At 36.9% G+C, this 65821-nt stretch overlaps 14 protein-coding genes across 17 annotated transcripts; 12 read left to right on the top strand and 2 right to left on the bottom strand.

Annotated features, from left to right (window-relative positions):
- The first annotated feature begins 3832 nt into the window (after window positions 1-3832).
- LOC18015638 lies at window positions 3833-6238 on the top strand. Its single transcript, XM_006397876.2, has 3 exons — window positions 3833-4176; window positions 4291-4703; window positions 4793-6238. The coding sequence occupies exons 1-3, from the start codon at window positions 4117-4119 to the stop codon at window positions 5982-5984; spliced, it is 1665 nt and encodes a 554-aa protein (XP_006397939.1). The 5' UTR covers window positions 3833-4116; the 3' UTR covers window positions 5985-6238.
- Window positions 6239-10793: 4555 nt separating this feature from the next.
- On the top strand, window positions 10794-13711 carry LOC18015639 (transcription factor MYB12). The gene is made up of 3 exons (XM_006397877.2): window positions 10794-11036; window positions 11809-11938; window positions 12724-13711. The coding sequence occupies exons 1-3, from the start codon at window positions 10904-10906 to the stop codon at window positions 13586-13588; spliced, it is 1128 nt and encodes a 375-aa protein (XP_006397940.1). The 5' UTR covers window positions 10794-10903; the 3' UTR covers window positions 13589-13711.
- Window positions 13712-17297: 3586 nt separating this feature from the next.
- LOC18015640 (protein disulfide-isomerase like 2-1) lies at window positions 17298-20256 on the top strand. Its single transcript, XM_006397878.2, has 11 exons — window positions 17298-17521; window positions 17912-17996; window positions 18127-18224; window positions 18328-18383; window positions 18799-18916; window positions 18989-19016; window positions 19105-19196; window positions 19305-19461; window positions 19548-19672; window positions 19758-19857; window positions 19978-20256. Exons 1-11 carry the CDS (start codon window positions 17370-17372, stop codon window positions 20050-20052), a joined length of 1086 nt encoding a protein of 361 aa, XP_006397941.1. The 5' UTR covers window positions 17298-17369; the 3' UTR covers window positions 20053-20256.
- Window positions 20257-20995: 739 nt separating this feature from the next.
- Window positions 20996-21393, bottom strand: LOC18015641. Its single transcript, XM_006397879.2, has one exon. It carries the CDS (start codon window positions 21391-21393, stop codon window positions 21049-21051), a length of 345 nt encoding a protein of 114 aa, XP_006397942.1. The 3' UTR covers window positions 20996-21048.
- A 1166-nt stretch (window positions 21394-22559) lies between these two features.
- On the top strand, window positions 22560-23419 carry LOC18015642. Its single transcript, XM_006397880.2, has one exon. The coding sequence runs from the start codon at window positions 22861-22863 to the stop codon at window positions 23299-23301; it is 441 nt and encodes a 146-aa protein (XP_006397943.1). The 5' UTR covers window positions 22560-22860; the 3' UTR covers window positions 23302-23419.
- Window positions 23420-24937: 1518 nt separating this feature from the next.
- On the top strand, window positions 24938-27439 carry LOC18015643 (nicotinamide adenine dinucleotide transporter 1, chloroplastic). Of its 3 annotated transcripts, none has more exons than XM_006397881.2 (10): window positions 24938-25167; window positions 25262-25279; window positions 25419-25514; window positions 25648-25754; window positions 25872-25920; window positions 26028-26137; window positions 26261-26355; window positions 26457-26545; window positions 26646-26740; window positions 26891-27439. In XM_006397881.2, the coding sequence occupies exons 1-10, from the start codon at window positions 25080-25082 to the stop codon at window positions 27122-27124; spliced, it is 981 nt and encodes a 326-aa protein (XP_006397944.1). In that variant the 5' UTR covers window positions 24938-25079; the 3' UTR covers window positions 27125-27439. The 3 variants fall into 3 exon arrangements, with proteins under 3 accessions (XP_006397944.1, XP_024010753.1, XP_024010754.1); XM_024154986.1 differs by having other exon boundaries at window positions 25074-25167; window positions 25677-25754; XM_024154985.1 differs by having other exon boundaries at window positions 25015-25279.
- Window positions 27440-31541: 4102 nt separating this feature from the next.
- On the top strand, window positions 31542-36669 carry LOC18015644 (kinesin-like protein KIN-14I). Its single transcript, XM_006397882.2, has 18 exons — window positions 31542-31877; window positions 32086-32252; window positions 32335-32478; window positions 32578-32808; window positions 32896-32967; window positions 33094-33162; window positions 33271-33345; window positions 33419-33553; window positions 33652-33733; window positions 33820-34089; window positions 34158-34264; window positions 34357-34535; window positions 34634-34795; window positions 34895-35148; window positions 35244-35407; window positions 35527-35640; window positions 35725-36203; window positions 36296-36669. The coding sequence occupies exons 1-18, from the start codon at window positions 31748-31750 to the stop codon at window positions 36393-36395; spliced, it is 2934 nt and encodes a 977-aa protein (XP_006397945.1). The 5' UTR covers window positions 31542-31747; the 3' UTR covers window positions 36396-36669.
- Window positions 36670-37029: 360 nt separating this feature from the next.
- On the top strand, window positions 37030-40896 carry LOC18015645 (fumarate hydratase 1, mitochondrial). Its single transcript, XM_006397883.2, has 18 exons — window positions 37030-37175; window positions 37291-37462; window positions 37555-37672; window positions 37771-37920; window positions 38031-38141; window positions 38304-38387; window positions 38704-38802; window positions 38905-38955; window positions 39050-39099; window positions 39178-39259; window positions 39342-39436; window positions 39522-39588; window positions 39680-39730; window positions 39822-39917; window positions 40009-40107; window positions 40201-40230; window positions 40315-40380; window positions 40616-40896. Exons 2-18 carry the CDS (start codon window positions 37320-37322, stop codon window positions 40700-40702), a joined length of 1479 nt encoding a protein of 492 aa, XP_006397946.1. The 5' UTR covers window positions 37030-37175; window positions 37291-37319; the 3' UTR covers window positions 40703-40896.
- A 999-nt stretch (window positions 40897-41895) lies between these two features.
- Window positions 41896-45012, top strand: LOC18015646 (ethylene response sensor 1). Of its 2 annotated transcripts, XM_024154984.1 has the most exons (6): window positions 41896-42043; window positions 42544-43474; window positions 43567-43935; window positions 44017-44283; window positions 44377-44504; window positions 44594-44765. In XM_024154984.1, exons 2-6 carry the CDS (start codon window positions 42569-42571, stop codon window positions 44763-44765), a joined length of 1842 nt encoding a protein of 613 aa, XP_024010752.1. In that variant the 5' UTR covers window positions 41896-42043; window positions 42544-42568. The 2 variants fall into 2 exon arrangements, with proteins under 2 accessions (XP_024010752.1, XP_006397947.1); XM_006397884.2 differs by lacking the exon at window positions 41896-42043 and having other exon boundaries at window positions 42569-43474; window positions 44594-45012.
- A 346-nt stretch (window positions 45013-45358) lies between these two features.
- Window positions 45359-46250, top strand: LOC18015667 (proline-rich protein 3). Its single transcript, XM_006397885.2, is given in 3 exon segments — window positions 45359-45587; window positions 45912-46222; window positions 46224-46250. Coding segments are annotated over 3 exon segments (567 nt in total).
- Window positions 46251-46838: 588 nt separating this feature from the next.
- LOC18015668 (proline-rich protein 3) lies at window positions 46839-47531 on the top strand. Its single transcript, XM_006397886.2, has 2 exons — window positions 46839-47086; window positions 47167-47531. Exons 1-2 carry the CDS (start codon window positions 46921-46923, stop codon window positions 47520-47522), a joined length of 522 nt encoding a protein of 173 aa, XP_006397949.1. The 5' UTR covers window positions 46839-46920; the 3' UTR covers window positions 47523-47531.
- A 7092-nt stretch (window positions 47532-54623) lies between these two features.
- LOC18015669 (probable pectinesterase/pectinesterase inhibitor 20) lies at window positions 54624-57607 on the top strand. Its single transcript, XM_006397887.2, has 3 exons — window positions 54624-55175; window positions 55618-56067; window positions 56789-57607. The coding sequence occupies exons 1-3, from the start codon at window positions 54629-54631 to the stop codon at window positions 57481-57483; spliced, it is 1692 nt and encodes a 563-aa protein (XP_006397950.1). The 5' UTR covers window positions 54624-54628; the 3' UTR covers window positions 57484-57607.
- Window positions 57608-57611: 4 nt separating this feature from the next.
- LOC18015670 (RING-H2 finger protein ATL64) lies at window positions 57612-58646 on the bottom strand. Its single transcript, XM_006397888.2, has one exon. The coding sequence runs from the start codon at window positions 58594-58596 to the stop codon at window positions 57871-57873; it is 726 nt and encodes a 241-aa protein (XP_006397951.1). The 5' UTR covers window positions 58597-58646; the 3' UTR covers window positions 57612-57870.
- Window positions 58647-62818: 4172 nt separating this feature from the next.
- LOC18015671 (U1 small nuclear ribonucleoprotein A) lies at window positions 62819-64687 on the top strand. Its single transcript, XM_006397889.2, has 5 exons — window positions 62819-62958; window positions 63078-63250; window positions 63589-63682; window positions 63968-64062; window positions 64211-64687. Exons 1-5 carry the CDS (start codon window positions 62868-62870, stop codon window positions 64499-64501), a joined length of 744 nt encoding a protein of 247 aa, XP_006397952.1. The 5' UTR covers window positions 62819-62867; the 3' UTR covers window positions 64502-64687.
- Window positions 64688-65821: the final 1134 nt, after the last annotated feature.

A 65821-nucleotide genomic window follows, 5' to 3' on the forward strand; every position in this document is an offset into this window, starting at 1 on the left:
TTAATTAGTTGTTTGGGCACAGGTTACGGCTTATGAATCGATTTAGAAGTAATCATCATATTTAAATTATAGCATACTGTAAGTGTTGATTTCGTGGTAGCTTAGTATATGAGCATATCTTATTACTATAATTTTAATGAGATTTTGCTATGGCAATGCGTCTATACGATTACGTCATTGAGTGCCCTCTAGGATGCAAACATGTTTAAAGAATGGGGACCATTGCGTTTAATCAAACCTCATCTTTAAGTACTGAGTATTTTAAAACTTTACAACTACTGAGATAAAATAAAATTACTAGTATATTAAAATATCTTCTCTTGATGTCATTATAATAACAGATAGATTCCCAGTGCTTTGAATTTACTCGAACCATCCTGGCAAAATCTGTGACCACTAGCTTTAAACCTAACGTCTTCATCCATGACAGTGCCTCGTATATATATATATATATATATATATCTCTTTTTTCTTTCTCAATGTGGTTATATGTACTTAGGTCACAGTTTTTATATTAATACATTGAAATTTTGAAAATATCACTTAAATGTTTGGTGGATTCGACTTGTTTCTATCTAACAGTCATCCAAGTTTTACATTTTATTGGCAAACAGATCATTTGGAGAAAACACATGTTTTCCCTATATATTTTTCATTGTGCCACTGCAAGGATAGATGGAGAAACAAAAATAACTACGTGATTAGAGGATAATAATAAAATGTCTTTTTAGTAGAATATTATATGGTGAATGAAATTTGAAAAGTATTTATCAAAACTCATATAATATGTATATATATATATACGCACATATATATCTGGATTCACCTGTCTTGACATTAAGGGGAAAAAAATCTATAGATCGAGATAACGATATAGTTCTCGCTATAAATTAATTTTAAAATAAGATTGATTTTAAATTAATTTTAACTGCGAGAATGTTTTACATTCTGTTTTCGTTTTTTCTACTAAAGTAAAGATTCCATGCCAACGTCAAAGAATATAGTGCTCATTTTTTCTACATACAATAATTTATAGGTGCAAATAAATGCGGGAAGAAGTCGCACAAATAAAATAATCAATTAATCATTTTTTTCTTGGTGTTGGATTATAGTGATACAAGAAAATAGAATTCCCAATTATAAGGGCTAACTGTCCCTTCACAGCTGAAAAAAAAATAACATATGAAAAGAAATGGAATAACATTGCATTTGCATATAATCGTGTAATAAATTATTTGATATTATTCAGAGGAAGTCGGGCACAACATGTGTTTTTTCCACTTCTGCATTTATTTATTTATGATGAGCCTGTCTTTTATTTTTAAGAAATGTTTTTGCCCTCTTCCTTTTTAATGTACCTCAAGTCCATCAAGTATAACAGGGTACTTGCTTCTATTTTTTTATAACCGTTTTGTAATAATTTTTCTTTTTGCATGACACTATGGTGGAAAATTGACGAATACTTAAGAGTACGGAAATACTATTGTAACTAGCATTATAAGAAAATAGATTTCATAGTTTAGCAATTTGTATAATATGTGATTAAGATAAACACCATTTTTATAATATTTTTAATATAAATTTTAATGTGTCTTTGTCTTAATTTATTTTATGTTTGTACCAATAAGGTTTTCAAATACAGGTTTATAATGTAAACAAATTGAAACGAATCTATCTTACTTATTATTATTATTTTTTTAAAACGTTAAATTTGGCGACACATAGCTGTAAACCTGTAACAATGATATGTAGCTATGGACCCAATTTTCTTTTCCATACAGAACATAATTCGCACCACTTAAATTAAGTCAGACTCTAATGGAATCTTCCGCCATTATTGCGATGCCCCCAGCTCCAATCAGATGAAAATCTACTGCTTCAGCTTTCACCTATTTTCTCATTATTGTGATTGCAGTTTGATTTTATGCATAAAAGTAATAAAAATTTAAACAAATCAATTATATATTTTTGGATTCAGACGCAATTCTATGTCATGCTTATTCATTCCTTACAAATATATAGCTTGGATGGTATATATATATGGTGTACAAAAATATAATTAGACAATTAGAGATTTATTATACTGAATACATATTAATATAAGTAAAGATGGTATACATACGTGGAAGCATAAGTGTTGTATAAATTTATAATTAACAAAAATTATGTACAAACCACGATGATGATATATGTAAATACAAATATCATATGTGTCGAATGCCTTTTAACCAACAAAAAAAAGTTATATACAGTATACTGTATATATATATATATCTGTGGCAATGCACACCGCTGATCTGTACATGTACCAGTCCTTTCGTTCATTGGTTAACCTAGTTGAACGTGACACATGTCGGAAAATAAACTGGACTATTTCTGACGTGGAAAAGCATTTTAATTATGTGATTTGACAAGTTTAGGCATCGTTGTCAGAAAATTAGAGTAATTAAGTAGAGCCACAAAAAACAGATTGAAGCCCCGTATCATATTTGCTCACACGGTACGTAATTCTATATTAAGTTTAAAACCAATAGGCATACTATTGTCCAATTTAATTATATTACTCGATGTCTTGACATAAAGGAAAAAAAAAATTAAACCAAATAAAAACTTTGTAAATAGTTGATTAAAAATTGAAAATCACGATTCTTGTCTTGCTCCTTACAGCTTACTAGATAGTTAAGCGCACCAAACCAACTTTTTCGTTAAAACAAATCATAATGTATTAATGTTAGATGCTTAGAGCTACTTTCAAATGTTACCACTTACCCTCTAATAATCTACTTAATTACAGTAATACCATACTTTGTTTGTGCCTATTGAGTCACTGACCCACACCTTGCGCACCACGAATAATTCCACAGCGGGTTGGTTCAAATCTTGTCATAACATGTATATACACGTCTATCAACCGAGTAGCATGTTGGGTTACATTTAATCTTGATCTGGTAAACGCAGGAGACACCTAAATTAAGATCATGAAACAGATCTAATAAAGGTATCCATTGTTTATTGGTGATTATGAAATCCAATGAGTTCGATATTCATCATTGAACATATAACATGCAAAATATAATGTATCCACTATCTAAGCATTATAAAGTGCCACTATATGCAAATATCCACATGGCCAAGAGTCCAAGACTCAAACGTCGCATTATCAACATTACAGGCTCGATTTTTTTATTTGTAAATAATATATATATATATATATATATGGAAGAGGAGAAATAGAGTTGAATAGTTGATAAGGATGATAATCGTTATGGGTTTCTAAATATTGCAATCATTTCGTTAGCCAAGGTCACAGTACTGTCAGTACTAGATATGTTTATTCTAACACGAATATAACGTAAAATAATTACGGAACTAATGAACGGATCATAGCATGCATCATGCATATTAGCAACTATTTCGGAACGAGTATAATTATGAATGATATATACATATTAGTTTTGAGTACTAGCTACATATTTTTTTAAAAAAATTCAACTATAATATTTAAAATATAAAAAAAAATGTAAATTGTTATGTTCTGGCTGTATTTAGTTTTTTTCCCCGTATTTTGGTTTCGTGTATCTTCAATTTCAAATTTATGCATACAAATGTGTGGTAACTAATACTATATTATATTGTTAATAAGACATTATTTGATTAGTAATCGAAAACTGAGGAATGACAGTGTGAAACCTAAAATATGGCTATGTAGAAAATAGGGGAGATTTTCATATTGGAGAGAGAGAAAGAGAGAATATGTAAAAGAGAAAGAAATGGTGTGCCAGCTATGAATTTGAAGGATCAAAGCTTTCTCTTAAGGCCAAAGCTGTCATCTCTCCCTCTAACTCTTTCTCTCTCTTCCTTATAGTGCTCTGTTTCTTCCCCCCCCACAATCACACACTCTCCTCTCTCTCTCTCTCTCTCTCTCTATCTTCCTTTACATTCACTTCTCTATCTTTTTTATATCTTGGAGGTGAAGAAGCAAAGAATTTTGGGGCAGCAGATTATAAAAGTTTCCTCGCGTTGAAAGATTTGACTGTTAATCTTGATGATTTAATCGATTGATTAGATCCACAAGCTCTTTCTTCCTCCCAAAAAAAAGAAAGAAAGAGAAAATCAATGGCGGTTTATCCTAATGTTAATGGCGATAAGAAGCACTGGTGGTTCACTCAAAGAAAGGTATTTAAAAAAATTCTCAAACCCCTCAGAAAATGTTATATTATTGAGAAGGGATTAATATTGGATTTCAAAGATTTTAAATTTTTCGTCCTTGAATCTTGTTTTGTCTCTCAGCTTGTTGATAAGTACATTAAAGATGCAAGGACTTTGATGGCAAGTGAGGAGCTAAACGACGTCACTTCAGCTGTTCATTTGCTTGACGCAGCGTTGTCCATATCGCCGCGTTTGGAGACGGCGTTAGAGCTTAAGGCTAGATCTCTGCTTTTCCTCCGTCGTTTCAAAGAAGTCGCCGATATGCTTCACGATTACATTCCCAGTCTTAAGCTGGCCGTTAACGACGAAGAAGCCTCCTCTCTATCGGAAGGCTCTTCCTCCTCCTCCTCCTCCTCGCGCGACGGAGTTAAGCTTCTCTCCGACGCGTCTTCACCCGGACATGATTCGTCGTTCAAATGCTTCTCTGTTTCTGATTTGAAGAAGAAAGTGATGGCAGGGATCTGTAAGAAATGCGACAAGGAGGGGCAATGGAGGTATTTCACTCGTTTACTTCGAGTAAACGCACCGCATAAAACGCAACCGCTAATTTTTGACGTTTTTTTTTTCCCATTCTTCCTTTCAGGTATGTTGTGTTGGGGCAAGCTTGTTGCCATCTAGGACTAATGGAGGATGCGATGGTTCTACTTCAAACCGGGAAACGTCTCGCCTCCGCCGAGTTTCGTCGCCGGAGTATTTGCTGGTCCGACGATAGCTTCATACTCCTCTCCGAATCCTCCTCCGCGTCTCCACCACGCAACCTCACGGAGAGCGAGAATTTCACTCACCTCCTCGCTCACATAAAGCTCCTTCTCCGTCGTCGCGCCGCTGCAATCGCCGCACTCGATGCCGGGCTTTTCTCTGAGTCAATCCGTCACTTCTCGAAGATCGTCGATGGTCGTCGTCCTGCGCCGCAAGGATTCCTCGCCGAATGCTATATGCACCGGGCCGTCGCGTATAGATCGGCCGGTAGAATCGCGGAGGCGATCGCCGATTGCAACAAAACCCTAGCTCTTGAACCGTCATGTATCCAAGCGCTGGAGACCAGAGCCGCGCTTCTGGAAACAGTACGGTGTTTTCCAGATTCGCTTCACGATTTGGAACACTTGAAGCTTCTCTACAACACAATTTTACGAGATCGGAAACTTCCAGGCCCGATCTGGAAGCGGCACAATGTCAAGTACAGAGAAATCCCTGGGAGATTGTGCGTGCTGACAACCAAAACGCAGAAGCTGAAGCAGAAAATCGCAAACGGAGAAACTGGGAATGTCGACTATTACGGTTTGATCGGAGTCAGACGCGGATGCACCAGATCAGAGCTGGACCGAGCTCATCTATTGCTGTGTTTGAGATACAAACCCGATCGAGCCTCGTCTTTCATCGAACGGTGCGAGTTCACCGAGCAAAACGACGTCGATTCGGTCAGAGATCGAGCGAAGATGTCTTCGCTGTTGCTTTACCGCTTGATTCAGAAGGGATATTCCGCCGTGACGGCGATCATAGCCGAGGAGGCGACTGAGAAGCTGAGAAAGAACACTGCGGCGGCTCAGGCTCAGGCTCAGGCTCAAGCTCCAACGCCAGTACAGAAGACTGAAGAACGCAAACCGGTTGAAAAATCCGGTTCGATTAAGATAACCGGAAACATTGATCCGAAACCGGTAAATTCCAATGCTTACCAAGGAGTTTTCTGTAGAGATCTCGCTGCTGTCGGGAATCTACTAACTCGGGCTGGTTTTAACCATCCGATCCCGGTTAAATACGAAGCTCTCACCTGCTAAACATTGGACCGGCATTTTTCTACCAAATCAGCGAACGCAAACGCCAATCATTTTTGAATACTTGTCCCGTACAGAAAGAAAAGAAAAAGCAGAAGATAATAATAAGAATATATAATGTATGAATACAAATGAAATGTTGTAGATTATGGAAAATTTTGTCACTTTATTATCTCCGATGTTCGTCTATTTCTATCTATTTTTCTTTTAATGTGCATATAAGTATATAACAAAGTCACAGATCGAAGTTCAAATTACTCACGTAAATTAAAAATAGTTTTATATCAGATTTAAATGTTCTTCTATTCATTCCTTAGTTATAATTTTTTGTGCAACAATTTTTTTTGTTTGTGTGCGCAACATTCTGTAGCTATTAGAATTGTGCTAATGGTAGTTTGTTTTCCCTTTATCATAGGGTTGTCGAGAATTTGCATAAAAATGAGTCGAGGAGTCTGACACACGTCAGTAATATTTTGAGTAAATCCTCTACTAATGGTATAGGGATGATTCATTAGGGGCACATAAAATTAAGATGGCAAAAATGAAATAAATTCAGTTCAAAAAAAAAAATGAAATAAATTTAAAATGATACACTAGCTATATAATAATAAGATCAATGTCGCGATTCACGAGGCTTTTATTGGTAATGGGTCACTGGTATTTAATTTGACTTATGGCGGTTACAATTTTAAATACTTAGTGATGTAAAGGTTAAGCTTCTATATTATTATGAATGGAGATTACAGCATACATACAAGACTACAAGAGAGATTACAAGAGCATAATTGTAGAGATTGAAGAACTAATTGTATAGAGTAATTACATGAATGATATGAGGGATTTGAGAGAATATGATTACAGTTCCTTAACACGTTCCTTCAAGATGTAGGGTTGGTGACTTCAATCTTGGAGCATAGATCTTGAAATGAAGAGCAAGAGAGTGGCTTTGTAAGAGCATCCACCAATTGATATTTAGTTGAAATATGTGCCATTCGAAGAATACCCGCTTGAACTTGATCCTAAATAAAATGACAATCCAAACAAGGTGTTTCATACGAGAGTGGCACAAAATGATCTCGTTCTCGATCTCCAATAGTTTATTCACTGCACTTTCTCCCCATGTCAAGTAACAGCCCCTTTCACCATATTTTATGAGTTGCATGAAAAGCCTATACCAGTGGTGGTTAATTCTTATATGTATATATTTCTCTGTTTTAGAGATCGTGTTTCAAAATGTAAACCTTATAAATAAACTATGTCGAGACCACCCTGTCCAAAATTGAGAAATTTCGCGTGGACTTTAATTAGAATTATTCCAAAATTGATCATTTGATATGCCAGGTGTGTTTTGCTTGGTTCAATAGTTTGCTTCAATTTAGAAAAAGAAACGATAAGAAGAATCACCAAACATAGTACTTCGATAGTTAAGAAGCGTCTTCCCCACGCAACCATATGTCACGTTGGGGTTGGCTCGGCTCAACTCCTTTGAAACATATATTTACACGTGTACGGGTCAGGTCACAGATTGCAGGGATGGCATTTGTCATCGGTTGAGTTCCATGACCAGTTCCACTTTCTCGATGATGTTTTGTTACTATGAGTATGGACAAAGGAACGATCATCCACATTTTACCAAAAAAGAAAAAAGAACGATCATCCAACTCAACCATGGCTTCCTTTCTGGTAACCCTAACTACGCTAGTCTCCTGCGATGTTTCGGGAGAAATTTGGTTGAGAAATCACTCTTCTAATTCAAATCTTTTCCCGATAATTTGTATCGATTCTCAATTATCAAGGTATAAAACAATGATCTACATTTGGTAGCTCAAATATCTTTTCAATATGCCATCATTAATTATATATTGATAAATTATTATTAACCTATATAAACCTAAGATGATGATGATGTACGGCAAGGACCAGAAGTGGAAACATGACATAGGGGTCAATTTAGAGAATTTAACTAGTTTACCACAACTAGTTACAAATTAATAAAATGTTACAATGGAAAAATGATCTTATATGGTCATTATTTAAAATTCTTGAAGCTTAGATAAAGAGGTTTGGCGAATGGGGAAGAAAGACCTATATGTTCATATGAGATATGAATTGTCGGGATCAATTGCTATGACCTATATTTGATAATTCACTGCTCGGTGATGGTTTAATATACTGAAACTGAAAGTAATCAACAGTACATATTTTCGGTAGATTTGATTCTGGGAGGAGACAGGTTTATTTTTGCCTAAAAAGACATGGGCCGAAGTCCGAAATTTCTCAGTTATTACTTATTACTTAATAGATAAAGGTCATATTATACAGGGTTACATATTTCAGATTTTGTATGAAATGTAGTATTAATAGTAGTATTACACCAAAAAATTGACCATTTTTTTTTTCTTTCTTTTAAGATCGAGCGAAGCTCAGCTTAAGTTTTAAAACGAAAAGAATATTTAAAAACAATTTATGTCTTCTCTTTGCGGATTATATCGTATGCGCGTACTAACAGAAAGGCTCGTTTGACAATAATAAGTGTGCCTCTAAAAGCATGTTCGTTGGGAAGTCTTCCCATTTTTAGGCTCAGAGTACATATGCAAATGTGATTAAAAATAAATAAAAAAGTCCAAGATGGAAAATTCGGGTCTTTAAGATAACCCTGAAAACTCCAGGTTCGTCCAGGTTCGTCTAAGTGGCAAAATATCAGCGAATTTTTTTTTTTAATTTTTGAATTTAAAAAAAAAGAAAAAAAAGAAATTAATATCTGATCAACTACTGCATTGCATAACAATCAGACATTTATATGATTTGAACATTAATTTTCGTATAAGTTGGGTATTTTAATAGGTTAAAATCAATTTCAAAATTTTTTATAGCAAAATAATTATAATCGCAATGCTTATCATCCAAATTTTATTTTTGTCAGTACATGTTTTGTATAAGTAGCTAGCTATCTGTATATTACTAGGATTGAGTTTTCACAGTGGTAATACTGTCGATCAGACCATAATAAATTGATCATAATAATAATAACAAAAAAATGAGAAGTTTATGTTTTTGACCTAACAAAAATGAGAAGTTGGTCTTTTAGAGTACTAGTTTCGATGACTTTTCTATATAAGAAAATGATTTATTCCCCTAAATATTATAATTGTATTTATATACTCATCACAAGTACTTTGTATGAATGAAATGGTCAACTCATCTTATGGTGATCTATTGGTAAAAATAAAAATAAAAAATCCCTCTTGAGAATTAGTTTGGGTTTTAGTGTTGCTCTAATATTTAACAAAATAGTTGCTGTTCGGAAAATTGAATAGTACCATGTACGTACTAAGGTCTTTAATTTCTCCATTAGTTAGTCCAATATAACTACGAACGGAAGTGCAAATAATGACATGTGGGGAACACGTAGTTAGATGAGTAGTAAATGGGAAACATATTTGGTTGGTTGTCCTCATATTTTCGTGTATTGAGTTAGATATGGAAACTTGTCAAATTTATTTTTCCAGAGATTCCATAAGATTCCGTCGAATATAATTGGTATATATGGCGGGCGATACAACTTTAGGTACGTTGTTGCGCAGTGTGTAGATATATATTAATTAACCAATTTAACTCGTTTGTTTGATTAGGACCAAAAGCAGCGACTACATTTCATTACTTTCATTATCTTAATTTTGATTTTCTTGTCCACTTTGTGCAGATATACATGTAGTATAAGCTAACGGGTTATGGTTCTTCTACATAAGGAAGATAGATCTATGAGAATAAAGTGTGAGAAAAGAAACAGATGTCTAGAAATTTTGTGAGTGTGTTTTACAAAGGTATTTGGTAGAAATTTTGTACTAGTTGGAAGTGTTGCACGAAGTAAATAATGTAAGAAGCAGAGTGGAACGATGGCTGACGTTGTGAATATTGTTAAAGCTAGTTTTAGTTATTTTTATGACGGTGAAGGAAACAAAAGTTCGATAGGGAAAAAGAAATCATACGTTGGCAAAATAATATGTTAGATTGTTAGGAAAGTAATTAGCTAGAAAATTGTTAGGGTTGAGAAGATGATTCTATGTATTTTTTTTTTTGGTCGACTAAACACTGATTGCTTAGGAATTTTAATGCATCGAGATCGTGTTAATAGAAAACGTGTGAAATAGGGAGTTAATTTAGTGGCAATTAAATCCGATTAAGATGAATTTGTAAATTACCCAACACATCTAAAACTATTTTCTTGTGTCAAGCTATTTCCATTTTCTAAATCTCTGAGTTATTGCCTTTTCAAACTTCATTTGTTCTCGAAGTTGAAATGGTATATCATCATATCGCTGAACGCACACGTGTTTTGTAGTGGGAGCAAAGAGTCAATAAACCATCTGATCTGGTCAACGGACCAAGATCCGGATATTTTATATGTTATTCAAGATATGCGATTACCATCTAATCTACGTAATTCACGTGACCATCAATAACTACATTTCATCTAATTTAAAATATTTGATAAACAAATTAAGCAAAATAAGAAGAAGAGAAAAAAGTAATGTCAATAAATCAATAATGATCTCAGGCACACACTAGAATAAATTAGCGTCTAAAAGAACCACGACGAGCCTGCACGGACCGATCGCGAGTCTCTCGACGGTGAATAAGCCACGACTTCAGTCTCGTTCTCAACCAACGTGGCGCTTCACACACCACACACGTGTCATCATCTCGTTCCCCCTTGAATGCGCGAGCTAGTTAACCCTCTTTTAATTAATTGTCCATCTTCCGCTATAAATACCAAATCAGTCACTTTTCCTTCCGTTGTCTGTCACTCAGTAACTTCTTTTTCTCCTTCACTTAAACACACACACACACTCTCTCTCTCTCCTTCGCTTGACTTTTGTGGTCAGTGAGAGAATCATAAATACATATAGCCGCCGGAGAAAATGGGAAGAGCGCCGTGTTGCGAGAAGGTGGGGATAAAGAGAGGGCGGTGGACGGCGGAGGAAGATCAGATTCTCTCCAGCTACATTCAGTCCAACGGTGAAGGCTCTTGGAGATCTCTCCCCAAAAATGCAGGTATTTAATATTTACACATCCTTTTTGTTTTCTAAAATGATAATTACACATACAACAATGTCATGTAACACAAACTTCAAGCTACTACAATATCTGAGAGATCAGAAAAATAATCGTGGCTCTTGTCGTAAATTCCGTGAATCATGGATTGTTGGTTAGTTTTATTTCATGATATGTTTGGAAGCAAATTTAATTAAGTTTTTTTTTTTACATGTGAAACGTTATATTTGTAACCCTAATTAATCTCGTGTCAGTTTAATTTCAGTGCTTTGTTTATTTGTCAGTGTCACGGTCACGGTGGGTTGTGAATGTACGTACGTATACCAAGTGTATGACTTTAAAGAGTTGGTTATATACTTATAGTACACGGACAAATGTTAAAAAAGAAATTCGAATAGATGTGCGTACTTATATATCTTGTCCGTTGTTTATCATTTCACGAATAAGATAAAAAAATCATATGACTAATTTTGATTTGATTTCCAACTCCGTTTTTAACAAAGGATTAATTAATGCAGTAGTTGAGATATTTTTGTATCCATACGATATACATGTAAAAAAATTCTGATCAGAACGCTATAATCTCGTGAGCAGTTATATTATATCAGACCCCCATAAAATACATATTTGTTTGCCCGGTCAAAAATGTATACATTCTTCGAAAAAATAAACGTGTATTAAAAACAAATAAACAGATGTTGAGTTACTAAATTTGGCATGTATTATTACTTTCTTAATTTTTTATCTTTATATTTTTTTTTTGTGTAAAAAGGCTTAAAAAGGTGTGGAAAGAGTTGTAGATTGAGATGGATAAATTATCTTAGATCTGACCTCAAGCGTGGGAACATTACTCCTGAAGAAGAAGAAATCGTTGTTAAATTGCATTCCACTTTCGGAAACAGGTACTCTTTTAATTTAATTGTTTCCCCTTTTTCCAATTTGTTAACGGACAATTGACGGTCAATGACTTATATGCATCGTATCATATAACAATGATGATTACATGTCGATCAAATAAGCAAGGCTTGATGTTATTGTGATCCTCTCTTTTCGTTTAGCGATTTTTTTTTTTTTTTTGTGGTGGACATTTTTGCTATGGTCGGGAATATTAATTTACATCAGAAGATTACAAAACTTACAGTAGTAAAAGAGACTTTTTAATTTCGTCGAACAAAAAAATAAAAACAACCTTTTGTTCGTTGTGGCCCTTGTGGGTCACCTCTTGATGCTTTTATGTTGTCAGACTTTTTCTCTTTTAGTTGAGACAAACTAATTGTACTCTCTAATAAATGTACACTTCATATATAACGCAAGCAGTAATTGGAACACACACATATATATATATATGTGATTTCTATATATAAAGTTAACATGCTAAAAGGCTAAAAGCTCTTAAACATAGATATGAGGCACCGTCACTCATTGCTCGAGTAGTTTTTGGTATATGTTTGTATTGTAATTAATAATTATAAAAAGTTTAGAAGCATGGTTAGGTCAGCAGTCGTAATAACGTGGCAAAATCAAATTTAAAACAGTACTGGCCACTAGTCTATTGATTCCAGTCGGGCCACGAAATTCTCTTAATCCCCGGAAGGATATATTTATTTATTTATAAGGTTGGTCAAAATTGTTGTTATAAGAGTGTTAATCAATGATATAATGTTTTTTTGATGTAATAATGATGTAGGTGGTCACTAATTGCGAGTCATCTACCAGGGAGAACAGACAACGAAATAAAAAATTATTGGAACTCTCATCTCAGCCGTAAACTCCACAACTTCATCAGAAAGCCGTCGTCGATCTCTCACGACGTCGCCGTCGTAATCATGAGCGCTCCTCCAGCGTCTCCGCCGGCAAAACGCAGACCAGGGAGAACCAGCAGATCCGCCATGAAACCCAAAACTCACTACCCCAAAACTCGAAAGTCAAAGAAAACGTCTGCACCGCCGACGGAGACAAACGCAGACGTAGCGGTTAAAGCGGTGGCGGGAGAAGAAGCATTAATGATGGAGTTAAGTGGAGCCGAGATCGACGACTACTATGGAGCCTGTCATGAAAGAGGAGAGTGTTGCAATAATAATAATAATGATAAGAATAATCTTATGATCAGCATTGATGGGGACAATGGAGTTTTATCCTTTGATGAAGACATCGCTGATCTTTTGTTGGACGAGTCAGATCCAGGCCACGTGTTCACATCATTTGGTGGTGATCATGCAAAGTCAAATCATTTAGGAGACTCTGATGGAGCCAGAGGGTTCTCGGAGAATCTCGACTGTCTTCAGTCTTGTCCGTCGGTGGAGTCGTTTCTCAACTGCGAGCACCAAGTCAACGATGCGTTGACGGATGAGTTTATTGATTGGGATTGTGTTTGGCAACAAGGTCATCATAATAAAAACCTTTGGGATGAGAATGAGGGTTCTGATTCAATGGTCTCGTGGCTTCTTGACGGTGATGATGAGGCCACCATCGGGAAAAGTAACTGCGAGAACTTTGGAGAACCGTTGGATCATGACGAGGAAAATGCTTTGGTCGCTTGGCTTCTGTCTTGATGAAGATGTTAATCATCTCTGTTAATTAAAGTTTCTAGTGTCTTTTTGTAGTTTCAGTTTGAATCCATTCCATGTGGTATGTGGTGTCAATGTGTCATCGACTTATGCTTTCTCTAATTGTTGTATGGTTTCTTCTTTTTAGGTTTAATATTTTGATATTGTGAGTAATAATACGAGAAAATAGTAAAAAAAAAAATATGAACTTTCAAAATTTTGACCATTTAAAACATTAACTATGATGTAGGTATTTAAATCATCAATTTTTATTGATTTTAAATTTCAATCACTAATTATTAATTGACTGAGTCAAATTCGACATAACTTTAAATTGATTAATGGAATGGATAAAACGAGATTAAACCGCTAAAATCACATTAAATTAAGTAAGTAAAACAAACGAAGTTGTTTCGTCCATCTTTTACAATTTCAACCAAGTTACTTTACTTAAATGTCTTTTTCTATCAGAACCAAAATTAATTTGTGAAATTATACATAGCAGCTAATTAAATCCTTAATATTCGTATGAACAATATATACATACAATAGCTTCAAACAATTCGAGTTGTTTCTCTAAAACTTGTTGATAATAAAATCACATAGCCGCCAAATTATCCTGAATTCTTGACGTTCATACCCAAAAATAAGTTGTAATTTGTCAAGCGAGAAACTCTTTCACAGTTACAAGATATAAGACCAAAGCAGATAGCATCCCATTATTGGATTTCCAAAGAGACATAATTATTCAAATCCTCACGCCTAAGAAAAAATATACCAAACTCTGGCTTTTACGAAAAATTCGATTACAATATGAGACTCATAAACGTTCAACACTTCACTCAGTTGCTAGCTAGACTGGCGCAGCTCAGGTCGAACAAAAGAATGAAATCCAATAATGGGATCGATATATGCTCTCTGCTTTGGTCTTATAAACATACCACGTGTTCACATCGTTTGGTGGTGATGCGGAGTTGAATCATTTAGGAGACTCTGATGGAATCATTTATCTGGATTCCAGAGCTAGCATTCAAATATCAATACAGAATAAGATATAATCACGTACGTCTATGTAATTCCTAAAAATATAGCAGTATCTCCTTTAGTTCATATAATCGTCAGACAATTATAACTGGAGTAACGAAGAATTATATTGTCTTTTCTTTACAGCCAAATAATAAAAGAATACAACGTATAATCTCTAGTTTGAAGCTAAAAGGTTTATTTGTATGGCTATCGACTTGGAAAGCCTTGAATCCAATGCCTCCTTCAGTCAACTGGTTCAAGGCTATCTGGTTCTCTGGTAGAATCCCTAAGCACTCTTTCATCTGTTGGTTAGCGGCGAGGAACAGATTGAATACCAGAGACAGACTTCAATCATGGGGCCTCAACATTCCATCGACCTGTCTCCTCTGTGATGTGCACGATGAATCGAGGCAGCATCTGTTTTTTGACTGCTCCTTCAGCCAAGATGTTTGGTCGTATTTCCACTCTGCTGCAAACATTGCTCCGCCTAGCAACTTTGATCAGCTACTGATTTGGATTAAAAACGCCTACAGTGACAGTAATACTTCAACAATTATGAAGCTCTGTTTCCAGGCATCTCTCTACGGAATCTGGAAAGAACGAAACTCGAGACTGCACAATGCCACCTCCCGTCCGTCATCGGTCATCATCTCAGAGATAAAGCGAACGATCAGAGCCAAACTTGATCCCATGTCTCGCGCTCAAACATCCACATCTCTCTCTTATCTCGGCACATGGTTTTCCTTCTTCTCTAACTGAAGCTTTGGCTTCCTTTTGGATTGCAGATCAATATTCTTTTTTGTAAATGATCTGTTGCATTGGCGCTATAACCCTGAGGGGCACAGTTGTAACACGTTTTATAATTTGAATGAAAACGTTTATGCTAAAAAAAAAAAAAAAAAAAAGAAAAGGTTTATTTGTGCTTACGAGTAAAATGATAGCTATTTCTCTAAAACCAGCATACAGCTGCAACACATATGCACGTGGCGAAATCAAATCTTAATGAAGGGTGTTCTCAGTTCTAACTTCTTTGTACGAAACTACGAACAAGTAGGTATTTAATTATTATGGACGTTGGAACAATAACACAGTATTGTCCTTTCTTTTTTTGTTGGGTTAAAATGTCTTGCCCTTCTTATTATAGAGACATGAAATTAATTATGTTTCTGTAAACTTGTAGTAAGTAGATCTATACATGTGACCTAACTTTAATGTTAATTAGTGAAAACATAGTTGAAGTTCTCGTTGAAGAATTTTCACTTAGATAAATGTGCTAAATATAATTAATGCTCAGGCGTATTATACTGTTGTTTCGGACTGTAAATGATGTACGATCTTAGTACTCTTGAACCCACAACTTTTATATAAAAAAAAACAATTTAGACCAACAAGCAATTAGAGATGATGACCTCTAGCAATTAGCATGCATTAACGAATTTCAAAAACACTATAACAAAAAAGGGACGTAGAGATATTTTTGGGGCAACGACCCACGCATTAAATTTATGTTTGGAAGATGGAATGAAATACTAGTTGGCAACACGGCATGTACAAAAATATGAAGAATTTTTTTTTCAAGTGGGATGTTATTTCTTATTTTCTCAATTTCTTAATTTACTCATATTTTAGTATACCCATAATACATAAAAGAAAGGGAAGTAAAACAGTCGCTTTCTTATACGTCCGACTTGGTTCCATAGTCTTTGGAATACCCACGTGATGCCATGTACTTTTCTCGTCTATTTTTTTTTTTCTTTTTTAATTTTATGTTCTACTATGAGAAAAATATTTTTGAAAATATACGAAACTTAGAGCATATACATCAAATGATCAAGAGGGGTTCATGGCACAGTTTTTGAGACAAAAGAGCTTAATTTTGAAGAGACAGTATTATCCCGACAAACCTGAAGAGACGGTATCATCCTGAAATGGAGCATTTTGATAATTTTCGAATTAAATAAAAAAATAAAACTAAAACCAAAAAATAATATATTATTATATTCTGGTGAACCCCTCTCTTAGAAATTCACTAATGTACATACTCTTAGTAGTATGGCTCAGAATAAATTCTCAACACACCTATTAATTGTTAGAAAAAAAAAAACTGAACTTTTGTAGCATATTATATATACACACACGGCTTCTTTTAACCATCATTGTTTACACTTGGCTAATTAAGAAATTTATTTCGCCTTTTCACATTGTTATTTCTAAGAGCTTCGGATTGTCTAATATTTTTAGTAAAATTCGAAATTTTAACTCGTTCAGCTTGTTTATAAAACCTGTTTTCGATTAACTTTTTGCCAGAGAAAGCCCATCCAGGCCCAAATAAATCACATTTGTTTTATCGGTCGATGACTGGGTAATATGAAGCCCATCTGCCAATTCTCTAAAGAGAGTGCCGTTTGTGGGGTTACATTACATATTTTAAAAGTAAGGGCGTTTAACGAAATTGTAGGAAAGTTCAGAGCTTTCCTCTCTATTTTGGAAAGACTTTTTCTCTTCTCTTCTCCGTGAAAGATGTGGAAGGCCAAAACCATTCATAATCCGACATGTAACCCAGCCACGTAGTAAGTACACTCGATCACCGTTCGTAATTAATCTGTGATTAAATCGACGATCCACATCAAGCCATGTCATTAAATAATTTATTCACGTTCCCATTTTTCTGTATCTTCTTCTCGACGGGAAAAATTATGGACATTTTATAACACAGAGTACTTCTGAGAAAGATCAAAGCTCCAAGTGAAAGAAGAAAAAGATGGCGAAATCTCAGATCTGGTTTGGTTTTGCCTTTCTAGCGTTGCTTCTTGTGTCAGCCATAGCGGACGATGTGGTTGTTTTGACGGACGATAGCTTCGAGAAGGAGGTCGGTAAAGATAAAGGAGCTCTGGTCGAGTTTTACGCTCCCTGGTATGGTTCAGTTCCTTCAGTCTTTTTTGGCGTTTTTGAATTAAGCAGCTGTAGATTCGAGGATTCGGATTCCGATGAGATCCTTTTTGTTAGATTCGTGGGTTTGATCTGTAAATCTTCTGTTCGATTTGTCATGGAGGATATGTTTTGATTAGTGATTGCGGTCTTCCGGATTGTTAGGCATGAGTATGTTGATTTTAAATCGATGAACATGGTTTTATTGAGCAACTAGAGTTACTGAATACTGATGTCGCTGGTGAATTTTACAATGCGAAGCTTGAGAGGGGACTTCTAATCTTTAACGATAGAGAATTAAGTTGTTGAGAATCCGCTTTTGGACTTCTTTTCTCTTTCTTTCTTCAAGTTTTAAATATTCTGTGTCATTTATAGGTGTGGCCACTGCAAGAAACTTGCTCCAGAGTATGAAAAGCTTGGGGCAAGCTTCAAGAAAGCTAAGTCAGTGTTAATTGCAAAGGTCAGTGTTATTCTTGATTTGTATGTAGCTCCAATATTAGATAGATGTGATCGATTCTTTCGTCAACCTGTGTATTGTGGTTGTCGGAGAGATGATCAATCCTTTCATTAATTTGTGTATTGTGGTGAAGGTGGATTGTGATGAGCATAAGACTGTCTGTACTAAATACGGTGTTAGTGGATATCCAACCATTCAATGGTTTCCTAAAGGATCCCTTGAACCCCAAAAGTAAGCCTTTACAGATTCTGTAAGCAGATAATTTACTGGATTTTTTTTTATATAGATAGTGAATGATGCTTTTTTTTTTTTTATCATGTTATCTTATTAACAGGTATGAGGGTCCACGCAATGCGGAAGCATTGGCTGAATACGTGAACAAGGAAGGAGGTAGTCTCGTTGATGATAGTAGCTAAACTAGTCCTATTTTTGGGATTTTATACACATTACATTCCGTCTTTTCAAATCTACTTTTTGGAGAAATTTGTTTAGGCATGGTTTATGAGTTAGATTCAATTGGCTACATGTTCCGTCATTTGTTTCTGAAGAATTTTATTCTCTGAGATGCAATTGTGTAGCTGGAAATACATTGGTTGGCACCATTTTCTCAATATTGCATAGGTTATATGGTCGAAAAATCATTTTTCTCAAAGTTTTTTTTTTAAAGTCATTTTCCTGTTGTAAAAGTCTTGTCTTTAAAACTAATAACTCTTCTTCAATAAGTTTTTTGTTGCGACTTGCCTTTTTTTTGTACTTACCTATGTTCAAGACAACTTGTTTATTCTTGAAACAAATATGTTTTCAGGTACCAACGTGAAATTAGCTGCAGTTCCACAAAACGTTGTTGTGTTAACCCCTGATAATTTCGATGAGATTGTTTTGAACGAGAACAAAGATGTCTTGGTCGAGTTTTATGCGCCATGGTAATATCTCTTTCATCTTTACCATCGTTTTGCTCTCACGCTATTTTCTAATTTCAAGTTTTCGTTTTCCAGGTGTGGCCACTGCAAGTCCCTGGCTCCTGTAAGTTCAACTAGTTGTCTACTTTAGATATAACAATAGTCCACTTTCATTTTGTTATTAACGCTGCTTTTTTTGTTTGTATCATCAGACATACGAAAAGGTAGCCACGGTGTTTAAGCAGGAAGAAGGTGTAGTAATCGCGAACTTGGATGCTGATGCACACAAAAGCCTTGGCGAGAAGTAAGTTGGACAAGGATTTTTGACTTACCGACTTTACTATATATAAATAAAATCATGTATATTTCGTAAATCCGAAGGATGATAACAACAACCTATTTTGTCCAACAGGTATGGAGTAAGTGGATTCCCAACATTAAAATTCTTCCCAAAGGACAACAAAGCCGGTCAAGATTATGACGGTGGCAGAGACTTAGATGACTTTGTAAGCTTCATCAATGAGAAAGTTGGGACCAGCAGAGACAGTAAAGGGCAGCTTACTTCAGAGGTTAGGAAAAAAAAAACATCTCTCTTTTAGAATCACGGTTTCTTTCCAAAGTTTAGAGCTTTCGTTGACTTATCTCTTTTTGATAGGCTGGTATAGTAAAAAGCTTAGATGCGTTGGTAAAGGAGCTAGTTGCAGCCAGTGAAGATGAGAAGAAGGCAATCTTGTCTCGCATCGAAGAGGAAGCTGGTAACCTTAAGGGCTCCACAGCAAGGTATGGTAGCAGTAGCGTGATTAAGATTTTAAAGGGTTTCATTTGTTGTTGCTTAAATTACTGAGCTTTCATGATGTCTCCATAGGTATGGAAAGCTTTACTCGAAACTCGCAAAGAACTACATAGAAAAAGGTTCAGGCTATGCTAACAAAGAAGTCGAGCGGCTTGGACGCGTCCTTGGCAAGGTTTAAAAATCATTTCTTCTCTCTCTCACTCACTCTCTCTCTATATTTGTATATATATAGATATACACTAGTATTAGCTTATTGCTAATTTAATGTTATTATCCCGATTCTTCACTGCAGTCAATAAGTCCGGTGAAAGCTGATGAATTCACTCTCAAGAGAAATATCCTTAACACGTTCGTTGCTTCTTCTTAGAAGCCAAAGTTTGAATGAAATAGGCGCAGCCTGAGAGAATAGGAGTCGCTATAACTAATACGATTTGTACTATCGGTGTTTTGGAGATTTTATGCCTGTCGAGATTTGTGGTTAGTTCTGAAACTCTTTTGAATCAAGTTTCTTTGTCTCTTTTTTTTTTTTTTTTGGTAAACCACCGGCGATAATCATGAATTTTTTTCTCTTTTCGGTTGGATACCACCGTACCAAAATTACATGAACAAGTGAGAGAGATGAGAACATCTCTGATTTAAGAAATTATACGACACATCACTTGTCTTACTGCAATGTGATTGGTTGTCTGTCCCCTAAACCGTAAACCTTCACTTTGATAAATCCGAAAGAAGAAAATCATTTTGCATATATAAGCATTCCTATATGATTCCTATCTCCAAAATTAAACAAAATCACATTTCCCTAGTCGTATTGTTTTTTTTTTTCTAGCACGATGGGCCAGGCTCAGATACATAATACATGGGCAAGCATGCACCCGTAAGTAAGTCCGTAATGGGGCATTTCTTTTTCCACCGAACAACTGTAGTTTCAAAGTCTGAATGAAACGACATCGTTTGTGATTGTGCACATCAAATTAAAATATTAAACATTATTCGACTGCAATATGTTAAATGATATTTGATGCGATACACATTTTTTTGGCTTGAAACATAGCTCAGTATAGGAAAATGACTTCCAAAAAAAATAAAAACAGTGATGAGTCAGTATGTTACATGATCCCCTTAATCAAACAAAAAAAAGTAAAGTCCGATTACAACGTAAATCACAGCAAAAGGTTCATCACATTCTGAAGAAGAAAAAAAAACCACATTTCTATGTCATTTAATTCTTTGATTGTGACAAACATTTCGGATAGTTTATAAAGTACTTTTTAAATATTTTTCCTGGCGTAAACAGCAGGCGACCAGGATGCACCGCCGAGACTGTCATGAACAAAACTCGCCGGAAAAATAAAAAAGAAAGTCAAAATCCATGAACAATCTGAGAACACTTATTCCTAATCCACCGGAGTCCATTCTTCAAAGTCGATTTAACTTTTCCTTCCACCGTATAAGCTTTATACCTCGCGATTCTCTTCTTCCTCTTCATCTCCGCATCGTTAAAACCCCAAGACGGCTTCCCCGACGACGCGTTGCTCCTACGCGCCGTTACTCGCCCCGGCGGTGACGGAGGCAAATCCCAAGCCCCGTAGTTCTGATTGCTTCCTCCCACGCCGTAACCCTTACTACCGCTCACGAGTTCTGTCCTCCGATCAACGGTGTAAGTTCTCTGACCCGACCCGTACCCAAAACCATCCTGCCCGTCCATTTCCCCTTACGCCCGATTTATGATTGGGTAGTTAATTAGACTTACAGAACTCAGCAGGTGAGAACCAAACTCTTATTTGGCCCCGTCTTTTTCTTCTCCTTATAGATTATGAAATGAAAGCTTTTCCTTTTTGCGTAATTAACATCAAATTTAATGTTTTTATTTGTATTGTATTAGTAGTAATTGTGATGAACAATTCAACATACATTTGATAGTAAAGAAGTATCAGGAAATAACAGCTTACCACCTTAGTAGACCTCATATTTAGGCTTGAACCACCTGTCACATGGAATCTACTTGTGGATTCACTGAATTTGCTTGTTTTTAGTTTTTTTTTGTAATACAACTATTCCCTTGAGTTGCTTGTTTAGAAATGGCAGCTGTTAATCTGCATATACAGATCAAATCTATTCTTTCTACAAGAAAGTTCTACAAGAAAGAAATTAAGACATAATAAAATTTCATTTTTTTTTTTGGTTTAGTTTGGATTCAGTTTAAGCTTGCAAAGAAAGAAAGATATCATAGCTAAAGGTAGTTTATCTTAAAGTAAAGATTTCAGAAAACCAATTAGGACATATGTTCAAGGGATCTCTCCAAGTTTAATACTAAAGTCTTTAGGGCAATCAATCAATATAATGGGCCATAAACAAGATTTAGGCATTTTCCAGATAAAATGTGGGCTAACTTTCATTAAGGCCCATAGACACAGTGGAGACATCACAGAAATGACGTGAGAAGGAGGAGTTGGTTCGCCGGTCGTCGTCACTCTTTGTACTTTAAAAAATAAAAAATAAGTGCACAAGAAGCAGCATGAAACATTGAAATTTGGTTGGTCCATGAGTCCATCATTATTTCTTATCAGAGAGTCTCCGCATCGATGCAGTTCTTAATTTTTGTTTAATCTTTTAACTGATTTAAAAGTCACGAGATCCAACGGTCAGGATTTATTCAGAGGAGGTTGAGGATATTACAAATACAAAAACACACATGTGGCCATTAATTGCAACAGCAATCATCTCGCTGTAAACGCGCATCTGATTGCGTTTTTATGAATTTGTTTCCCCGAAAAGGCAAAAGTTGAAATTAACGAAATCTCTGTTTGATTCACATAACTGAGTATTGACTATTCCCCATTCTGGATCATTTTGTTGTTGTCAGATGAGACATTCATAGCTTATTTAATGATTTTTCCTCTTTCCCTGCATGAAATATTAATTGTAGGGTACCTGAATAAAAAATACTGGTAGTAGTATCGAATATTACGTTATCGAATGCATATCGATCCATCCCGTGCTCTCTTTATAAACAAACCAAAATTCTCCGTCTCTCTCATCACTACTACAATTCTCCACTGGCTACTCTCTCCCTCTCTATCTCTCTAGATATATAGATCTATAGATTATATATATACACTGTCTACAACATATACGTACGTGTACATATATATAGTGAGAGAGAGAGAAAGTGATGGAGATAAGGTATTGGCGGAGGTCGAGAGGATACGAAAGGCTAGATGGGTCGGCGAAGAAGGCGAAATCGGGTCGGGAAAATGTGAAGCGGGTCAAATTGGATCGGACCCGGAAGAGAAGGTTTTGGAGGATCAAGATAGTGCCGAAGCTGAGGATCTTGAAAAAGAAGGCGTCTCCTAAGAAGCTTTTGACTCGGCTTCGAGATGCTTACGTCAACATGATGCTCCGCCTCGCCAATTCTCGGGTCATCGGGTCGTCGTACGGGTACGGCGAATACGGGCCGTACGGGTCGGGTTTGGCGTCCAGAGAGTACGATGAGAAGAAGCTGGTCGAGATTTACAAATCGATTTTGATTGCGCAGGGGACTCTCGTGCACCCCGATGTTCCCAAACTTTCCTCCGATTCTGTAATTAAACTCTCTCACCCCCCACTTGGGTAATTAATTAAATCCATTTACAAACACACAAACCAAATTGGAGATTATCGATGTTCAAAGTTGTGGTTGTGATCACTGATCACTGATCTGTATTAATGTTACTAATCATAAACCAAAGGTAATAAATTAATAATTCTTCCCATGTTCTTAAATGAATGTTTTTTTAAAATGTCTGCTCATAAACTCAAATATTATCATTTTTTTTCAAAAGTAAATTAAACGCTTAAAAATATGGATATACTTTTTAAACAAGTATTGGTTACCAATTTAACATTTTGATAAAAGAATCATCAATATTTGGCATTTACGTCGTAACATACTAGTAACATCTAACAACCTTTTTCTGTTTTCATTTATTAGTTCACCGGTACGTGTTGGCATTCTCATTATTTTAATGTATTTATCCAAATAGTATATACTTTGGTTGACTTTTTGTTTGCTTGACCAACTACGCTTTAAATTCGTATCTTTACGTATGGCTATGAGTTGTAAATCGTGAGTAACGACCAATTTTGAAACATTGGTACAGTTACGAGTACTTGACGATGAAGAAACCGTCATTGCTTACATCATATGCGATTCAATGATTTGTCTTCTGTTTTTTACCTTTATCTGAGATTCTGTTGTAATTAAACCTTAAGTATGGTTGTCTTGTCTCCTGTACCAAACAAATAATCATCAACTAGATTATACTCATCGATTGTCTGAGAAAGAACCAAAAAAGAAGAAGAAGAAGCGAATAATATATGTAATGTACTTACTGCTCGACCCATAACAAACAAACAAAAAACACCTAGTACACTGTTTCACTATAGCTGGTGGGAAAAAGAAAAGGAAAAAGAGACTATCGAAGGTGAAAAATAATACTAACTCGAATCAAAGTGTACGTAGGTTTCATAAGTAAACAGCTAGTATCAATTTAGCATTCATGTGTGCAAGCAAGGCTTAAACATTATAAAGCAATTATTATGGGTTGAAGCCCAAATGAATCTACACATCATTTGGCCTGAATAAAATTCGATGTTTGTAATTTTATCCTTTGCCCATTTCATAGAGAAGAATCATCATCTTTAGGATCCTCCTCAGTAATCAACCTCCAATATTTTCTAACAACGGGTTTATGGTTCGTTACTTTCTAAAATTATTCATAAAACAATGTTATATCAAATAATTTAATTGAATTTAACTGTTTGGAAATAACATGCATAGATTTGAAATTATAATTGATAATATCGATATCGTTACAAAATAAATATTAATAGTATATGAACCATCTACATAAACTTATAAAAGTGATATAGTATATGTTAATAAGTTTATACTGACAGTATACATAGAGTTTGACAGTTTCTGATATAAGGTTTTTGCAAAAATTGGTGGGTTGTTTTTTTGTATATTTTTCCTATAGTTATTATCTATAACATTTACATAACAAGTACTCTTATATTATAATTAGTTTTTTTTTTTTATGATGCTATACATAATAACTTGTTTGTAGTAATGCTTAATGGCAATTACGGCATGCGGATGGGACCAGAGTTTGGTGTTTGGTTGGTCTGATTCGTCTGGCTGCGAACGAAAGTATAATATTTTAACTAATTATATACTATATTAAATAAAACAAGAGCCAAGTAAAAAATATTCAATTTTCTCATCGTCTCCCTCTCGTTGAATAATCTCATCGAGTTAACAAAACGATTTCTTCAATGTTCTTCGTCGTAATTTTCAGATTCATTTTAATAGCATCGTGAATTGGACTCGGAGTCGGATCCCTGTCGGCAATGCGACGCTGGTTCGCCGCGAAACCCCTCTCGAGAGAGGAAACAACCTTTTTGTCAGTCTCGCAAGTCTTCTTCTTCCCGCGTTTCCGTAAGGCTCTTCCTCTTCGTCCTCTCCGTTCAGATCCAAGAGATGTCCGCTAATTCTCACCCTCCTAATTCCAGAAATGTCCTCTGTAATGCAGCCGCCGGTGCCGCCGCCGGTAATTCTCTGATCTGCTTGAATTCGCGTAGAGACTCATCTTGATCGTGGGGAGAAACACACGCACGGCTTCTCTTTTAATGGTTGTAGGTTTTTGATTTCGAAGCTGATTAATTTTTTGAAAATATTCGGATTTGTAGGGGTTTTTGCGGCTACGTTTGTGTGTCCTCTTGATGTTATAAAAACGAGGTTTCAGGTTCATGGGCTGCCTAAGCTTGGTGATGCAAACATCAAAGGTTCGTCCTTTTTTATAAAAAATCTTCTTACCCACCATCAAAGATGCTTCAAAACTCGAAAAAGCTTTCCATTGCTAATGTCTTTGTCATCTCCAATTGTTTATTTATTTTTGTTTGGTTTTCCTTTGATCAGGTAGTCTAATTGTTGGTAGTCTTGAGCAGATCTTCAAGAAAGAAGGGGTGCGTGGCTTATACCGCGGACTTTCCCCAACCGTGATGGCACTTCTCTCGAATTGGGCGGTGAGTTGGATCTCTAATTACTGGAATATATTTCTCGGCTTTGTTTGGATTACCAGAGCCAAGTGTATTGCTTCTTCAAAGGTATGAAACTAATCATGTTGTAAGATTTTCTTGCAGGTTTATTTTACAATGTATGACCAGCTCAAGAGCTTTTTATCTTCGAATGGTTAGTCCTTAAACACAAAACATTTCTTTATATATTATTTTTTACTTCTGCTTTGGTCTAATCAATAAGTATATATATATCTGGTTCTCTGTTTGTACATACATTAGATAAGGATCACAAACTCAGCGTTGGTGCCAACGTAATGGCAGCCTCTGGTGCTGGAGCTGCAACTACAATAGCCACAAATCCTCTTTGGGTTGTCAAGACTAGACTTCAGGTCCGTTTTCTCTTGCCTTTGATATATGCATTCATGGAACCTGAAGAACCTCACCAATCATAGATTGTGAATTTCTTTCACAGTAAAAACCTTTTTTAAAACACCATCTTGATTCCTCTTCAGACACAAGGAATGAGAGCGGGTGTAGTGCCATACAAAAGTACACTATCTGCTTTAAGGAGAATAGCTTACGAGGAGGGAATTCGCGGATTGTACAGGTTTTTTTTTTGCTCATCTCGCCAACACGCTTCTCTGTTAACCGATCAAAAATGTCTTTAACTAAATGTCATCCTCTCCCTCTCTTTGTGCTACCGATCAGTGGTCTTGTGCCTGCACTAGCTGGCATCAGTCACGTTGCTATTCAGTTTCCTACATATGAGATGATCAAAATCTACTTGGCCAAGAAAGGTAAATTTATCCATGCATCTTGTGAATTGGATGAAGTACGGAAAACGGTGAAGTCTTTATGGAGAAAACATAAGATAAACTATGTTTGTGAATTCGACAGGTGATAAATCAATCGATAATCTCAATGCTCGTGATGTAGCAGTGGCCTCTTCAATTGCAAAGATATTTGCTTCCACATTAACCTACCCGCACGAGGTATAAACCTCTACACAAAACTTTGGTTTGGTTTCGGTTAGTTTGTTTGTTATATAAAGCAAAAAAAAAAAAGACCAAACCAATCAAATTCTTGCACAAAATTTTCAGTTCGGTTCGGTTTATAGGACGTGTTGATTTGACTGCGTGCAGGTTGTACGAGCTAGGCTTCAAGAGCAAGGACACCACAGTGAGAAACGTTACTCGGGAGTGAGAGATTGCATAAAGAAAATATTTGAGAAAGATGGCTTTCCCGGTTTTTACAGAGGCTGTGCCACTAATCTCCTGAGAACAACTCCTGCTGCAGTTATCACATTCACTAGCTTCGAAATGGTTCATCGTTTCCTCGTCACTCATTTACCTTCTGAGCAAAGCTCTATACTTTAAATTGTTTATTTTGATGATAGACGATTAGATGTGTGGTTTAGTGAGGTAAACAGGGCTATTTTACACAGTTAAAAGTTTCCCCCTTCTGGGGAGTAACTCAAAATAGGAATTCGTTTTTGGACAACCCTTAGATTCATCTCACAGGCTTATGTTTCTGTTGGAGAAATCAGAATCTGTGTGGATTTATGAAGAATGGAAAGTTGAGAGACCCACAAAGAATATTTATCATGGCATTGTAAATGACTGAATTCTTTTATTACTCTGTTTGTGAAAGAGAGAGTTTGTGGTCTCTCATTCGCCATGCTCGTCGAACATCTGGGCTTCATGTTACATGTTACTAAAGGAACCATTGACTTTTTTTTGTGTGGATTCCATAAAACAACCTAGCAAACAAATATATTATTCGTTGACGGTTGACCAAAAATTATTATCCTGGGTTTACCTTTTTATGCAGAAATATCTGGGCCTTGTGGTTATGGATTTGACTATATGTTTTCATTATAGCTTCTGTATAATTGGATGAGCTTTGGATCCATATCATGATATTTTATATATTGAAAAATAAATCAAAATGAAAAGGAAAAAGCTAATGAATTCGAATAATAATGAAATTGATGGGTTGTTGTTGCACTTTGCTTTTTCCTTTTAAGTATCTATCAAAACATGGGATACTTTTTTTTTTTTTCCCTGTTCTTAATTTGTTATAATTGTGATATAAAATGAATCTATTACGGTTTCACACATTCTAAAGGCCAAAACAAAAAAAGTGATTTCTTGCATTGACATATATGAAAATTGTTAGCACTAGCGGTGCGACCACTAGAGAAAAAAATACACATATGTATGAAAACTGTTTTAAATTAGTTTGATCAATTCATAACAAAATTTACCGTATGATTTTTCTTTCTTTCAATATTCTGAATACTTAATATGTAAATTTTGTTTAGTAAAAATCATCATTTTTTCCACTGTTTTGTCCGTGCACGCTATCCCCATTTGTTCATTCGGTTCTGCATTTACTTATTGTGCTTCTATTTAAACATACATTTTAAAAACATATTATATAAATCTATATCGTTTTTTATTTATAAAAATTCCTGATTAAGCTAAACAACAAAAAAGGAACCGTAAAGGGGAAAGAAAAAAAAAAGAGAAAACGGAAAAGGAAACATATGAATCGAGAGAAAGTATATCTTTTATGAAGCATAGATGACAACATGTGATCGCAGCAATTTTTGTAATTCCCATACAATTTACAGTCATGTTTGTGGGATCGGGATTACATGTGATGCGAGTGCGGTGAGCTTAATTTAAATATAAAACGACAAAAATAGATATCAGGTTTTACAGTAATAAAGTCAATCCTAGTAGTAAATGATGCAATCAATATGACTAATCATCTCTCATGTCGTGATTACAGTTGAAGCGCATCTTAGGGATGATGGACAGTAAATGACGCCGTTATGTTTTAAGATAATTAATTTATTGCAATATTACAATGCCTAGCTTATAGTTAGAACAGTCTAACAATATTTTGCTAACAAATTTCATGTTATGTGTATTTTCATGAAAAGTATTAATCAAAATATTTTAATATCATTGTCCATATATACAAAGATACAGTCATGTTTTTTCGGTAATCCATTTAAAACACTGGAAAAAGTGGATTATTAATTAGGGGGATCAAAAGATGCTTTAGCTCACCAAAAAAAAAAAAAAAAAAAGGAAAGGTAATGAAACATCAAAAACTGTCTTGGCATTATAATTGAATCCCACATGCTCTGTTTCTCCTCTTTATTCTTTTCCTCCTCAATTTTGTTTAATCGAAAGTTATTCTAAAGGTAAATCACAGTAACTTAATTATGTTTAGATAAGGACAATGTACCAACGGTTCATCTGTTTGGTCACCAAAATCTTATGTTATTATTATATTATTCAGACTCCTTGCTCAGGTAGCATTTTGAAATTCAGAAAATCTATAGTTTTTCAATTATATATTTTTTGTTTGGTTAGGCAAGAAAGAAGCGTGGGTGATGACACGCGCCAAAGTAGGCGAATGGACACTTATTCTCATACACAGTGACACGGAGAAAGAAAATGTCACCGAAGTTACGTGGCAGTTATCTGTTCGCCTGTGTGATTGACTCCGGTGACAGTCGGTCGTAGTACCATCATAGTCGATGTCTTTGTGCGACGTGGGTCCCCGTCTAAGACGCTCTACGTGGGGTTACCTGCTAGGCTCGTATTCAGGTTCGGCTCCGAAGCACTAATTTGAATTTTTTGAACGTTGAAGCTAACCCACTTCGTTTCGTCTATCTTTATTATTAATTTTTGAACAGCCCTTGGTTCGTCTATCTATCAATCTCAAATTCCATTTTTTAAACAAATATGAGACGATTATAAGTTTATAACAATCTAGAAAATATATCAACAGGATGCTTTAATCAAAACATCGCCGTCAGTGTTTGGTGGTGTGGTGATCTCATTGACACCGTAGGATGTTGACACGTTGCCCATATACAATGTTTAATTGTTTATTATCAACAATGGAATTCATAACCGTGATAATAATAAGTTTCCATATCCATTAAGTGCGTCCGTTATGAAATAAAATGATCAATATTAGATTTGTTGCTGTCAGTTATTTTTCCACGAAAATTATATTGTCTTTTCTAAAGACCAGAAATCTATGCTGTCTAAAGATGAACTTGTATATATTGTATTTGCATATATCAACAAATGTAACATAAACAATCCATGTGTTACACAAGTAACACAACATAGTTTAACAAAGGAGTCAAATGAAAATTCATTGAATGATTTTCTTACACTGTCTTTTCGCATTTCTTGACTTTTTCATATTTTTAATTATAATTTCTAGAGATGATTATACATTTAAATCCATTCTAGTTAATGCTATGCAATATTTTTTTGACCAACAAGTACAATATATAATACTCAAAATGGTAAGTTTTTTACAAAATCATAAACAAACCGCCCGTTATATACATAATAACTTCGATGGGAAATGAATCATTAATCCTATGATAGTTACCAAATAATGAAATGGATAGTTTGTTAGAGAACAAATGGGAATAAAATAGTGAAGAGATTGGGTAATGGACCTAATTCTTAATGCAGTAACTTTCAACTAATTCTCTGCTTTTGGAAAAGAATGTCTCGCCTAACATTCTACTCAACATTATAGAAATAAGCATTCATTGTAATTAATTGTTTCGCTTAATACGAGTAAAACCTTTTTTCATTTATTTCTTTGCTTCTAAAGCATTACAAAGACACATGGATTCAACTAATTCACAACTACTGTTCTAATGTCTATCTACAACGATTTGTTACCGATTATAACGATTCATCTTCGTATTTCATATTGAGAAACTTACATTATATTTACAGGAGCATATGAAATAAATAGATAAGAGAAAATAACAATTTCTTTGTGAATTTGGAGTCTACTCCCTTTAACAGGGGTTACTATAGTCTTCTTTTTTTTTTTTACTGTTTTTATTTACAACTTCCTATGATTATAAGATCCAACCCTTGCGTTGATGATTTATAAATTATTATATGAGTAATCAAATTGAGATCGCACTTTTAAATATTGGTTAGATTGGATCTTAAAACGTTAAAATAATTCTTGTTTTAAAAAACAAACGACTTACCGATTTAGAATTCTGGATTTCTTTGTGATTTATAAAATGAAGAGTAATGAGGAAACACTGCTTGCCATTTTTTTTTTTTACAAAATTGAGTATCATCAACGACTAAATTGTTTATTTATAGAAAAGTACAAATTGTAGTAACTAACTATACTAATTATCACATGAAATTTGTGTCAAAATACATCCAGATTGATCATAAATTCATAATACAAACAAAACAAGGTCCCACAAATATGTTTCAAACGGCGAAATGTGATCATATTGCATGGAAAAAATCCAACAAAATTGGATTCGACGAAAGAATTACACGAATAAGCAAATTGTATTACAATCTAGTAATAGGAACAATATCACTTATGACATGATATAATCCAATTTACGCAACAATAGTAATACTAAATAACAATAATAAATGGAGACAGAATATAGTAATAAGGTTATAAAATCCAAACGGTAGAGGAGGCTTAACCGAAAAAGATTCGGGTGGGTGTGATCCACACGCGCGGGAAAAGGGAAAACCTGAAATACGTTGATTAAAAGGTTGGTTAGGGAGGGAAAAACGAAGCGTGTCCCTTTGGTATCAAACTCCGAAGCTGCAGGTTCGGGAGTGTGGGAGAAGGAAGAGTGAAGAAGAGGACAGAGTATAAAGCAGTTAGCTTTACAACCTTGTATTTGAGAGCATTCATGGAGGTTATGAGTATTCTTCTCTATTAATATACAAAACTATCACATTACCTTTATAAACCCAAGCGTAGGAGGAAAAAAAAGAAAGAAAGAGAAATCCCCCCAAATTCTTTCCCTTTATTTTTTTTTCCCTGCCGTTTCTTTGAATTCTGAAAAACAAGTATACATTCTTTTCCAATAAAACTATAGGCTCTCCGATCCGGATTAGTGAGATTGTTTGAAATCCGCAGTGGATTTTCCTACTCTTTTGGGGAGGTTTATGGCGGCGACTACGACGGAGGATGGAGGATTGAGCTTCACGGTGGCTTCAGTAATGGAGGATGTGTTGCAGCAACATGGAAATGGGCTGAGAGATCATGATTTAGAGTCTCGTCGAGCTGAAGAAGCTGGTATTACTCTCTTTGTGCCTTATACTACTATGACTTTCGTGAAATGAGTATTTTGACGATTACCAGAGAATGTTTGATCAGATAAACTGATGATCTGGGGATCTCACTGAATTTATAACAAATCGAGTAGATTCTTCGTCGTCGTTGTGATAATTTTGTTAAATCGTAGAATTTCTGGATTAAAATAGAATATTCGATATTTGCGTAGCATCGAGGAGGTACGAGGCGGCTAATTGGCTGAGAAAGATGGTTGGAGTGGTGGGAGCTAAAGATTTGCCTGCAGAGCCAACAGAAGAAGGGCTCAGGCTTGGATTAAGAAGTGGAATTATCCTTTGCAAAGTCCTCAATAAGGTTCATCCTGGGGCTGTTTCAAAGGTGATAAATACATTAAATCCTTCCTTTCAGAGATTAGCTTTAGGAGAGCACAGATCATTTGATCTCTCTTTTGTTGAATCAGGTTGTGGAAAGTCCTTGTGATGCCATTCTCGTTGCTGATGGAGCGCCACTATCAGCGTTTCAGTATTTTGAGAATGTTAGGAATTTCCTTGTTGCTATCCAGGAAATGGGCTTTCCAACGTTTGAAGCTTCTGATCTCGAGCAAGTATGTAGTCCCCAATTCATTAAATTTCTCAGAACCTTTAGGAACTAACTGCTCATGAATATGCTTCTTTTTTTTTTTTGTTTTTTTTTTATTTGGTAGGGAGGAAAGGCTTCTCGTGTTGTGAACTGTGTGTTGGCAATCAAATCGTATGATGAATGGAAACAAAGTGGTGGAAATGGAGTTTGGAAATTTGGTGGTAGCATAAAGCCTCCTTCACTTGGGAAATCATCATTTGTCAGAAAAAACTCAGGGCCGTTCATGAACTCTTTATCGAGAACCTCATCTATCAACAACGATAATTCTCCCTCTGACACTGATTCTAACAAACTGGTTAGCCTCTCCAACTGTCTCTGGTTGGTTCTGTCTTCTCAAGTGGAATATTTTCTGTTTTAAGTGTCTTTGTACCTCTGTTTTCAGTCCAATTCAGGTTCCTTGACCACACTTGTCCGCGCTGTTCTATCAGATAAAAAGCCTGAGGATGTGCCCAATGTGAGCTTCCTACTACTTCAATTAGTTGCTCAGCTATATATCTGTCTTTGGCATTTTTTTTTTTCTTCTGGTTACCAAACGGCTTTGTTATGTTCTTGATGTAAGTGCCTAATGTTGTGGTAACAGCTGATTGAATCTTTGCTAAGCAAAGTTGTCGAAGAGTTTGAAAATCGTGTTACAAACCAGTATGCGTTGGTATGTTTTCAGTTCTTCCATCTCTTGTTTCATTGCGTCAAAATTCACAATATATGTTCTTCGGTTGTGTCAAAATTCTTCTAATCAAAAGAATTATGCCATGTGAAGGTTAGAGCAGCTCCAAGAGAATCAACTTCTTCACATAACAACAGATCATTTCATAAACCTCTTGCTGAAAGAGAGGTAAAGTCTTCACTCTTTTTTTCCGTAAAAGATAGGTTAGAAGAATTCGCTGATTACTGAAATGTCTTTGTAGAGGGAGGAGAAGTGTTTACAAGCAATAAAGGAAGACGAAACCATTCAGAAAAGCCAGATTATTCTTGATGAAGAGATGAAGAATGGACAATGTAAACAACTGACAATCTTCAACCAACAACAACAAGATATAGAAGTAGTCACTACACTACTCATTCAAACTTTCTTCGAGTATAGGGGTAGCATAGCCACAGATTCTGAGTGAATCCACTACTGTTTCTTTATGCTTTATAGGGACTAAGGCAGACACTCTACACTACAAGGGCTGGTATGCAATTTATGCAGAAGAAATTTCAAGAAGAGTTCTCTTCTCTTGGTATTCAGATCTTTATTCTCTTACTTTCTTATGATAGTTTTGGTTATCCAAGAATTTGAAATGAATTGATTAGTATTTCTTTACAGGTATGCACATTCATGGCCTTGCTCATGCTGCTTCTGGCTATCACCGAGTTCTTGAAGAGAACCGAAAGCTTTATAATCAGGTGCAGGACCTCAAGGGTAGCATCCGTGTTTATTGTCGGGTACGACCATTTTTGCCCGGACAATCCAGTTTTTCTAGTACAATTGGACAAATGGAGGATGATACCATAGCTATAAATACTGCACCAAGACATGGAAAATCACTCAAATCTTTCACTTTCAACAAAGTATTTGGCCCATCCGCGACTCAAGGTAAGATAAATTGAAATACCTCTCTTTTACTTTCTGGTGATTGAATTTCTGAAGGATCTATCTTGCAGAGGAGGTATTTTCTGATATGCAGCCATTGATCCGTTCTGTTCTTGATGGATACAATGTCTGCATATTCGCATATGGTCAAACAGGATCGGGAAAAACGTACACAATGGTAACATAATGGTTAAGACTATAATTTTTGAGGAGTGTGACATTTTGAAGGTAAGAGATCTTATATGTTTTCCCCTTGTGTAATTCCTCTAGAGTGGACCAAGAGATCTAACAGAGAAGAGTCAAGGAGTCAATTACAGAGCACTTGGTGATCTGTTTCTTCTTGCTGAACAAAGAAAAGACACATTCCGTTATGATATTGCTGTTCAGATGATTGAGATTTACAATGAGCAAGTCAGGGACCTTCTGGTTATTGATGGAAGCAACAAAAGATATCCTTTTCTTTTCATGAATGGTTCTACTTCTTAATGTTCTGGATCTTATATATATTTTCATGTTTAAGTTTCATATTCCTTAACGTCTTTGATACGCTAGAGATCAGGAATAGCTCTCAAAAGGGTCTAAGTGTACCCGATGCAAGTCTTGTGCCGGTTTATTCAACATTTGATGTTATTGATCTGATGAAAGTTGGCCATAAGAATCGTGCGGTTGGATCAACAGCCTTGAATGATCGAAGCAGCCGTTCTCACAGGTAAAAGAAAATATATTCAAGAGCAGAGAGAGAAACCCATTAATCTCTATACCTCTTAAGCAAATTCAATTTAACACTTTCAGTCTCATTTTCTTGCAGCTGCTTGACTGTTCATGTTCAAGGAAGAGACTTGACTTCAGGAGCTGTTCATCGTGGATGTATGCACCTTGTGGATCTAGCAGGCAGTGAAAGGGTAGACAAATCCGAGGTGACTGGAGACAGACTAAAAGAAGCACAACATATCAATAGATCTCTCTCTGCTTTAGGGGATGTGATTGCTTCACTAGCTCACAAGAACCCACATGTTCCTTACAGAAATAGCAAACTTACACAACTCCTTCAGGATTCTCTTGGTAAAGGATATAAGTAATTTTATCCTAATATGTTTGCAGCTTATAATTATAATTCGCTTTGTTCTTGACTTATGATCGTAAATATGTTATATCAGGAGGACAGGCAAAGACATTAATGTTCGTCCACATAAGTCCTGAGGCAGATGCAGTTGGGGAAACAATAAGCACTTTGAAGTTTGCAGAGCGAGTAGCTACAGTTGAGCTCGGTGCTGCTCGAGTGAACAGTGATACTTCAGATGTTAAGGAACTCAAAGAACAGGTTTTTTTTTTTTTTTTTTTTTTTTTTTTTTTTTTAATTTAGCTGAATCTCAGGGTTTTATTTTCTTGGCTGATAGTAAAATTAAATTGACTCACACATGGGCTTTGGTTTGTTAATAGATTGCTACTCTTAAAGCAGCACTCGCGAGAAAAGAAGCAGGGTCACAACAGAACAAGATCTTAACAACTCCTGTTGGCTCTGAGAAACACAAAGCCAAAACTGGTGAAGCAGAGGTGATTCTTCTTCTCTTCTCGAACTCAGTCTTGTGATTTAAAAACACGTCTCAAATTGGACATCGTTTTTTTGAGTGATTGCAGATTCAGCACAACAATAGCATCACGACAAAGAAATCGGAGAGCTGTGAAGTGGAGGAGATAACAGTGAACTCACCACCTTGGCCACCAGTAGCAAGTCCAGGCCAAACCTACAGAGACGAAGAGCGAAGTTTCGGGTCAAGTGAGTGGGTTGATAAGGTAATGGTGAATAACAGGCAAGACGAGATGAGAAGAGTGGAGAGTCTTTGGGGAGGAGGAACAACAGACAACGGGATCAGTATTCTGCCGGAGGATTTTTACAGGTCTTCAGACACTTCAAGAATATTCTCTGAGCATTCTTACAACATCTTCATGGGAAACAACAACAACACAGACGATCTAGATGCGGCCACTACAAGTGACTCGTCTGAGCCAGACTTGCTCTGGCAGTTTAACCAATCCTCCAAGATATCGACAACAAGCACTACTGAGTCAAAACCCAAGAAACCCGTCTCAAAACCGACAAAAAATCCTCAATTCAGGTTCTTTTCCCCAACTCTCTCTCAGTAATGAAACGCCAAAAACAGAATCTTCTTTTAACATTTTTGTTTTTCGTCTCCAATAAAAAATGCAGGAACTCAAACACGGTTTCACGTTCTTCAGCGAATGCTCCTCGTGGCACGAAACAGCTTGGTCCTGCTGATATGAAGCGAAAAGCAAGCGTCAGACGTTAAAGGCCTGCACGCACTCACACGCATAAATATAAAACCTCTTCTTTTTTTTATTTGATTCTTTTTCTTTCTGATTCTTTTCTTCCACTGGTTTCTTGTTTCTTCTTCTCTCCTTTGATTGTGCAAGTTTCTATAACACACAGACATACAGTGCAGCGATAGTTTTTTCTTGTTGCTCTTCTTCTCTTCTTCCTGGATTTTGTTTTTTACTTGTCTTTTTGTCTTATGTATAGCTGAACATAAACGAAATTTGAACGACCTTGTATGTACACGATTGCTTGAGTTTTATTTTATTGTTTCTATAATGTTTGAAATTTTTTCCCCTTGATTTGCAGAGATAAAACTCGGTAATTTCTTTCAAATCAGAGAGCAAAATATTTATTTAATGCATTTCTAATTAGCTCCCGAACTGTGGCTAATGGCTATCTTCTATTCACGCCCCCATCTTCCATAGTGGAAAGTGATAACAAAAACGAATTTAATTTTTCTTTTCTTCTGAAAGTTGAAAGATGGTATAAACTGCTGTAAAAATGAATCTTCCATAGTGGAAAGTGATAACAAAAACGAATTTATTTATTTTTTCTTCTGAATGTTGAAAGATAGTATAAAATATTTATAAAATGAAGAAAAGTAATATACTTTTCAAATTTAGACCAACCTTGTTGATTCGTTGAATCGTTTCTCGAGGAGTATTATAATTTGTTTTTGTTTGCCCTATCTTTCTCTCTCTCTATCTGCTCTTCCGCGACGTGATCTCTCAACTCTCCATCTTCGTCTTCGAAGGTTTTTTTATTTATTTAATTTTGCTATTTTACGTTTACAGATTCGTTCAATCGTAGTGTTTTCCTGATTTGAGAGATGCGTAATTTGATTATTCTTCTCTCGCCTCTTTGTTCAGTGTAGTATTACTATTAGGTAGAAGAATCCATGGCGATTTACGTCGCGTCGCGACGACTCTCCGGCGGAACAACTGCGGCGGCGCTGCGTTATGCCACCGCGCTGAGATCTTACTCGACGTCTTTTAGGGAGGAGAGGGACACCTTCGGGCCGATCCAAGTTCCTTCCGATAAGTTGGGCATCTGATCTTTACCAGAACGTTGAACATCTCTTTTTCCCGAGGGAAACATTTTCACAGTGTAATTGTTGTTTCTGTGTCAATCAGATTGTGGGGAGCCCAGACGCAGAGATCGCTGCAGAACTTCGAAATCGGTGGTGAGCGCGAGCGAATGCCCGAACCAATCGTCCGCGCTTTTGGCGTCTTGAAGAAATGTGCTGCCAAGGTAACACTCTCGCTATAGGTTTTGGGTTAAATTTTGCATCTGAGTTGTCATTTGCTTTCTCGTCTTGGTTCGTCATGAGCTGAGTAATTATAATGTAGGTTAACATGGAATATGGTCTTGATCCAACGATTGGGAAAGCGATTATGCAAGCTGCACAGGAAGTAGCAGAGGGAAAACTCAATGATCATTTTCCCCTTGTTGTATGGCAAACTGGTAGTGGGACTCAGAGTAATATGAATGCCAATGAGGTACTTTCCTGGATATACATATGTGTGTTTCTTAGGATCTCATTGTATAGTGCTACAAAAGGCTCTTCACACATGTATAACGCCTCGTGTTTCTTCTTTGCTCTTCACAGGTCATTGCTAACAGAGCAGCTGAAATTCTTGGTCGCAAACGTGGTGAAAAATGTGTGCACCCAAATGACCATGTCAACAGATCACAATCTTCTAACGACACTTTTCCAACTGTATGCTTTGAATTTCATTCCAGCTACCAATAATTTTACATGCTTAACGTTTGTTGAATTGCCTATGTTGTTTATGAAACTCATTGTTTTCCTTTCCTATATGTAGGCTCACTCCCCTTTCAAGTGGTAATTGACTCTCTGTATTGATTTTTGTTTGTCCAGGTCATGCACATTGCAGCTGCAACCGAGATTAATTCAAGGCTGATCCCTAGTTTGAAAACTTTGCATAGCACTCTGGAGTCTAAGGTCTGACCTTTTTTCCGCTCTTCTCAACTTACTACACAAATTATCCAGTCGCTGAATTGCAGCACGGTAGTCTTTCAACATGAAACCTTCTGTGACCTTACTAGTATCATGAATTGCTTCTGACCAAAGTTCAGTGTGGTACTACTTATATCGAAAAGTTGCTTTGTAGATGTTGCAATGAACATTTTTCTGACCTTGAAATTTTGCTAATTAATCCAGCTTTTCTAGACCTATGTAGTCCTCGTCACATTTCTGTTGCGTTTGTTAAATTTTGCTCTTTATTCTGAAAATTTCAAACTTCCCTCATTACTGGCAGTCCTTCGAGTTCAAAGATATTGTGAAAATTGGAAGAACTCACACTCAAGATGCTACACCTTTGACACTAGGACAAGAATTTGGTGGCTATGCTACTCAAGTGAGTCGTTTTTTTTTTCCTTCAGAAAATTCTGTTTGTCTATCAAAAGTGAAAATCAAATGCTGAAATTCTTTCTGAAATTTTTAAATATTATGATTGCAGGTTAAGTATGGACTTACTAGGGTCACATGCACTCTACCCCGCCTCTATCAGGTTTGGGAAATGATAGCTTTTAGGATCTGATTTCCTCTGCTTTATAGGGTCCAATTTTCCATTATTCTCTAACTTGCCAGAAATGTTTGGCCAGCTTGCACAAGGCGGAACTGCTGTTGGGACCGGATTAAACACCAAGAAAGGGTATATCTCATTTCTGGTTTTATTCCCATCCCAATTAAGTTATCTCCTCTTAGTCCACTGTTGATGAAATCTGTACAGGTTTGACGTAAAGATAGCTGCTGCAGTAGCCGAAGAAACAAACTTGCCGTTTGTCACTGCAGAAAACAAGTTTGAAGCTCTGGTTAGTCGCTAAACGAGATAAGTTGCTTTTAAATGGTTGATATATGAAATCATGAGTTGCTGAATTATTATGCTCTTTCCAGGCTGCACATGATGCTTGTGTTGAAACCAGTGGGTCACTTAACACAATTGCCACATCGTTGATGAAGATCGCCAATGATATACGTTTTCTTGGAAGGTATGTATCTTATCTTTAGGGATTTGTTTTTTTCTTTCTTCAAGATGTACTATATGTTCTTATGGGTTAACATGTTTTCATATAGTGGCCCAAGATGTGGTCTTGGTGAACTTGTTCTGCCTGAAAATGAGCCAGGAAGCAGCATCATGCCTGTATGAGTGCAGTCTTCCTTTTATTTTGTATTGTTCATTAATTATGATTCAAATGTTTTTTAATCGCTCTCTTCCTCTCTATCTCACTCAGGGAAAGGTAAATCCTACACAGTGTGAGGCCTTGACTATGGTTTGTGCTCAGGTAAGTTCTGTTCATCAATACATTCCTACTGAACATAGGAGTTTTAAAAAGTGTTCCTGACTCTTTTGAGCTGAATCCTACAAAATTGCAGGTTATGGGCAATCATGTAGCTGTGACAGTTGGTGGGTCAAATGGTCATTTCGAATTGAATGTATTCAAGCCGGTGATTGCAAGCGCTCTATTGCATGTATGTTAATCTCTTTCCCTTGTGCATCTCTTACTTTGATTCTATGCAAAAATTTGCCAATCTTAACCATTTGATCTCGCCTCTTTGACAGTCTATCAGATTGATAGCAGATGCTTCAGCTTCGTTTGAGAAAAACTGTGTGAGGGGCATTGAGGCCAACAGAGAAAGGATCTCAAAGCTATTGCACGAGGTAGGCTTAATTTGTAGTCTTAATATTGTCCACATCGTGAAAATGATGTCTTGGAACTGATTCTTTGTTTTTTTTGTATGTGTTTCTCTGTAGTCTCTAATGCTTGTGACATCATTGAACCCGGTAAGTCTCCAAATATTTAGCTCCGCTTTTGACAAATGAATTTACGTCGATGCTAAGTTTTGGAATCATTGTCTTCTCTACCAGAAAATCGGATATGACAATGCTGCAGCAGTCGCTAAGAAAGCTCATAAAGAAGGATCTACATTGAAGGTAAAAGCAAAAAACTCTTTATGCATCACGAAATCAAACGTACTTGAGAACAATTGAAATTGATTTGCAACAAGAAAAAACAGGTTCATAGTCTGTATCAGCTTGTTAGCAATATATCTGCTGCTCTATATTGGGTTTGAATATTTTTCAATGCAGATTATAAATTACTAATTCTAAACTGGTCCTAGTAAGATATCAGTTTGTTAAACCTCGAGCTTTAAATTTTGTCCTACAGGACGCGGCTCTGAAGTTAGGTGTTCTTACTGCGGAAGAGTTTGATACTCTTGTTGTTCCCGAGAAGATGATCGGTCCCTCCGATTGATGCTTTTTTTTTTTGGACCCAAAGCTTCACTTACTATTCTTATTCTTCTTTAGGTTAAAATAAAGATGAGAAAAATCCTGAAACTATAATTCAAATTTTCTTGGGAGGGCAACATTGTTCTTCAATTCTTGAGAGTTCTCTCTATGTATAATTTATTTTGTTGAATAAGAGCAACAAAGACAGTTCTCATTGCTCTTCAGTTCTGAATTAACCCAAATACAATATATCCAGAGGGCTTTTTGGTGGCTGTGATACGGGCCTTGAGGCCCTACCGAGATTATATGGGGCCATATTAACCCGGTCCAAATAGTTTTGCCAGACCTTCTCCATGGCGCAACTTATCGCGTGTGAGTGTTCACGCGCTAAAACTTTTTTCAGGAATAAAGTCGAGGATTTAGGCGACAAGACGCGCGTGGGAGCCACTTGTACGCAGAAAAAGTAAAAATCATTAAAATTAGAAAAGGGGGACGTCCAATGTATCTGTCTCACACTTTTCCGTTTTTGTTGGATTTGTTTCCACTCTTCCCACTCTTCTTTTATTTTTTTCTATTTCTTTCCTTGTCTCTATCAATCTCAATGGTTGGTTCAATGCGTCTTCTTCTTCTTCTTTTTTTTATTGTCTTTCTTAAAACTACGAGTTTTTTTTTGCCCATCATATTAATTAAAGGCATACTGTCTCCTTTTAAAAAGAAAGATGTATTTGGTTAGCTCATCATCTTGGACCAACTTTGTTGGCCAAATAATTTTTTAAAATTTATTTGTCGCTGTAAAATATTGTCAATAAAATTAAGCTAATTAACTACTCGCGGTTTTTTTCATTAATCTTATTGTATTTTTAATTTATTCATGTCATGTGTTGAATATTCTATAGTTTCATTGACAGAAGGCGCATTTTTCCATTAAAAAATGAGTAGAAATTTAGAAACATTGCATTTGAACATTGAGAATTTGATATGTAGTTTGAAAAATCCGAGACCGAATAAAATAATTGAATGGACCACTTGAGATTGGACTCTTACGGACTATGGACCTTTGAAGAATGGGCGTTTCCTAAATACATCCAATTATTTCTCGACATGTCAGAAGTTATTCCCACGTGTGGATAGAGTTTTACCCTCTATAGTCGACGTCGTCTTCCGCACGTGCCACGACTCTCTCTCTCCGTGACGCTTTTTTTTCCTTTGTTTCCCTCTCTCTATCTCTCTCCTCTCCCAGTTTCACTGTCGTCGTCTCTTTTTCCATGAAAGCTTCCTTAAACTAGAGATCTCTGCGACATATAGAGAGAGAGAGAGCTTTCCATTTCTTCAAAAGCTACGGTCCCTCGCTCTGTGACCTTTTAAGGTTTGTGATGTCTTCTTCTTCCTTCTTCTTCCTTCTTCTTCAATTCGATCCTTCTCGCTTTCCGCCGCATTATTATTATGTTCGAATAGTTACGTAGTTTTGTAGTTCCGGCGAGAGTCTCTTTAGCCTTAGGTGAAACGTTAATGGAGGATTGATTTCACTGCTTTAGCATTTCTTCTGATCGATCTGTGTGGTGACTTGGTCAAGTTTCTCAGATCGGCCTCAGCTTTTATCGTGGCATCGATTTGCGAGGAAGAAATTTCATTTGTAGATTTAAATTCTGGATCGATTTTGTATGATTCCGTAGCTGGATCGATTGAGTCCGTCGTGTGTCCAAATCCATCTGATTGCTTATCAGCAGATTTCTGAAGTTCACCAGACACTTCCTCTGTTAGTTCCACTGGAAACGTTACTGGAAATAATCGTGATTTAGATGCTAAATCAAAAACCTCTGACTGGAATTTAACTGAGTGATGTTTCTTGGGCTATATTTTGACCAGGTCAAGCGAGGTGCGAGCTCCAACAATGGAGTCGTGTGACTGTTTTGAGACACATGCGAATCAGGATGATCTCTTAGTGAAATATCAATACATCTCGGATGCGTTGATTGCTCTTGCCTACTTCTCGATCCCACTCGAGCTTATATATTTCGTGCAGAAGTCTGCCTTCTTCCCCTACAAATGGGTGCTCATGCAGTTTGGAGCCTTCATCATCCTCTGTGGAGCCACACATTTCATTAACCTATGGATGTTTTTCATGCACTCCAAAGCCGTTGCGATCGTGATGACTATCGCCAAAGTCTCCTGCGCAATTGTGTCGTGTGCAACTGCATTGATGTTGGTTCACATCATCCCTGATCTTTTGAGTGTCAAGAACCGGGAATTGTTTCTCAAGAAGAAAGCCGACGAGCTAGACAGAGAAATGGGTCTCATTCTAACCCAAGAGGAGACTGGAAGACATGTGAGGATGCTTACTCATGAAATCAGAAGCACGCTTGATAGACACACTATTCTAAGGACCACTCTCGTCGAGCTCGGTAAAACTCTTTGCCTGGAGGAATGCGCCTTGTGGATGCCGTCACAGAGTGGCCTATATCTGCAGCTTTCTCATACTTTGAGCCACAAAATACAAGTTGGAAGCAGTGTGCCGATAAACCTGCCAATAATTAACGAACTCTTCAATAGCGCTCAAGCCATGCACATACCTCATACATGTCCCTTGGCTAAGATTGGCCCTCCAGTTGGGAGATATGCGCCTCCCGAGGTTGTTTCTGTCCGTGTACCTCTTCTACATCTCTCAAATTTCCAAGGCAGTGACTGGTCTGATCTCTCTGGCAAAGGTTACGCTATCATGGTCCTGATTCTCCCCACAGATGGTGCAAGAAAATGGAGAGACCATGAGTTAGAACTTGTCGAAGTCGTGGCCGATCAGGTCCATCTCTTCACCTTGCATACCTTTGGCTGTGTTCCAACCTTTTGATTTTAGTAATTTGTCCGTGACTCTCACTTTATTCATTCATTCAGGTGGCTGTGGCTCTCTCACACGCTGCAATTCTGGAGGAATCGATGCACGCTCGTGACCAGCTTATGGAGCAGAATTTTGCTTTAGACAAGGCTCGTCAAGAGGCAGAGATGGCAGTACATGCTCGGAATGATTTCCTAGCTGTCATGAACCACGAGATGAGGACACCAATGCATGCTATCATCTCTCTGTCTTCTCTGCTTCTTGAGACTGAGCTATCTCCAGAGCAGAGAGTGATGATCGAGACAATACTGAAAAGTAGCAATCTTGTGGCCACACTCATCAGCGACGTTCTGGATCTATCGAGATTGGAAGATGGGAGTTTACTCTTGGAAAATGAACCCTTCAGTCTCCAGGCTATCTTTGAAGAGGTAACTAAAATCTTTTAAAAAAGATTGAGCCAGTGAAGTCCATTATCGTACACAAAATAACCGGGGGATGTGAATCTGCAGGTCATCTCACTGATAAAGCCAATCGCATCGGTGAAAAAACTATCGACGAATCTGATTCTATCTGCAGACTTACCGGCTTATGCTATCGGTGACGAGAAACGTCTGATGCAAACTATTCTCAACATCATGGGAAACGCTGTGAAATTCACCAAGGAAGGCTACGTCTCCATAATAGCTTCTATCATGAAACCTGAGTCCTTACGAGAATTACCATCTCCAGACTTCTATCCAGTTCCAAGTGACAATCACTTCTACCTATGCGTGCAGGTTAGTCCCCGACCAAACAAACAAATAAAGATAAAACGAAAAATATAGACATTAGTTGATGATAGCGTTGTAAATGTTATGATCTTGGTGCAGGTGAAGGACACAGGGTGTGGAATTCACACGCAAGACATTCCATTTCTCTTCACCAAATTTGTACAGCCTCGGACTGGAACTCAGAGGAACCATTCTGGTGCAGGACTCGGTCTAGCTCTCTGCAAACGGTAACGATCACCGAAGTTTAAAGTAGATATATATAAATATGGTGTCACAAAATTAAATAGCTGAAAGGTGAGTTTTTGGTGGTGGTTAGGTTCGTTGGGCTAATGGGAGGATACATATGGATAGAAAGCGAAGGCCTAGAGAAAGGCTGCACAGCTTCATTCATCATCAGGCTCGGTATCTGCAACGGTCCGAGCAGTAGCAGCGGTTCGATGGCGCTACGTCTTGCAGCTAAATCGCAAACCAGACCGTGGAACTGGTGATTCATCACGATTTTTTTTTATTGTTTTTGAACTACACAGCAGCAAGAGAAAGGAGAATGTGGGGTTATATACATGGCCGGAAGGTCTGATCTTTACCTTATTGGATTTTTGTTGGTTGTAATTTGTAAATGAAAATACATACATATATATGTCATCAACAAACGGTAAACACAACACACAATAAGCCCCACTGATCGTCGGCTATTTATTACATAATCGTGACTACGTGTAAATAAACACTTTTTAAGTTTTGACCACCGAAAAAAAAAAACCTTTTTAAAGTAAAAAATAACCACACAGCAACAAAAAATTGATTCGGATCCTTGGTGTAATTTGATGAATCGTCAGTATTACAACATATCCTAATCAATTTTAGATTCTGGAGGTGAAATATTACTAAGTTTGTCACAAATTTAAACGTGCACCCAATTAAGTATCTTCCCTCCAACATGTAATTAACACTTATCTTATATAATCTTAAGAAAGATACTTGTATCACATTTGTTGTTCTTCATATATATAGAGGACCATGTCTTGAGCTCAAACTTTAACCAACCAACCAAACAACACACGAACAAACTTTTAACAAATTAATGGCATCCACAGGCGCTGTCGCTTGTGTCCTCCTCCTGGCCCTGGTGGAGGTTGTGGCCACTGCTGATTACGACGTGCCACCACCACCATCTTATGTTCCCAAACCGGTGACTAAACCACCCACCACATACACCTCATCGGTTAAGACTCCATACTTACCAAACCCTGACATCGCCATTGAAGGTTTCATCTTGTGCAAATCTGGCTACGAAACCTACCCTATCCAAGGTGCAATTACATAATCGATCGATTTCATATTATGCGATTCATTTCATGACATCTTACCGAAAAAAATTGTAAACCAAATAACTTACTTTGAAAGCAATAACCTTTTTATTTTTTGGGAGAAATTGATGAGTCTTTGATAATATTATATATCTTAAGATACACATTTCACTTTGAACCCTGAAAATGTGGTGGTCATAAGTAATTTAAAATGTTGCGATCTCTTATTTGACGAGTGTTTTCAAAAATATCATTTTATACCGTCCAAGCTTGGGCTCATGCCTTACTCTGGCGCGGACTGAGCCAAACCGATGGTGTACTTGACAGGAGCCAAGGTTAAGGTTATGTGTCCTATCGTGGACTCATACGGAAAGCTAGTGGCCAAGGTTACAATCTCGAGCTACCCAACCAACTTGAAGGGATACTTCTATTTCATTACGTACGGACTCTCCCACAGGATGAAGAACATCAATGACTGCAAAGTGAAGCTTGCGAGCTCTCCGGTCTCCACGTGTAAGACTCCGACCAATGTCAACAAAGGTGTCACCGGAGCTCCATTCTCTTCCGACAACTCCAAGTTCCTTAGCCGCGACAACTTGAATCTCTTCACCTTTAAACCTTTCTATTTCTCTAGCCCCGCGCGTGGCTCCCAATCCGGTTTATTAGGGGTTAAAATCAATCATGAGACCGCGGTTTTATAATGTACATATGTTTCTATTGATTGTTTGCTATTACTTTATTTATTTTCCTTCTTTGGCTCTTGGCTATGTTTCGCCATTTTGAATAACAGTAATACATAAAATTACACCTTAGTTAAGTTTCCTTATAAGAATAAGATGTCAACGAGAAGAGACCTCATATGTACTTTGCATCAACACTTCTCCTATTATGCCTTCAAACTAGTAGGAAAATAGATAACGGTTTGTTTTTTTTTTTTTTTTTTTGTGGCAAAAGAAGAGACTCAGATGTATAATGGGGGAAAAAAAACTAAAAGTAAATTTATGATTAATGTCTTTGAAAATAAATCTATGATTAATGTTCTAAAAATAAAATAGTTAAGTGGCTGCACGTCCTCTAATGCATCAGAAACTTAAGACACTTTTTAGTGGATAATAATGCAATGATTATGATCATGAGCTAAAACGTGCGCCCAAGTCACATCCCTTGTTCTCATATATATAAATATATTTTTTTAAAATTTAAACCTTATCGGTAAAACCTATATATATATCTCTCATCGTACAACATTCGTTCGTCAACAAAACACACTTATACATCTATATAATACAGTTGAAAAATTGAATAGAGCCTTGAACAATTTATAAGAAACTAGAAAATGGCTCTAAAATACTCGTTTTCCTTGGTTCCCTACATGCTGCTTCTCTCGTCCCTGTTCGCTGCCGGGGTGGCCACAATCACCCACGGAGAGCTGCTGTCTTCGATGATCGGAGTTCAAGGTCTCATCTATTGTAAACAAGGATCTAAACTTACCCCTATCCAAGGTAAATTTTCATCATATATAGATATTAAAAATAAAATAATTAAAAATTGTAGTAATTAAATATCACACGTGCATGGACAGGTGCGGTGGCGAGAGTAACTTGCGAGACGGCGGACGAATATGGTTACGAGGGAGAGGATGTGACGGTGCTTAGCCAAGCGACGGATGCGAAGGGTTACTTCCTGGCGACGCTTTCTCCGTCGGAGGTGAAGGACTATCAGAAGGTGAGGATCAAAGAGTGCAGAGCCTTTGTTGAGCTTTCTCCGGCTGACACGTGTTCTTTTCCGACGGAGATCAACCGTGGGATCAGCGGAGCCATTCTCCAGAAATATCGTCTCCTTGAAAACAAGATTAAGATGAAGCTCTTCACCGTTGGCCCTTTCGTCTTCTCGCCTGAGGAAACTGATCACGACAAGTCTATCCCCAACGGCTACTAAATTTAACACTCTTTCTTTTTCAGTGCCTTCACTGTATAAACAATGTTAAGGCCCAACACAATGTTAAGGCCCAACCGAAACCCAACAACTCTGCAAACAAGACAAAACTTGTCGCAGCAACGGTCAAGAACAGAGGGAACAGTACGAACACAGAAAACAGGTTTTCTGTGCTTGAAGATAAAGACGGTGAGCTGTAAATTGCCACCTGTCTATGAGTCTAGAATCATCTAAGCCTTGTATAAAAGCTCACTCTTTGTAAACGTTTTGGAGTTAGTTAATGAGAATGCAATTTCAGTAAACCTAAAATACTTTTTGCTCTGCTTCATTTTCTTGTTACTCACATGGTATCAGAGCCATGGAGGGCACAACATCACAGGCAAACGCCGCTTCAGCTGCTCCACCCACAGTTACCTCCGGTGTCTCTGTGACTTCCGCTACGGCAACCACCACAACACCTGCTCCGGTGAATGCAACCCCCACTCCTACACCGGTGGTTCTTCAAGCTCCTCAGACTCCGGTGCAAACTCAAGCTGTCTCCTTTCAGCCAAGCTTCACCCCAGCTGCTCTTTCCATCACCCAGGTTGTCACTCTCAAACTCAACGACACCAACTATCTATCTTGGAAGCTTCAGTTCGAGCAATTCCTTCAAAGTCAGCTCCTTTTGGGCTATGTCACCGGTGCCGTTCCCAGACCTTCTCCAACTCTTTTAGTGAGGACTGGAGATACTGTTTCTGAGGCGAGTAATCCAGATTTTCTCAGATGGGTTCATACAGACCAACTGATTATGGCCTGGATCTATGGATCTCTCTCAGAAGAAGCTCTCAAAAGCATCTACGGTCTTCACTCTTCACAAGAGGTTTGGTTTTCTCTTGCAAAGAAATACAACAGGGTCTCTACAACAAGGAAACTTGATATTCAAAGCAGGATTCAAACTACTGTTAAGGGTAACCTCTCTCTTGCTCAGTACATCTCGGAAATCAAATCCCTTTGTGACCAACTTGACTCGATTGGCTCACCTATCTCTGAGCAAGAAAAGATATATGGCGTCTTAACCGGTTTGGGAAGAGATTATGAGTCGATAGTGACGGTTATTGAACACTCTATGGACTCTCCGTATGGTCTTACCTTTGAAGACGTGGTCTACAAACTCACCTGTTTTGAAGAAAAACTTCAGAAATACCAGATCTCAACCGAAGTTAACCCTCATCAGGCCTTCTACACCGCCAGAGGTGGTTACAACAATGGAGGAAGGGGTCAATCTCGTGGCCGTGGCTCGTTTTCCACACAAGGAAGAGGATTTCCACAGCAGTTTGGTCAAGGCACTGGTAGGGGCTCTTCTTCTGCAGGATATCAAAGGCCCACCTGTCAGATTTGTCACAAAGTCGGTCACCCTGCAAACAAGTGCTGGAAAAGGTTTGACAGAGAGTTTCAGACACCACCCGAGAGTGATCTTCCTCAAGCAATGGCCGCTCTCAAAATGACTGACTCCTCTGGTGCAGAATGGTATCCAGACACCGGCGCTACTCATCATGTCACAAACTCTGAACATCACCTGCATGAATCTCAACCATACAATGGTACCGATGCTGTCATTGTGGGAAATGGAGACTATCTCCCTATAACACACGTTGGCTCCATTGCTCTGCCAACTCCAACAGGTAAGCTACCTCTTACTGATGTATTGGTTTGTCCTGAGATAACTAAATCTCTTCTTTCTGTGTCAAAGCTCACCGATGATTATCCCTGCTCATTCACCTTTGACTCTACATCTGTGTGCATTAAGGACAAAGCAACACACCAGCTTCTCAGTCAGGGAAGCAAAACTAAGGGCTTGTATCGGTTAGAGAATCCCCAACCTTTGGTGTTCTACTCTTCAAGACAGCAACAAGCGAGTGATACAGTATGGCACAAGAGGCTTGGGCATCCTCATCATCAAGTTCTGAAGCATCTATCTTCTATTAATGCTATTGCTTTTAATAAGACAACTTTGCCAATGTGTGAGTCATGTCAGTTGGGGAAAACATGCAAACTTCCCTTTAGTAGATCGGATTTTCAATCAAGTAGACCTCTTGAGAGGATTCACTGTGATGTATGGGGTCCAGCTCCAGTTGTATCAGTCCAAGGGTTCAGATATTATATTGTGTTTGTTGACAATTTTTCAAGATTCTGTTGGTTTTATCCACTTAAAGTGAAATCTGATGCCTTTCATGTCTTCAAAACATTTCAACAATTGGTCCAAACTCAATACAATCAGAAAATCTGTATTTTCCAGAGTGATGGTGGTGGTGAGTTCATCAACAAACAGTTTCTAGACCACTTTGCAACTTGTGGGATTAAGCACTACATCTCTTGTCCACATACACCTCAGCAAAATGGTCTAGCTGAGAGAAAGCATAGACACATTGTTGAGCTGGGTCTGTCTATGCTCTTCCACAGCCAAGTTCCACAACAACTGTGGGTTGAAGCCCTGTTCACTGCCAACTTCCTCATCAACCTGCTTCCTTCCTCTGTTCACAACAAGCTGGTCAGTCCTTTTGAAGTTCTTAATGGAGATAGACCTGTCTACACTGCTCTGAGAGTATTCGGGTGTGCTTGTTACCCATACTTGAAGCCTTATACACAGAACAAATTCGATCCCAAGTCACTTCTCTGCGTATTTGTGGGTTATAGTGAAAGGTACAAAGGCTATCGATGCTTTCATCCACCAACTGGAAGAGTATATATCAGCAGACATGTGTTATTCAATGAGTCTCAGTTTCCCTTCGCAGAAGGATATAAGAGCTTTGCCAAGCTTGCAACGACTCCTCTAATGAACGCTTGGTACTCAGGTCAACCGACTGCAGAGACCTCTACTCAGTCTCAGTCTAGTCAGCCCACACCAGAAGAGATCACCTGTGTTAAAATTGGTACAGTCTCTGTTCCTGTACCATCAAGCCGACAAAGATCACCATCTCTGTCTCCTCCAACTAATGTTCAACGGTCACCAAGTCCTCAAGCTTCTTCTCATACCTCATCCCCAACAACTGATATGGTCGAAGAAATGGAGCCTTTTGACAGTCAAGAAGAGATAACTCCAACTGATTCATCCACAAATGTTCATCCAATGGTGACCAGAGGCAAAGCTGGGGTCAGTAAGCCTAATCCACGATATATTCTATTTGCTACAAAGGGTATTCCTTCAGAACCCAAAACCGTAGCTGAGGCTGTAGCTCATCCAGGCTGGAATGCAGCATGTGAAGAAGAAATTGGCACATGTCATGATACAAATACCTGGGATCTCGTTCCAAGACCCCCCAACACCAATCTCCTTGGGTGCAAATGGGTCTTTAGAACAAAGCTGAATTCAGATGGCTCCTTGGACAAGTTAAGGGCCAGACTTGTAGCAAAAGGATTTGAACAAGAAGAAGGTGTGGACTTTCTAGAGACATACAGCCCTGTAGTTCGGACAGCAACAGTTAGAATGGTGTTGCACCTTGCTGTTATTGAAAGATGGGATATTAAGCAGCTAGATGTAAAGAATGCTTTTTTACATGGAGATCTTCTTGAGAGCGTGTTCATGAAACAACCTCCAGGGTTTGAAGATAAAGTTCACCCTGATTATGTCTGCAAATTGAACAAGGCTATCTATGGATTGAAACAAGCTCCTAGAGCCTGGTTTGACAAATTCAGCTCATACCTCATTTCTTATGGATTTCAGTGCAGTCCGAGAGATCCTTCACTGTTCGTGTATATGGATGGCAAAAGCATTCTTTTCCTTCTGCTGTATGTTGATGATATGGTAATTACAGGGAATGATCAGTCTTTGGTTGACAAACTCCTCACTTCTCTTGGCGAAAAGTTTAGAATGAAGGACATGGGACCCCTCAGCTACTTCCTTGGAATACAGGCTCATTTCACTCCCACTGGTCTCTTTTTGAACCAAGAGAAATATGCTCAAGATCTCCTTCATATTGCAGGTATGGCAGAATGTTCTCCCATGCCCACGCCTCTACCCCTGCAGTTGAACCAAGTACCACATGGATTGCTTCTCTGCTAACTGATATTGGGTTCCCTCAGTCTCTTCCCGCTGAAGTTTATTGTGACAATCTTTCTGCAGTCCAGTTAACGGCTAATCCAGTTCTTCATCCTCGGTCCAAACATTTTGAAACTCACTATCACTTTGCTCGGGAGAAAGTAGCTCTCGGTACTCTGCTGGTTCAACACATTCCTGCTTCTCAACAGATTGCTGATATATTCACTAAGTCCCTGCCACATGAAAGCTTTGTGTCGTTAAGGTTCAAACTTGGAGTGCTCGATCCTCCCACTACGAGTTTGCAGGGGGGTATAAACAATGTTAAGGCCCAACACAATGTTAAGGCCCAACCGAAACCCAACAACTCTGCAAACAAGACAAAACTTGTCGCAGCAACGGTCAAGAACAGAGGGAACAGTACGAACACAGAAAACAGGTTTTCTGTGCTTGAAGATAAAGACGGTGAGCTGTAAATTGCCACCTGTCTATGAGTCTAGAATCATCTAAGCCTTGTATAAAAGCTCACTCTTTGTAAACGTTTTGGAGTTAGTTAATGAGAATGCAATTTCAGTAAACCTAAAATACTTTTTGCTCTGCTTCATTTTCTTGTTACTCACACACTGATCTTCACGCTTATAATTATGGTTTGATCCCGCGGTAATTAATTATCAAACGTTTTTTCCCTTTTTTTCTCACATCTAGTTTATCATTAAATAGTAAACGGATAATATAATTTGATCGTTTGCCATTTCGGCGGAACTATCTACTAGTACGTAGCTAACATACATTAAATTAACTTCTTAGTATGGCCAGCCAGTAAACGACCTTGAAAAAGTTTCAAAAATCCACCATCAAATATCATAAAAGAACATTAATTATTTTATTACCAATTAATTAGTATAGTATTTTCTCCGTTTTTTTTTTGGGTCAACTTACGACTGATTAGCAACTAAATTTCGTCAAAATTTTTCACGAAATGAACGATAATGAAACGAACATAAATTTTTCGTTGGAGTTTAACACTGAGATAACAATATAAAAACATTTAAAACGATTTATTGTCCACCGCTATCAACAATAAAACCAATATTATCTCATATACTCCCATGACTGCTATACACGTGCTATTTTCCATTGCACAAATTTGGGCAAGTGCTTCATATATCCTTCTTTTTCTTGGTTTCCCAGTAAATAGTGATTATTACTCTATAATTTGAAGAATCAATAAGGTTGGAATAAAAAAACTTCAAAGTCAAATAGTTAATAACCACAACTCGAAACTTGTCTTCAATCTGCAGTATATATGAAGAAGGCACATGCTTTATCCGCGTAAATCGAACAACTAGTGCTAGTGGGTTTTGGTTAATAAGAAGAATATTAGTATTTTTTTTTGTTAAAGTTAAACGAAAATTAGTTGACTGATTAAAATATACACTTTGTCAACATTATCTTAATTATATATGTCCCTTGGAGCTTGACATTATAAAAGTCGTTTCAATCCTCTTGAGTTACGCAAAAGGTCCAACTCCATTGGCATTGCTGCCATTGCATGGGTTTCTTTCACGCGTTGTATTTTCACATAAGCAAACGTCGTCGTACAAACTTGATAATTGAGACACGGTTTAATTTCCTTCCATGAGTTTCATTTCATTTTACATTTATCCTAACATTAAAATTTATAAACTTTTTGTTTCCTTGATCTAAATTTTGTTTTCATTTTTAATTACAGCTGGTCAACAAGTATTTAACGCAGTGGAAGATAAATTTACGATTAATCTGGGGTTTCTCACATGAAACATATTAATGGAATTTAAATAAATAATTTGGAGACTAAAATTAGTATCGAAATATTATTAATTATCAAAATTTGTGAAGATATATATCATGAATACAATCTCACGTTATTCCCCTTATTGCTTACTTGCTGTTCTGTGAGATAAATTTAACTTAAATCAAAGTTAGCAGACATTATTGTTTCATTGTTTGCCATCAATTAAACTAGGTCTCTTAACTCATATTGTGAACGAAGTTACGGTCAAATAAATGTGTAGGTTTTGACTTTAAGAGAGAGAGATCTTTTTTTTTGACAGCTCTTTAAGAGAGATATCAAGATATCAATATCTGTCGACATGAGAAAAAGATATCAATATCCATAACAATGTAATTTTAAGGGATTCTTTTCATGTGTCACTGTATACAAACATATATATATATATATATATATATCCAATTACAAACATATATAATATATCCAATTACGTATCTCTTGGCTGTCCTCTCTTAATTGAAAAAACAAATTAAAATATTACACCCAGCCTAATTAATGCAGCAAGATTGAGCTAATTGATCAATAATTGGATTTCATACAACTAAATATATGAACTAATAAATAGACACTCTCTTTTTTTTTTTTTTGCAACAAAAGAAATATAGAGTTATGATCCAAAATATGTGTCTCTTAATTTAATTTGTTCATTTTATTTACTCTCACATGCATGAAAACTATCCACTATACAATTTCAAAACGCATTTTATTTGCAATAATCTATAGTCTACCAAAATTTATAATGTCAAGAACTTGACTTTTTCATTATGAGTAACGTGCTTTTTTACCAACATGTTATATCTATATTCGATTTTTTTTTCTTGAAATGCCTAACATTGGTTGACAATTTTAAATTACGAACACCAGTTACACCATCCTGATTATACTAATTCAAATTGGTAACAGAAGTTGGTCAAAATTTGACTTTTCAAGTAAATATTATAAAACCAAAAAAAAAAAAGAGAAAAATTCATCAATTCAACTTCAACACCCATTTATAAATTATCAATGATGGATTTTAATTACTCCTTAACTACGGTGAATATTTGTCTATTTTTTAGTCAGAGATAGATCTATACGTGTGAATATTATAACAATATGGTATATATGTTTGAATTTTGTGGCACCGTCATAATTATAGATATACACACACATTATTATTAATGACTTGAACTTGTACGTATTCAAATTCAACGTTCTCGAGAACCCTATAAATAATCCAAGACAATTAACACATTTTCTCAAACCAAACACACAATTAAACAAAAGATGTCTCAAATACTCATGTTATTGGTCACCATTAGCATCCTCTCTCTATCGTCATCTCCTTCTCTCGCCGCCGAATTTCAGGGCACCGGAAATGCCATGTCGCGGTCAAATGTATGTCGATTCGCGCCGGATCCATCGTATTGTAGATCGGTTCTACCAAACCAGCCTGGAGATATATACTCCTACGGCCGCTTCTCACTCCGACGGTCCCTCTCACGTGCCACCCGGTTCATGTCGCTGATTGACGATCAACTAAACCGGAAAGGCAAAGTGGCTGCGAAAGCCACATTAGGGGCACTCGAAGACTGCAAATTCCTCGCTAGCCAGACCATCGACTTCCTCCTTAGTAGCTCAAGGACTGTCGATGCCACCAAAACGCTGTCGTTTTCAAGGGCAGAGGATGTTCAGACTTTTCTAAGTGCTGCGATCACCAACGAACAGACTTGTCTTGAAGGACTTAAATCCACGGCTTCGGAAAATGGTCTCTCCGGTGATCTTTTCAACGATACCAAACTCTATGGGGTCTCTCTTGCCCTTTTTTCCAAAGGTATATAATAATAATAATAATAATAAAGATTAATAATAATCATGCACGTAATCGACTAATTAATCCCCATTCTTTATTTTTCGTTCTAATATGCACGTCTTCTATAATGTGGCACGAAATCTGCATTTAATTAGCGCTTTATTAATTTCTACAGTTCTTGCTTTCGTGAATAACGGTTTTCGTTAGAAAAACAACGCTGATGTTTGAAAGATTTATCATGGAGTTGGTTAAAAATAATAGTTAAATTACAAGAATATTCGGTTCTTTTTATACAACCTACAAATATCACCATTTCTTTATTATCCAAAAAAAAGATTAAAATAATAAAGATTTTAGCTATTAGGGATTTTTGAAACCCATATATATATATATATATATATATATAAACTCTACGTAATATACGAAATTAAAAACAGGTAATAAATTTTGACTTCAATTGTAGGTTGGGTGCCAAGAAGGAAAAGATCGAGACCGGTTTGGCAACCAAAAGGCAGCTTCAAAAAGTTTCTCGGATTCCGTAACGGTAGATTACCGTTAAATATGACGGGAAGGGCACGTGCCGTTTACAACAGCGTGACTACTGGGCCTGGGAGAAAGCTTCTCCAAGCTGAAGCAGACGCCGTTCTGGTGAGCGACATTGTGACGGTGAACCAGGACGGGACGGGAAACTTCACGACCATAAACGCAGCCGTTGCAGCCGCGCCTAATAAAACAGACGGTACTAACGGTTATTTCTTGATCTACGTAACGGCGGGATTGTACGAGGAATACGTGGAGATTCCCAAGTACAAGAGGTATGTGATGATGATCGGTGATGGCATTAACCAAACCGTTATCACCGGCAACCGGAGCGTCGTTGATGGCTGGACCACTTTCAATTCCGCCACATTTAGTAAGTACTTCATATACATATACCGATATACGTATATCTCACAATACATAGAGCAAAACCAGTTTTTTTATATTGAAATTATCTATCTTCTTCTTCTCTTTTTCTAATTCTCCTCTAATTAGTCATGGTCTATATATTATATTAGTTTAATTATATAAAAAACATAAATAATACGCGGTTTAAAACTGAATGAATATAAAATTTAGCATCCCAGTCTCGTCAGTCGTCACCACATAATAAAAAATTATATAGAAAATATGAAGTCATGTGCACAATATAATTACAAAAAAAAACATGGCTGCTTCGTGCAAGTGCGATGTAACTTTTCCTTCTTTTTTTTAGAAACCTTGGTTTTTTTTTTTTGTAACAAGGGTGAGAAACCTTGGTCCAAAAAATATAAAAAATAATAATACTCATGCAATCGAAGACGAGTTGGTCCACTATATAACTTGGCTATTAATATAGACTTTTTCCATGCAATCGAGGGCGATTTTGTCGAATGGTCCACCGAAAGTCTTTTAAACTCCACGTCCATTCCTCGTGTCATCAACTAACCTAATACCACAGTCCATTAAACTAAAATATTTCTCAAATTTGTTTGTTTCCTAATGTTTTGTTTTATATTTTTTCTCTCTAACGAACCAGTTAAAATTATCGCTATACAGTATTTTTAATCAACTAATTAAGTCAACAATATTTGTTTTTGTTGCGAAAATGGCAGTTCTATCAGGAACAAACTTTATTGGAGTGAACATAACAATCCGCAACACGGCAGGGCCGACAAAGGGTCAAGCCGTCGCATTGAGGAGCGGTGGAGACTTCTCTGTCTTCTATAGTTGCAGTTTTGAAGCGTATCAAGACACTTTATACACGCATTCTCTTAGACAGTTTTATCGTGAATGCGATGTTTATGGCACCGTTGATTTTATATTCGGTAACGCTGCAGTGGTGCTGCAGAACTGTAATCTGTATCCACGTCAGCCTCGCAAAGGTCAGTCCAACGAAGTTACAGCTCAAGGCCGTACCGATCCGAACCAGAACACCGGAACGGCTATCCATGGGTGTACGATTAGACCGGCGGATGATTTGGTTACGAGTAATTATACGGTCAAAACTTATCTTGGTCGGCCTTGGAAGGAATACTCGAGAACCGTCGTTATGCAGACTTACATCGATGGTTTTCTTGAACCGACTGGTTGGAACGCGTGGACCGGCGATTTTGCATTGAGCACACTTTACTATGCTGAATACAATAATACCGGACCCGGTTCAAACACGACAAACCGAGTCACTTGGCCCGGTTATCACGTCATTAACGCTACTGATGCTTCCAATTTCACGGTCACAAATTTCCTCGTTGGTGAGGGTTGGATCGGACAAACCGGAGTGCCGTTCGTTGGTGGATTAATTGCATAACTATATTAATTAATTCCTTTAAGTTAACATCTCACTATGTTAGTTAATAATATCATATTCATGTTGTTCTTTACATATTTTAAATAATTTTTTAAAAAATTAAAATGATTGTGATTTTTGGGGTCAATCTATTCTCTCATATAATAATATTCACAACCGTATAATACAATATTTTCGGAGTTCATTAAAGAGACTAGAGACTAATTAATCGAATAACAAACAAATGAGCTTCTTTTGTAGCAAATTTTTGGTGATGGAAAATTTCCATAGTCTGTCTCAGACGCTCTCGTAGCCACGTGGTCTGGCATTGGTGCCACCGCGTTTGGTGCGGTTTTGGTAAAAAAAAAAAATCAATATAAAACCCAATCAGTGTACGTATTCCGTATTTTAGATGCTCCACAGTCGTTTCAAAGATAAAACTGGATGAACCGGAATTTTAGATCCGTTAATTTGAACCGGATCAAAAACGTTGGGCATCTCCACTGTGACACCGACTAGATCGATCGGTTCTCTCTCACACGCCTCCATCGGAAATCTCAACGGCGAAGAAGAAGAAGAGGAAGAGGAGGAAGAGGAACTTCCGGTTTCTATGTCCTCGATCGGTTTAACCGGATCGGCTGGTTCGGGTGGATTGGAGGGGTTAAGGGGCTGAACCGGAGCTCTGCAAAGCGGGCAAGTGGATCTGGAACGGAACCAAGTATCGATGCAATCGACGTGAAAGGCGTGGCCACATTTCGGTAGAATAAGGCCTTTGTCGTCTTCCTCGAACTCCGACAAGCAGACGGAGCACTCCTCTTCTTGATGAGTCTCCTCCGACGAGTAAACGAAGATCGGGATCTTCTCGAGAACCGCCGGATCGAGAGGGGATACGGAGGAGGAGGAGATGGTGGAGGCGGAGAGAGAGCGGAGGTGAGCACGAATCCGGCGGCGAATGCGACGGTTTTGACGGCGGAATAACCATCTGGCGTAGCTGTGGAAGCAGAGGATCAGAATCACGGCGACGAAGAGGATGATTACGGAGGAGAGCATGATTTTGCCGTTGAGGGCGTAGCCTGGAGGCGCGTGGCTCACACTCTCCCACATTGGCTTGCTGCTTTCTTCTCCGATTCCCATATCGTCGAGAGACTAGAGAGACTAGAGAGACTAGAGAGAGAGTGGGTTGCTTGCTTATGTGTCTTTGGGCTTCCCCTTCCTTATTTATAGGCTATTTAAAAGAAATCATTGGGTCCCTCTTTATTTAATTTTATTCTGTTTTCGTTTTCTTTCGAGACGATTAAAGAAATATGCAAACGTTATATTCTTTTTAATTGCCTAAACCAAAACCAAAATATTCACATGTATTGTTTTTTTTTTTCAAATAAATAAAACATTCACGTACTGTATTGTGTTCGACTCATATTCTATCAATTAAGTTGACGATGTATTGTGTTCGACTCATATTCTATCAATTAAGTTGACGATGTATTGTGAACACTAAATACTGTCAAATTATTTTTTCAATGATTTATACTCTAACATGTTTTCATGCTCTACATAATCTTCTATAAATATTCTCGGATACATTTTGTTACGGAAAATATAGTTTCCTCGTTTTTAACAAAAGAAAATTTTGTATCTCTGTTGTAAATCACAAATATTTGCTACATCAATAACTTATTTTATGGTATTAATTGCGATAAGTAGTTCTTTTTTCGTGTCTCTCTAATAATATCCTTTTCTTTTGATTTTGACTAAATAAACATGTAATTGTTCATTATCTTTACAAATTTCCTTTCGTATGTTTGTAACTGTACACTAATTTAACGTCTTTTTTTTCAACAAATGTATGCAAAAAGAACAAGGGATCGTATTACAAAGTAAACTTAATTATTTACTAATAGTTGCAATTGGAAGTTGATGTGTCTTAATTATTGTAAGAACTTTGGAAATAAAAGTCCTTTTGGGTCAAAACAGAAAAGTGTTTGCCACTTTCTTCATAATCATAGAGTTTGTCATATGCGTACGTAATTCGTAAAGAAAGTCTACAAGTTCGTGAACCCACTTGTAAACTTCTCACTTCTCAGTCTTTTGATATGCCTAAAGAAACTCGACAAGTTCTTGAACCCACTTGTGACTTCTCTCAGTCTTTTTAAAACTACTTGATGAGCATTCTGCCAGTTTCCCCCCGATTATTTTCTACTATCGATTTTGTGAGTTGAATTACCCGTAATATCGAACAACGATTATGCAATTGCACAATTATTATATATAAGGATGGCGAAACCAATAATAGCGCTATACATGCCTGATTTATGAATTGATATGAACTGGTAAAAAATATTCATAACTAAATTAACAGGCACAGAAGAATGTCATCAAAGCTTGCTTGCTTAGATGCTAAGAGTCAGAGACTGTCTCAATATTAGACCCTCCGTTTGCTTTAAAGGATCTTGCACTTGTTTTCTTTGTTTTTTAAAAATAGATATATAACTTCATCTTTTTATATTTTCGTCAAATGTAGCTTTTAGTTCTTTCGTTTGAGTCATTTTCAAAATACGGCTTTAAGACCATTTTACACATCAGAACCTAATATGTGTTTTGTCGTGAAGAGAGTGTAGTTTGGGTTTCCGCTGGAATTTTCTAGTCTGTTTTGCAAATTGATAAAGACCTTAATGCTCTACGCCTTTTTCTGTCTTGTTTATACTTTAAATGTTTACAATATTGAAAACAAATGACAAATTGGCAAAAGAATCTTTTATTAAAATACAATAGGAAATGACATTGGAATGGAATATTCTGATTTTCCCAAAAAATGTTTTGAAAATAAATCTTAACAAAAAACTAAATATAATATTGATTCAAGATTTTTACTATATTTTCTATCAAATTTAACAATTATGCGATTAAAATAGTATTTCGCCCAGACACAACATGGGTGGAAAATTTAGTTAAAAATAAATAAATATTTGCTATTCTCTCGTTAGTCCTACGAACCTTTTTCTTCTTCATTTTACCCTTTTTCTCACTCTTAGTACTACTTTTCTTGCTTCTCAATGAGTCAATGTTAAACACCGTTATACAATTGATGATAAATCTACGAAATTTTAATTTAAAATACACGCTACACACAAGTAGCTCGAGATGCTGGAAATCAGGTCGTCCTCGGGAAAGTGGCTACCTAAGTGCTAAAGTGCTCTGTTTTCACGTAGTAGTAAGAGTTCAAACAATGGAAAAGGAAGATGTCTAAGATAATAATATATAAATACAGTTGGTTTTGTATCCACTGGTGGTTTGCTCTCACGGCGGCTGCTGAAATTGCGAATCTATGGGTGTTGCCATGTATTGTTGGATAACTTAATTGTTTATTGTTTAACCAATCAAAATTAGAGAGAAAAGGTACAGTAAATATTATTAACAGGATAAGATGGTCAAAACATTCCCCAAGTGGTATAAAGTTCCATTTTCTTCCTCCCATGTGATGTGCCGTGCGGCGAATCTAGAAATGTGTCAAAATATCATTTCCTTTTTCTTTTACCATATTTTTTATTTTTATGTTGACCGTGATTGATAACTCTCTAAATGCGGAAAGAATAGAATGATTTCAAAATTTTGCTGCTTTTCAAAACTTCACATGGTTTTTTCAGTGAATCACACAATTTATGTTAGTAACCCCCTAAGTTAACCAAAATATTACTCATATTTTTTTCAATTATATCAATTCCGCTTTGTTTCAGTTAGTTTTTTTGCCCTTTAAAAATAAATCGAATTTATGTGGAGAACCATCTTATGTTATTTGAATCGATTAGCTAATACTTATAGCTAAAAAGTAAAAGGGAAGAGGAGTTTATAAGATAAATCAATTCACATTTTAACGAGAATTCACATGACCACTTTTCTTTTCTTTAATTTTCTCTGGAAGATTTATCTGTTTAAAGCTAACAGCCTAACATGATATTGTTAGCGAAGAGAGGAATTTTTTATTTTTATTTTTGCAAAAGAGTTAGTCTGAAAATCGGGTCATTTGTGAAAAAGTAACCATTGCGTTTACAGTAAAAAATGAATATCATTATCAAGTTCACAAAATTTTAATCGTCAAAATAAATAATAGCTATATACACATTTTATATATTGTTATATATATATATATATTCTATTGATTATATATGCTTCCTGAAGAAAGAATGGAACGAACTAGGCGTAGTTACATGATGTAACAGCGAGTCAAGCTCACATATCGTACCTAGTCATGGCCAGCTCATTCCTCTCCCTTTTTCTTTTTAACTTTCATCTATTTTTTTAACTTTTAATTTTTTTCCTCACTTTTCTTCTTTTAATTTTTTTTTATCAATCTTAATTTAAGTTTTTTTCATGTCGTTGGGAATAAAAAGAACACTCGAACAATATAGAGAGAAAGAAAGACTTGTTTTGTGAAAGACGGCGATAATTTTTTTTTAATTGAGCGATACCTGATATTTCAGACAAGCTTAGGCATAAAAACAAAGTCAAGGAAGAATCACTGTTCTTCACTACACAAACTTAAGACTAGTGAATATATAAAATAAAGACTAGTGAACATGGCGTAAGAAGAGTAATAATTCTTTTGGATAGGTATTATTGACAAAGAGAGGTACCAAAATGGAAAAAGACCAAACATTTGATCTATCTTTTTTTTTTTTTTTTTTCTGCACATTTGATCTATCTAAAACTTTATAATGCGCAAAAAAAAGAAACGAAAAGTTTTGAAAAGCCGCTACGAAAGTTTTTAAGAAAAAACATGCATAGATGAACTCAAGTAATACATGAATTGACCATGATGACTCTGAAAAGAAGTCACGATGAAAGTCTTAGACCTTGACATTTGGTTGGCTAAGCTTAGACCTTGAAGCAGCCTCTGCTCTTTCTTCCTCCTCTGGCTTTCTCAAACTTTCTACCAATGGAACGCACATATGGTTTGGTATATCTGTGTGGCACACCAGGAGCTGGTCCAAAGTGCTTCACTGCGTTCCATTACTTGAGCTGTACCTTGACAAGGAGCTTAAGATAGACATGGTCGGATTTAGGCTCAGTACGGTTCATCTACTTGCTCTTGCCTCCGGCAATCAAATCGATGCCCTAAGATGGAACACAGAAGCCAAAATGAGAGCCCAAAAATCTAGGACGATTGGTCAGAAGTGAACCATTATTCTGTTGCTTTGGGGCCTTCTCTTTCTCAACCTAGAGATCACACATGTACTAGACGTAGATTTTTTTTTTAAAAAAATTATTGGCCCATTAGTATAAATATTGGGCTACTTAGTGGGCTTTACGAACACAGCTTGGTCTGTGAGCTACTAGGCACTTGCAAAATAAAAACCTCACCTTTTCGATTTCGCTAATTCGCCGGAGATTTCGTAAATCGGAGAAAGATGGAGATGCAGGAGGCTAATCAAGGGTCGGAGGTTTCTCCGAACCAGACGATCTACATCAATAACCTCAACGAAAAAGTGAAGCTCGATGGTGATCAATCAATCTCTCTCTCTCTCTTTTTTTTTTTACTTATCGTCATGTATTTGCTCCGATTTCAGTTGATTGAGATATTTTCTTCTTCTTCTTCTTCTTATTCGGAACCCGTACAGAGCTGAAGAAATCCCTGAACGCCGTCTTCTCTCAGTTCGGAAAGATACTGGAGGTGTTGGCGTTTAAGACATTGAAGCACAAAGGGCAAGCTTGGGTTGTGTTCGAGAGCGCGGAATCTGCTTCGACTGCTATTGCGAAAATGAATGGATTTCCCTTCTACGATAAACCCATGGTACGATATCTTTTGCAGTGAAATTTCCACTTGCTCGAATTACACTTTGTTGCTGCGCTGAATTCGTCATAATTCATGGATTTCGCTATTACCCAGGATGCTTGATTATGTTAGGGTTTTACTTTACTTAGTGGAGGTTTGATTTCACCGAACGGAACTTTGGATTCCAGGAAACTTTGCTTGTGATTTTCTACTTTAAATTCAGCTTGAGAGGCGAGACCGATTGTTGTGGTTGCTTTTAGGTTAATGAAGAGATTGGATTGGATCTATCTCTTTTAGTATTTGTGTTGATGAAATACTTACCGATGACTTTGTCTCAACTTGAACAATCTGGACAGAGAATACAATTTGCGAAAACAAAATCAGATGTTGTTGCCAAGGCCGATGGTACATTTGTTCCTCGCGAGAAAAGAAAGAGACACGAGGAGAAAGGTGAGGCTCTCAATTTTTCATTTTATTTTTTGCATTACTGCTTCCTTGTCTCACTTGGCCGGAGCATTGTTGCAAATATAAATGTAGAACTTTTTTGTTTCTTTCATCATTCATTTCTCGCATGACATTCTGCATTAATCATTAGTAGTCACATCTCATGCACTTACTATGTGAAGCCATGTATACATCCTTTGTGAGTTTGGGATATCTTTGCTTCTCCAACCCTATAAACAGTATGTTGTTCGACTCTAAAAAAAAATAAAAAACCGTCTTTTGGAATTGCAGGAGGCAAGAAAAAGAAAGAACAGCATCATGATTCTACACAGATGGGCAATGCCATGAACTCAGCATATCCAGGTGTCTATGGAGCTGCACCTCCTGTGAGTCATCTCAACCTTTTATTCCCTCTCTTATCTTCTTGATTCCGCTCATTCTTTTTCTCACATTCATGCTTGTCTGGGAGTTCCGATCCTTTTGTTCCTTCAATGCATTCTTAGTCGTTGTTCTTTATTGCCACGCTTTACACAGCTTTCGCAAGTACCATACCCTGGTGGTGTGAAACCCATTCTTCCGGAGGCACCGGCACCGCCGAATAACATCCTCTTTGTCCAAAACCTTCCTCACGACACAACTCCAATGACGGTTCAGATGCTGTTCTACCAGTACCAAGGTTTCAAGGAGGTTAGGATGGTTGAAGCCAAACCGGGTATTGCCTTTGTGGAGTTTGCAGATGAGATGCAATCAACGGTTGCAATGCAGGGACTTCAAGGTTTCAAGATTCTGCAGAATCCAATGCTCATCACCTATGCCAAGAAATAGAAGACCGTTTGGTTTGATCGGTCTTTGTATCTCTCAATGTCACTTCTTCCATGGTTTATTTTGCGCAATTTTCTTCCTTCTCTTTTGTTGTAGAATTTTCGTAGCTTGGAAAATGTCTTCCGTCGATTTCTTATCCCAGGCATCCTTATATTACTAAAGCACAAGTCACCTGGCCAATTAAATTCTGCCACATAGTTTGTGCTTATATATTTTTAAAATTAAAAAAAAAAACGATGCAAAAAAAATAACGGTTTCTCGACTCACGATCCTTTTTCATCATCCACGATCTTTCTTGATCTTTCTTTCCCATATTTCTATATTAAAGATACTCTCAATCGATCCGAAACATAACTCTGTGCAGTGATTTAGTGTGGAAGATTAGTGATTACTTAAGTTTCTCGGAGACATCTAAGGATTTTGATTTCATCTCAAATTTCTACCTTCACGCTGACGCAGATATAGGACAAGTGATTTGCAGTGTGTTACTGGAGATCTGATCCTTAAGAAGACATTTCAATTCATGTAAGAGAGAATGCAAATGCAGATCGCAATAGAATTGCAAGAAGGGAATTCTGTTAAAAGGTAAAAACGCTTCCATTAATTCACTTCCGAAAGGATCAAATTGTTTAAGTGTTTTGCTATTGTAGAATAGAATTTACAGCAGCGATGGATTGAAAACAGCAGAGAGGTTTCTACCTTTTCTCTATAATTTCAATGTTTTAAGTTTTTGGTAAGAAAATTGATTTATGTATGGTTGTATTGTAGGGGCGAGAGGAACATGAAGTGTTGAAGATGACAAAACCGGTGCTGTTGTGGGAAAGATGACTAAATTTTAAGACAAAATTAACACAGATACTATATCAATTGTTTCAGTTTTTCCCGTAAATTGGTCCATAGTCTTTGCGATACACCACTTATTTTTTTATTTCAGATGTTTGAAATATAAATACACAGTGAAAAGGAATCATAGCTCTACTGCTTCTTCTCGATTACCAGAAAAAAATAGGTACTCAAACAATCAAATTCGTCAATGAAATTATTCCCAAAGGTAACTAATATAAAATAGCTCTATATAATAAGCATTCTCATCTTGGTTTTATAATTTACCAGATTTTTTAAGGAATCGAGTGAGGAAGAAAGATGGCACGCAGAGAAGTTTATGGGGTACTAGGTTTTCTATTTTTCCTTCTTTGATTACCATTTCTTAATATGTAACTAAAGTTTGTTTTTTTTAGTTAACAAAAATATTCCCGTGCTAATACTAGTTACTCCTAAGTCCTAAGACAAGAGTTCACTTTCTTAAATGGGCTATACTGACCC

Source organism: Eutrema salsugineum, unplaced genomic scaffold, assembly GCF_000478725.1.
Source record: "Eutrema salsugineum unplaced genomic scaffold, Eutsalg1_0 scaffold_22, whole genome shotgun sequence".
NCBI lineage: Eukaryota > Viridiplantae > Streptophyta > Magnoliopsida > Brassicales > Brassicaceae > Eutrema > Eutrema salsugineum.

What these genes read in the sequence shown, in the direction of transcription:
- LOC18015642 (XM_006397880.2), top strand. Translation starts at nt 22,861, where the DNA reads ATGGAGATAAGGTATTGGCGGAGGTCGAGAGGATACGAAAGGCTAGAT.
- LOC18015640 (XM_006397878.2), top strand. Translation starts at nt 17,370, where the DNA reads ATGGCGAAATCTCAGATCTGGTTTGGTTTTGCCTTTCTAGCGTTGCTT. An exon ending in AGTCAGTGTTAATTGCAAAG is followed by an intron (nt 17,997 to 18,126) that starts GTCAGTGTTATT and finishes ATTGTGGTGAAG; the next exon opens with GTGGATTGTGATGAGCATAA. An exon ending in TTGGACGCGTCCTTGGCAAG is followed by an intron (nt 19,858 to 19,977) that starts GTTTAAAAATCA and finishes TCTTCACTGCAG; the next exon opens with TCAATAAGTCCGGTGAAAGC.
- LOC18015645 (XM_006397883.2), top strand. Translation starts at nt 37,320, where the DNA reads ATGGCGATTTACGTCGCGTCGCGACGACTCTCCGGCGGAACAACTGCG. An exon ending in TCTCAAAGCTATTGCACGAG is followed by an intron (nt 40,108 to 40,200) that starts GTAGGCTTAATT and finishes GTTTCTCTGTAG; the next exon opens with TCTCTAATGCTTGTGACATC. An exon ending in TTGTGACATCATTGAACCCG is followed by an intron (nt 40,231 to 40,314) that starts GTAAGTCTCCAA and finishes CTTCTCTACCAG; the next exon opens with AAAATCGGATATGACAATGC.
- LOC18015644 (XM_006397882.2), top strand. Translation starts at nt 31,748, where the DNA reads ATGGCGGCGACTACGACGGAGGATGGAGGATTGAGCTTCACGGTGGCT. An exon ending in ATCCTGGGGCTGTTTCAAAG is followed by an intron (nt 32,253 to 32,334) that starts GTGATAAATACA and finishes TTGTTGAATCAG; the next exon opens with GTTGTGGAAAGTCCTTGTGA. An exon ending in ATTGATGGAAGCAACAAAAG is followed by an intron (nt 34,536 to 34,633) that starts ATATCCTTTTCT and finishes CGTCTTTGATAC; the next exon opens with GCTAGAGATCAGGAATAGCT.
- LOC18015639 (XM_006397877.2), top strand. Translation starts at nt 10,904, where the DNA reads ATGGGAAGAGCGCCGTGTTGCGAGAAGGTGGGGATAAAGAGAGGGCGG. An exon ending in ATCTCTCCCCAAAAATGCAG is followed by an intron (nt 11,037 to 11,808) that starts GTATTTAATATT and finishes TTGTGTAAAAAG; the next exon opens with GCTTAAAAAGGTGTGGAAAG. An exon ending in CATTCCACTTTCGGAAACAG is followed by an intron (nt 11,939 to 12,723) that starts GTACTCTTTTAA and finishes ATAATGATGTAG; the next exon opens with GTGGTCACTAATTGCGAGTC.
- LOC18015641 (XM_006397879.2), bottom strand. Translation starts at nt 21,393, where the DNA reads ATGGACGGGCAGGATGGTTTTGGGTACGGGTCGGGTCAGAGAACTTAC.
- LOC18015638 (XM_006397876.2), top strand. Translation starts at nt 4,117, where the DNA reads ATGGCGGTTTATCCTAATGTTAATGGCGATAAGAAGCACTGGTGGTTC. An exon ending in GGTGGTTCACTCAAAGAAAG is followed by an intron (nt 4,177 to 4,290) that starts GTATTTAAAAAA and finishes TTTGTCTCTCAG; the next exon opens with CTTGTTGATAAGTACATTAA. An exon ending in GACAAGGAGGGGCAATGGAG is followed by an intron (nt 4,704 to 4,792) that starts GTATTTCACTCG and finishes TCTTCCTTTCAG; the next exon opens with GTATGTTGTGTTGGGGCAAG.
- LOC18015668 (XM_006397886.2), top strand. Translation starts at nt 46,921, where the DNA reads ATGGCTCTAAAATACTCGTTTTCCTTGGTTCCCTACATGCTGCTTCTC. An exon ending in TAAACTTACCCCTATCCAAG is followed by an intron (nt 47,087 to 47,166) that starts GTAAATTTTCAT and finishes GTGCATGGACAG; the next exon opens with GTGCGGTGGCGAGAGTAACT.
- LOC18015669 (XM_006397887.2), top strand. Translation starts at nt 54,629, where the DNA reads ATGTCTCAAATACTCATGTTATTGGTCACCATTAGCATCCTCTCTCTA. An exon ending in TCTTGCCCTTTTTTCCAAAG is followed by an intron (nt 55,176 to 55,617) that starts GTATATAATAAT and finishes CTTCAATTGTAG; the next exon opens with GTTGGGTGCCAAGAAGGAAA. An exon ending in TTTCAATTCCGCCACATTTA is followed by an intron (nt 56,068 to 56,788) that starts GTAAGTACTTCA and finishes CGAAAATGGCAG; the next exon opens with TTCTATCAGGAACAAACTTT.
- LOC18015671 (XM_006397889.2), top strand. Translation starts at nt 62,868, where the DNA reads ATGGAGATGCAGGAGGCTAATCAAGGGTCGGAGGTTTCTCCGAACCAG. An exon ending in CCTTCTACGATAAACCCATG is followed by an intron (nt 63,251 to 63,588) that starts GTACGATATCTT and finishes CAATCTGGACAG; the next exon opens with AGAATACAATTTGCGAAAAC. An exon ending in TCTATGGAGCTGCACCTCCT is followed by an intron (nt 64,063 to 64,210) that starts GTGAGTCATCTC and finishes CGCTTTACACAG; the next exon opens with CTTTCGCAAGTACCATACCC.
- LOC18015670 (XM_006397888.2), bottom strand. Translation starts at nt 58,596, where the DNA reads ATGGGAATCGGAGAAGAAAGCAGCAAGCCAATGTGGGAGAGTGTGAGC.
- LOC18015646 (XM_024154984.1), top strand. Translation starts at nt 42,569, where the DNA reads ATGGAGTCGTGTGACTGTTTTGAGACACATGCGAATCAGGATGATCTC. An exon ending in TCGAAGTCGTGGCCGATCAG is followed by an intron (nt 43,475 to 43,566) that starts GTCCATCTCTTC and finishes TCATTCATTCAG; the next exon opens with GTGGCTGTGGCTCTCTCACA. An exon ending in TCCAGGCTATCTTTGAAGAG is followed by an intron (nt 43,936 to 44,016) that starts GTAACTAAAATC and finishes GTGAATCTGCAG; the next exon opens with GTCATCTCACTGATAAAGCC.
- LOC18015643 (XM_006397881.2), top strand. Translation starts at nt 25,080, where the DNA reads ATGCGACGCTGGTTCGCCGCGAAACCCCTCTCGAGAGAGGAAACAACC. An exon ending in TTGTCAAGACTAGACTTCAG is followed by an intron (nt 26,138 to 26,260) that starts GTCCGTTTTCTC and finishes ATTCCTCTTCAG; the next exon opens with ACACAAGGAATGAGAGCGGG. An exon ending in CATTAACCTACCCGCACGAG is followed by an intron (nt 26,741 to 26,890) that starts GTATAAACCTCT and finishes GACTGCGTGCAG; the next exon opens with GTTGTACGAGCTAGGCTTCA.